The following is a 72,089-nucleotide window of genomic DNA, read 5'->3' on the forward strand; positions in this document are numbered from 1 at the left end:
ACTTAGAGATGAGGAAACAGAGCCTAAGAGTGTGTGTGACCATCTCAGGATCACAGAATAGTTGTTTGCAGATTTGAAGTAGAACCTAGGCCTTCTGGCTTGAATATAAAATGCTTTTACCTAAGGTTCTATTTTAAACAAATTGAGTGGCTTTCTAGGTTTATTTTCTTATTAATTTTTTTCTCAAAATTATTTCAGGTGAAATTTAACCAACATATTTTAGACATTCATATTCCTTTTTCTTTGTAGCTGTTAATGATTTACAACTAATTACAGTGTAATATCATATAACTATATAATTTACAGTATACTTTTTAAATCCTGGAATAATTTCTTGAAGGCCAACACATGTGTACCTATGGGAGAAGCATAATAAGGACAGAAAAAACAGTGACATTCTTTTAAGTAATCTCTTTTATATAAAAAATATTTTATTTTTACCATAGGAAGAACTGCTTCTGGGAAAGCCCAATATACCACTCACCTCTTACATATCTAACTGTATAATTTTAAATAAGAACAATTTACAAAGCCAAATGATATAGGGATTATGAAATTGATTAGATCATGTTCTATACACAGACTGAACTGATGATGTTTAATAAACATATGGACCCATCAAATATGAGGGCTTTAAAGATATCTAATTAAACACATAATTACACAATGACTTCATAATAATATATGGCATTCTAAGCATGGTATGATCTACGTGCATCACTATTTAATACAGTAAAGAAACAGATATAATTGATGGTAAAGAGCATCATAAAATAAACATTTTGAACAGAGTTTTGAATGAGCATTCCACTAGAATGCAAGTTCTAAGAGGGAAAAAACGGTCGTGTCCACTGCTGTAATCTTAGTGCCTAGCATAAATTTCACACATTGTAGGGACTCAGATAATACCTGTTGTATGAAAAGAGCACTAAGTTTCCATGTGACACAGTGTGCACATGGTATAAGAAATGTGTGAAGGGGAGAGTTAGCATGTTTGCTTGGCTACAGCTGAAAATCCAGGCTAGGGAGTAAGAGGACATTAGTTTACTTAGGAAATGAAAAACCGAGTTCAAAGCTATTGCTGGAGAGTCTTCAAGAATCAGATATAAAATTTGTCACCACAATGGGAGAAGGACCAAAAAATGATAAGTCCCCATCCCTTAATGAGCTCATATTGTAACTGTAGAAGTGACATTAATGTACACTGAACTATGAATAAAAAACAGAAAATGAGGTGCTAAATATTTGGTACAGATTGAAAGTGCCTTAACAGAGATTTTTTAATTAACATTATTCCTTTATAATTGAAGGATTTGTGGGGTTATTGGGATTTGAACCCTACAGCATGGGCTATTATAGGTTAAAAATAGTGTTCAGGAGTTTCTGGGGAAGAACTAAAGGTAAGAAGAAAAGAGATGTTCATAGAAGGGATAGAACTAACAGCCCTCTGAAATAATTTCCCCTTAGACTATGTATAGCCAGTGGATATTTAAGAAAAATGAATATAAGTAAAATAGACTTAGCGATATATAAATATCATAACATACCACAACAGAGCATTGTCCACCCCCACAACTTGAAGATGTTCCATAAGTCCCTCTGGGTACTCTGATATTTCCGTGGAAATATCTGCAAATGAAATACAAAATTGTATTTAGATTTATACTCTTAAACCACACATTTACAGCCTTTGAGGTGGTGCTTACAACTTTCTTAATACTCAAAATAAAACACACATGTCTACTAACCCTGTCTGAAGTAACAGGTTTCTCAGACATAGATGAAAAAGTACTTCAAATTTACATCAGAACTGATGCATAGTTTTGTTTTGTTCTGTTTTATTTTCACGCTTTAGTCTCAAGCTGCTAATCAGTACTGCCCTGAATTTTTTCTGTGGTTCAGTAATTTTTGTACCTGCTTTTCTGCTGAGCTATTAGATAAAACTATTTAATATTTAGTATGTATATTGTTTAAAGTATTGTTGGTGCTTAATTAACTATTGATGCTTATATTTAATGTTATAGCCTCACTCTTGATCATAACGAGTCAATGCCTCAAATACCTAAAAAAAATTTAGATAGCTAGATACCAGGAAAGAAAAATATTTCTTTTTTTAATAAAAAGAAATATCTTTTTGAGCAACTGAAATGACAAAGTCACAGATTTCCTGCATACCTTAGAATATACCTAATGTAAATGATGAGTTAATGGGTGCAGCATGCCAGCATGGCACACGTATACATACGTAACAAACCTGCACGTTGTGCACATGTACCCTAGAACTTAAAGTATAATTTTTAAATAATTCTATCTTCTGAAGCACATCACTTCTCAATAAACAGTGTTTATTGCAAAAGATCTGATTTCTTCAAGAGTCTCCCCAGAGACAAAGTCAAGAAGAGGAAATCAGCATATCTGAGAAGAAAGATTTCAGGATCACTTTTTTTGAGGATCTGAGAAAATTTTTAGTTTCTATATTTTTTAAAACCATAATTGAAATGGGGGTGCTTCCTATCCTTGCCACCTGCCTCTACAACCCCAGGAATTTCTATCTGAGCATCTAAAAGTCTTTTAGGCTGAAAGGCTCACCATGGCTTTGCTTGGTCCTTCTCTAGTTCTTCTGCAGCCCATTGAGCCTCTTGACTTAGCACAATGGGTCTCAGGTCCTTGCCCAAGGGGAGTGTGCTGTGATGCAGGGAGACTGCACTGAATGTCAACAGAAAGCCTTGCTTTCTTTCATTTCTCTAACCCAGTCTCACATCCTCCTCCTCCCCTTTTCCCTCCCCTTCCTCCTCTACTTCTCTTTCCTCTTTCCCCACCCCTTTCCTAGACTGGCCTCTATTGCCTCCCACTGAGAAAAAAAATGAACTGCTGATCAGAAAAGTAATGTCACTAGATTCTCTCTTCCTTCCCTCCTGTTTTTCTATCCTTCCTTCCATTCTCCTATGCACCTTTCCTTCCCCTCCTCCTCTTCTTTCTTTTTCTCTTTCTCCTCCTCCTTCCCTCCTTGTTGTTGTTCTTTTTCCTCTTCTGTATCCTCCTCCTCCTCTTCTTCTACTTGTTCTTGTTTTTGTTTGGTTCTTGTTCTCCTCTTCCTTCTTCTTCTCTCTCTCCTCCTCCTCCTCCTTCTTTTCCACTACCCTCCTCTATCTTTTTTATAAACACTAAGCTAACTCTTGGCTACCTGCGGTAAATGGCCCTTGGAAATTGCAAATACTATAAATCAAAACTGCATTTCAGACAAATTTATGATGTTTGTGAATCTTCAGTAGAGCTAAGTGGTGGACTTGACTCATTTTGGTTCCTTCACCTCCGTGTTTCCTTGCTCACCACCTAGTGGAGGTCCTTGTTAGTGGCACTTCCTGAAGTTTACCCTTGAAGAGAGCCATGCTCTCTAGCTTTTCACCATGTAGGTGTAGGAGCCTACAAGTACCTTTAATATTCTTGGACTATAAAATGAGACGGTGATAAGACTGCATGTGAAATTAGGACCCATGTGATGAAGGACAATAAAAAGGAAGACCCACTGGTGTGAGTCAATGAGTCAAATGCAAATCAGATTTGCATTTTTAGGAAAATAATTACAGCGACAACAAAAGCTCTGAAGTTCAGCACCCCATATGTATATTATTTAATCTTTATAACAGCTCTCTGTTATAGATATGATTATTATGCCCATTCTAAAGAGTCTCAAAGAGGTTAAGAAACAAATTCAAAAACTAGCAGAAGATAAGAAATAACTAAAATCAGAACAGAACTGTAGGAGGTAGAGACACTTAAAACCCTTCAAAAAATCAATGAATCCAAGAGGTGGATTTTGAAAAAATCAACAAAATAGGTGGACCACTAGCTAGGCTAATAAGAAAAGAGAGAATAATCAAATAGACACAATAAAAATGATAAAGGGGATATCACCACTGAACCCACAGAAATACAAATTACCATCAGAGATTACTATAAACACCTTTATGCAAATAAATTAGAAAATCTAGAAGAAATGGATAAATTCCTGGACACATACACCCTCCTAAGGCTAAACCAGGAAGAAGTCGAATCCCTGAATAGACCAATAACAAGTTCTGAAATTAAGGCAGTAATTAATAGCCTACCAACTAAAAAAGTCCAGGACCAGACGGGTTCACAGCCAAATTCTACCAGAAGTACAAAGAGGAGCTGGTACCATTCCTTCTGAAACTATTCCAATCAATAGAAAAAGAGAGACTTCTCCCTAACTCATTTTATGAGGCCAGCATCATCCTGATACCAAAACCTGGCAGAGACACAACAGAAAAAGAAAATTTCAGGCCAATATCCCTGATGAACATCAATGTGAAAATCCTCAATAAAATACTGGCAAACCGAGTCCAGCAGCACATCAAAAAGCTTATTGACCACAATCAAGTCGGCTTCAACCCTGGGATGCAAAACTGGTTCAACATACACAAATCGATAAATGGAATCCATCACATAAACAGAACCAATGACAAAAACCACATGATTATCTCAATAGATGCAGAAAAGGCCTTTGATAAAATTCAACATCCATTCATGCTAAAAGCTCTCAATAAACTAAGTATTGATGGGATGTATCTCAAAATAATAAGAGCTATTTATGACAAACCCATGGTAAAAACTGAAAGCATTCCCTTTGAAAACTGGCACAAGACAAGAATGCCCTCTCTCACCACTCCTGTTCAACATAGTATTGGAAGTTCTGGCCAGGGCAATCAGGCAAGAGAAAGAAATAAAGGGTATTTAAATAGAAGAGAGGAAGTCAAATTGTGTCTGTTTGCAGATGACATGATTGTATATTTAGAAAACCCCATCGTCTCAGCCCAAAATCTCCTTAAGCTTATAAGCAACTTCAGGAAAGTCTCAGGTTACAAAATCAATGTGCAAAAATCACAAGCATTCCTATACAGCAGGAATAGACAAACAGAGAGCCAAATCATGAGTGAACTCCCATTCACAATTGCTACAAAAAGAATAAAATACCTAGGAATACAACTTACAAGGAATGTGAAGGACCTCTTCAAGGAGAACTACAAACCACTGCTCAAGGAAATAAGAGAGGACACATTCCATAGAATGGAAAAACATTCTATGCTCATGGATAGGAAGTCTCAATATTGTGAAAATGGCCATACTGCCCAAAGTAATTTATAGATTCAATGCTGTCCCCATCAAGCTACCATTGACTTTCTTCACAGAATTAGAGAAAACTACTTTAAATTTCACATGGAACCAAAAAAGAGCTTGTATAGCCAAGGAAATCCTAAACAAAAAGAACAAAGATGGAGGCATCATGCTACCTGTCTTTAAACTATACTACAAGGCAATAGTAACCAAAACAGCATGGTACTGGTACCAAAACAGATATATACACCAGTGGAACAGAACAGAGGCATCAGAAATAACACCACACATCTACAACCATCTGATCTTTGACAAGCCTGACAAAAACAAGCAATGGGGAAAGGATTCCATATTTAATAAAAGATGTTGTGAAAACTGGCTAGCCATATTCAGAAAACTGAAACTGGATCCCTTCCTTGCACCTTATACAAAAATTAACTCAAGATGGATTAAAGACTTAAACAAAAGACCTAAAACCATAAAAACCCTAGAAGAAAACCTAGGCAATACCATTCAGGACATAGATATGGGCAAAGACTTCATAACTAAAACAGCAAAAGCAACGGCAACAAAAGTCAAAATTGACAAAAGGGATCTAATTAAACTAAAGAGCTTCTGCACAGAAAAAAAAAGAAAAGAAAAAAAAGCTATCATCAGAATGAACAGGCAACCTACAGAATGGGAGAAAATTTTTGCAATCTATCCATCTGATAAAGGGCCAATATCCAAAATCTACAAGGAACTTAAACAAATTTACAAGAAAAACAAACAACCCCATTGAAAAGTGAGCAAAGGATATGAACAGATACTTCTCAAAAGAAGACATTTATGTGGTCAACAAACATATGAAAAAATGCTCATCATCACTGGTCATTAGAGTAATGCAAATCAAACCCACAATGAGATACCATCTCATGCCAGTTAGAATGGTGATTTTTAAAAAGTCAGGAAACAACAGATGTTGGAGAGGATGTGGAGAAATAGGAACGCTTTTTACAGTGTTGGTGGGAGTGTAAATTAGTTCAATCATTGTGGAAGACAGTGTGGTGATTTCTCAAGGATCTAGAACTAGAAATACCATTTGACCCAGCAATCCCATTACTGGATGTAGACCCAAAGGATTATAAATCATTCTACTATAAAGACACATGCACACATATGTTTATTGAGGCACTATTCACAATAGCAAAGACTTGGAACCAACCCAAATGCCCATCAATGATAAACTGGATAAAGACAATGTGGCACATATACATCATGGAATACTATGCAGCCCTAAAAAAGGATAAGTTCATGTCCTTTGCAGGGACATGGATGAAGTTGGAAACCGTCATTCTCAGCAAACTAACACTGGAACAGAAAACGAAACATTGCCCGTTCTCACTCATAAGTGGGAGTTAAACAATGAGAACACATGGACACAGGGAGGGGAACATCACACACTGGGGCATGTCAGGGGATGGGGGGCAAGGCTAGGAACAGCATTAGGAGAGATACCTAATGTAGATGACAGGTTGATGAGTGCAGCAAACCACTGTGGCACATGCATACCTATGTAACAAACCTGCACGTTCTGCACATGTATCCCAGAAGTTAAAGTATAATTAAAAAAAAAAAAAAAAGAATAAAAAGAAAGTTGCCTTAGTCACATAACTAGTAAGAGACACGGTTGGGAATTTGAACAGAGGCCAGTCAGTTCCAAATCCCCTGCTCTTGATCATTAAGCTGAACTTATGGCAGGAACTTGGAAGACATGGTAAAATGGGGACAAATGTGGAGCCAGGGAGACTTGTGAAAGTGCCAAATGCTCCTACTATACCCTGAAAGAAATATCTAGATTTGCTTTTTTCTAAGTCTTCTCCTCTAATTCTCTCAATCTCTCTATCTCTTTCTCTAAGAGATGGGAATGCTGCTTTGTCACTCAGACTAGAGTGCAGTGGTAAGATCATAGCTCATTGCACTCAAGTAATTCTGGGGTCTAGTGCGTCTTCTCCCTCAGCCTTCCATGTAGCTAGGACTACAGGTGCATGCCCCAACCCTCAACTAATTTTTTTATTTTTATTTTTTTGTAGAGACAGGATCTCACTATGTTGCTCAGGCTGTAATTCTCTCTTGAAGCTTGTCCAATCAGGCTTTCAGCCACACCAATTCCCTAAGACTGCTCTCACCAAGGTCCTACACTTCACTAACACCAACAGTCTATTCTCCATCCTCATCTTACTTCACCAGGGAGCCCCTGGTTTTTCTTCTACTTCACTGGCTATTTCTTCTGTATCATGTTGATTCTCCTCATCTCCCCAACCTCCAAACCCTTGGAGTACTCCAGAGATCACCGCTTTGCTCTTCTGTGTCTAACCTCACTAACTTGGTAATCCAATTCACTCCGTTGACTTTGAATACCATTTAAACGCTAATGATTTCTAAATTCTGTACAGCCAGAACCATTCTCCTGCAGCCAAATGCCTACTCAACATCTCCATCCCCAAATTTAGTTGTTCAATAAGCCTCTTATATTTTACATCTCCCAAACTGAACTTCTGAATTTTTCCTCCAATCTGTAGGGCTCTTTCCACAGCCTTTCCATCTCAGTAGATTATAACTCCATCCTTCCAGTTACTCAGACCAAAACTTTTGGAGTTAACTGAGACACCTCTCTTTTTTTCACAACTCATATCCAATGTGTCAACAAATTTTGCTAGTGGAAATATTGTGGGATTTTTTAAGGAATCAGAGACAAATGGGGTTCAGGAGGATATTTATTTTTTAGGTGCACTGGCCAAGTCAGATTAACATCCAAAGGACTGAACCCTGAGCAAAGAGTTAAGTTACCTTTTTAGCATTTTGTGGGGTGGGGGAGAGGGGGATCTGTGCAGGAGGAAGCATACTACAGAAGTGAGAAACAAAGACAGTTATTCAATTAATTGAGACATGCATTACATCATTTCTTACTTTTCAAGGAGAAACATGTTTTGCCACTTGAGTTTATCTGTCTAGTGACCTTGCAGCTGCACAACTAGGGAATCAGTGTCTTCATAATGCCTGGGAAAGGGGGAGAGATAAGGCTCACTAGCCCCAGAAAAACAGGCAGTTTATTTTTAAAGGACTCCAGCTCTTTCTCTTTCTCTTTCTCATGGGGAATTGGGTTTTTTACATACAACTGAGTTTCTGCTTACACATTATTTAATTTCTTTTAATTCCTGTTCCAAAAGAAGCCAGATACAAAAGGTTACATATTGTCTGATTCCATTTATATGAAATATATAGAAGAGGTAAATCCACAGAGACAGAAAGTAGATTAGAGGTTCCCAGGGGGTGAGGAGGAAATGGGGACTAACTGCTTATAGGGTACAGAGTTTTCTTCTGATAAAAATATTTTGGAACTAGATAGAGATTTTGTTAGGCCACTCTTGCATTGTTATAAAGAATTACCTGAGACTTGGTAATTTATAAAGAAAAGATGTTTAATTGGCTTACACTTCTGCAAGCTTTACAGGAAGCATGGTGTCAATATCTGCTGTTTCTGGTGAGGCCTCAGGATGCTTACAATCATGGCAGAAGGTGAAAGGGGAGCAGGCATATTACATGGCAAAAGCAGGAGCAAGAGAGGGATGTGGGGAGGTGACAGTCACTTTTAAACAGTCAGATCTCGTGAGAACTCATTCATTATCATGAGGACAGCACTAAGAGGATGGTACTACTAAATCATTCATGAGAAACCCCACCCTCATGATCCAATCACCTCCTACCAGGCCCCACCTCCAACATTGGGGATTACAATTTGACATGAGATTTGAGTGAGAACATGGATCCAAACCATATCAGAGATGGTTATACAATGTGATAAATGTCACTGGATTGTACACTTTAAGATGGCTGTTTCATGTTATGTGAACTTCACCTCAATAAAAAAAAAATTTAATGTACATTCAGCCAAAAGAAGATTTGGAATAGGAAAGGTCATGGAGATATATTAACAGCCATTTGATGGGTGGTAACGAAGAGTGGTTATTAGACTGTTTTGTGGCCCTCAAAACGTAGAACTAGATAGAGTTGGTGAGCATTGTAAAACCATCACAAAACCCTGGAGAGAGGACCCAATGCTGAAGAACCACTTGCCTGTCAAGAGACATGAGGGAAGTACCAGTGAATGCTATTGAAAGCAGCATTACTGGGTCCAAGGGATGGTTAAAGGACAACTACCCAACCGTTCCCTAGCCTACACCTCCATTACAGATGACTGAAGGTTTATTCGCTCTTTGCTGCCAACCAAGGCTGCACTCACTGCAGTTGCTATCAGTTTATTATGGGTAGAAGGAATGTGCAGTAGAGAATTAACTAACTGCCCACCTACCTCCACAATCCTATCAGGACAAAACACCACTGCTCACGTTTTCTTACATTTGGCATGTAAGCCACTCTTATTGTCTGTCATCTATCTCCTAGACTGTTCACCTAAACTGCTCTCTCCTGACCCAACCTTGATTTTCATCCCAAATGCTTCCTAGCCATCCCTGGGATTCCTGTCTTCACCATCACTAAACCCCCCTCAATCTTCCAGTTTCCTTTTCAAACTTTTCTCCTACCTTGTTGCTTTGTCATCAGCCCAACTGCCTCCCAAGGACATCACTTCCCCTGCAGATCTCTCAAGATGACAATATTTATTCTCCACACAGCGAACACTTCAGGGTTGGAAGGCAGGGGCAATCTTCTCCTGTATAATGAGGGCCTCCTGTATATCTTTGTTCATCTGCCCTCTTGTAAAAAAAAAAAAAAAAAAACAAAGAAGAAATAAAATAACTCTGCTTCTTTGAAGCTTGTGACACTGAGATAAACCATCTCACTGTCCTCATTGTAGTGACCTCCCAACTCCCAACTGCTCATGCAAGGATGGCTTTGGCACCTGGCTCCTGATCTTCCTTCCCCTGTAAGCACTTCTCATAGTCTTATGGGACTTCACCATCCATGGCACAATCCATACCACAGCCCACATCCTCAGCTCTCCAATGACATTTTCCTCCACTAGGCTTGAGCTACCTCCTTCTCTAGGCACAGCCTCAATCTCAACATCAACTAAGACTGTACCATCTCTAAAGTCACACAATCAAACACTTCACTCTTTTTTTTTGTGAGATGGAGTTTCACTCTGTTTGCCCAGGCTGGAGTGCAATGGCGCAATCTCGGCTCACTGCAACCTCTGCCTCCCGGGTTCAAGCGATTCTCCTGCCTCAGCCTCTAGAGTAGTTGGGATTACAGGCATGCGCCACCATGCCTGGCTAATTTTGTATTTTTTTTAGTAGAGACAGGGTTTCTCCATGTTGGTCAGGCTGGTCTTGAACTCCCAACCTCAGGTGATCCACCCGCCTCGGCCTCCCAAAGTGCTGGGGTTACAGGCGTGAGCCACCGCACCTGGCCCAACACTTCACTCTTTAACTACTGTCTCCTATTCTCCCAAGTGTATTGCTCAAGTATCTCATTGCAATGCTTTTTACTCCTACCTCATTGAACCTCCAGGCCATTAAACATTTCCTTATTTCTAACCATCAGGTTTCTCCTTATTTGTTGTTACTGTTTTTGTTTTTGTTTTTGTTTGTTTGTTTGTTCGTTTGTTTTTAGACAGGGTCTCACTCTGTTGCCCAGGCTGGAGTGCAGTGGCGTGATCTTGGCTCACTACAGCCTCCGTCTCCCTGGTTCAGGTGATTCTTGTGCCTCAGCCTCCCAAGTAGCTGGGACTACAGGCACGTACCACCATACCCAGCTACGTTTTTTGTATTTTTAGTAGAGATGGGGTTTTGCCATGTTGGCCAGGCTGGTCTCAAACTCCTAACCTCAGGTGATTCACCTGCCTCGACCTCCCAAAGTGCTGGGATTACAGGCGTGAGCCCCCACTCCCCTTCTGGTTTCTCCTCATTTGTTTCAAGTCTATGCTGCACTATTAAAACTGCCTTCACAAAAATTATAATAGTGAAAAAATTATGACAGTGAAAGAGATCTGATATAACCCACCCCCATCTTGCCTTTAGCTTCCAGACTGCCCTTAATAATTCCTGGGCTTGGGCCAAGCTATCTTTGGCAGAAATTTAGTTTATAGTTTAAATGATAATAGCCCTTCTCCGAAACTAAACTGCCTTTGTAAAGCTAATAAAAGACCACCAATGAAAGGTTAGGAGGATGAGAGGAGCCTGAATTCTGCTAAGGTGTAGAGGTAAACAATTACCAACTGTTATTCCAGGGGTCACAAGATTCACAACATCCCCAGTTACTCCTGCAGATAACAGCACATCATAGAACCTGATTGGGCTTTTGAGATGTCTTTTCAGATTCTTACATTTCAACTGGTGGCTCTACCTGGACCCACCAACAAGTCCTGTGGCTCCACCCAGAAACAGACTTAGCAGGCACAAGGACCATTTTCCACACCACTATGATTGCATAGCACCCATTCCTCTGCCTGCCAAACTATCCTTGAAAAATCCTAGCCTTAGAATTTTGGGAGAGGCTGATTTCAGTAATAACAAAACCCTGGTCTCCCATTTGGCCGGCTCTGCATGAATTAAATTTTTTCTCTATTGCAATTCCCATCTTGATAAATCAGCTTTATCTGGGCAGCAAACAAAATGAATCCATTGGACAGTTACACTGCTGGCAGATATATCTTGCTTCCAAAATTGGATGTTTGTTAAACAAATTTACTCTATTTTCTTGATATTTACAACTGTGAATGTTGTGTCTGAATTCTCTTGATTTCTTGTTGAAAAGAACTACATTGCTACAGCCAGTACATACAGATAGATAACTAATTACTCAACACAGAGGGGGATGTGATCATCACTGCAATGTGCAAGTGAATGTTACCCATTGTCCACTTTTCCCAAACTACATAGTGTTATATGGTATATGACCCAATCAGTAGAGGCAAAGCTCCAGAAATATCGCATAGACATCAGGCACTCATTAAACTAATCAGCCTATAGTCCTTTTTCAGTAATTTCCAAACCTGGTTGTGCCTCCAAATCACTTGGTAACATTAAAAAAACAAAAAAACATACACACAACATTTGCTTCCAATCCTACTGAATCAGAATATTTTGGGTTGGTTCAGGAACAGATTCAGAAGTTTTTCAGGGTCCAAGGTTTATATAATTTGAGGTCTCTCTTTGAGAAAAGGAATGTAAAAGCGTCTTGCTTTTATAGATTTTACAAAGATGTATTACCACGTAAATACATTCTTAGGACCCAGGCCCTTGTAATTTAAAGGTTCATCTAAATAATGAACCCTGAAGCTTAATTTTCATTATCTTCAGGGTAAATTACCTGTGGGTTAGGATTTAGGAATATATCTCTGTGTGTATGTGTGTGCACATGAGCATGTAAGCTTTTGTGGCTTTTTTTTTTTTTTTATCTGAGACAGAGTCTCGCTCTGTCTCCAGGCTGGAGTGCAGTGGCCTGATCTCTGCTCACTGCAAACTCCGCCTCCCGGGCTCAAGCCATTCTCCTGCCTCAGCCTCCTGAGTAGCTGGGACTACAGGCACGCGCCACTATGCCCAGCTAATTTTTGTATTTTTAGTAGAGATGGGGTTTCGCCATGTTGGCCAGGATGGTCTTGGTCTCCTGACCCTGTGATCCACCCACTTCTGCAACCCAAAGTGCTGGGATTACAGGTGAGAGTCACTACGCCCAGCGCTTGTGTGGATGTTTTAGGTGAGTGGATACAAAACTAGATGTTTCCCTTCTGTAGCATCTGTACTGTTTACTCTATGTACCTCAGTATTTTTTCTTTTAGTATCTTTCCTCTTTCTCTCTTATTACTTCCTCTTGTGCTATTTTTCCACCTCCTTTTTTAAAAAATTTTTTTCCCTCTTATTTCTATTGATCTTTAGTCCTCACAATGATTCCTACAAGCCCCATTTCTGTATGTGGGGATTGAAATAATTGCTGGACATTTGAGAGATAGAGATATTAAATTGCAAACTGGCAGTAGAGGGGGCAGTTGATACACAACTGGGTTTTAAACTGTAGCCCTCTGAGACCACTCATTCCATTTGTGAAAAGTGATTCTACTTCTTCTTATGAGCCGAAATATGCATTCATTCACCCATGCATTGATTTATTCATTCTATAAATATTTGTTGGATGTCCACTCTGCACCAAGAATGTGCTAGACTCTGAGAATACAGCAATGAACAAGGTAATTTTTCTCTACCCCTGAGGAACTTAGAATTTAGTGGGGAAGACAGATATTAAACAAACAATTATGCAAGTAATAATGTATAGTTATTTATTACAGTTAAAGGAAGGAAGAGAAATATGGGTTACGAGGGCATTAAAGAGGAGACCTAGTCTAAGTAGCCAATTCTCATGAAGGGACATGTGTTAGTTGGAGTTCTCCAGAGAAATAGAACCAATAGGGGGTGTGTGTGTGTGTGTGTGTGTGTGTGTTGGGGTGTGGGGGTGTGGTATTTTTTTATAGAAATTGTCTCACACAATTATGGAAGCTGAGAAGTCCCTTGGCCTGCTGTCTACAAGCTGAGAACCAGGAAAGCCAGTGGAATACTTCAAAGTCCAAAGGCCCTAGAACCAAGAGCACCAGTGTTGGAGGGCAGGAGAAGATGGGTGTCCCAGCTTAGAAAGAGAGTGAATTCACTCTGTTTGCTCTACACAGGCCCTCAGTGGGTTGGATCATGACCACCCACATTGGTGAAGGCAATCCTCTTAGCCTACCAATTAAATACTAATCTCTTCAGAAATACTCTCACAGACACACGGAGAAATAATGCTTTATCAGGGTGATAGAAATCTTCTGGAGTTAAACAATGGTGATAGCTGTACAATCACATACGTTTTTAAAGGGTGGATTTTATGGAATGTGAGTCTTATCTAAATAAAATTTTTAAGAAAGAGCCTTAACACAGAGATAAACATAAGCATGTTTATTGTCAACCTTTATAGTGTCATGTCAAATAGGTCTGACATAAGCTTAAATAAATATATACTTCAAAAATCATAAAATATTTTAAGTTATAATTTAAAATTCTCAATAAAACTCAAACACAAACCACATTGGTATTTCACACAGCTAATTTCTAATGGAGTTTACATAAATATTTACAACACTTAAACAATTTCAAAGAAAATAACAATTTATTCCATGCATAGCCTGATCACAGTAGTTGTTCTCTCTTATTTCCCAGAGTTTTTCTGCCCCTTTAAAATAACCTCTGCTGTTCTGATCCTTATCACATCTCTGTTTTGACTGTTGGCTTTGTCATTGCCAGTGTTCAGCCAGAACTTCTCTGAAACTTTTTTTTTCAACACATGCTAAGCTAATGGAAGTGTAGGAGAGTTTTGATTCTCACACTCCACAAGGCTAGAGCAGCTTTGGCAATTACTGACTGAGAATTTCTCATTGCCAGTGATCAACTGAAAACTGGAGATTCCTTTGGAATTGTTAAATCTGCTTATAAATAAACATAAATGCTTGCTCACACAGGCATTCCTCTCTTCCAGAGCACCCTAACATACAGAAGAAGACAAATAGGGAATAACTATTAGACATCTTCATTCGTTAAAAATCTACCAGATGACTCTTTTACATGGTGAGTTTCTATTGTGAATTTAAAATCGTCCATAATGTACAAGAATTATGTTTACATATCACATCTGACAAACATCTTTGTAGGAATGCGAAGCACATCCATCTTTCTGCATTCTTTTCCAACAAAGACATTCATAAAATTATACCTTCGTGTGTTTGCGCTTATGCTTTTATTAGTTCCAAACATTTGGCCTCGTGGAAGTTTTTCATCATGGAAATCCCTTATTTCTGAAAAAATACCTGACAATATACAAACCTTCCATTCAGTTTTTACTCTCCAATTCTACCATGTTTTCAAAAAACAACTGTAGTAAAAACATTCAGAACTTTATTCTGGTTAACATCATGCCTTGCTAGGGGACAATAGTTTCCCTTTTTGAAATAAATTTATAACAAATGTAACATGATTTATTAATAAACAACGAGGGGGTAATCTAGAATAAGTAACTTTTACCAGATCATAGTTTACAACATTTACAAGTTTTTTAAGTCCCTACAACACTTGTATTGAATGAAGAATTATGGAAGATTATAATATATTCAATGCAAGTAAAAAGATCACAATCTTTAAGAACTCTTTAAGAAACACTGAATCCCATAGGGATGAAAATGATTAAACTGTACATAGCAACCCTCACACAGAGTCTTCAGTAGGATTTGCACCATTAACAACCCTCCATGCATTTGCCTGTGGGCATTCAACATCTGTTATTTTTTTAAGTTATAATATTTTAAGCCATTTTTTCCTCTAAACTCTTGATAATTATTATTCATTCTTGTGACAGCAACTGTGTAATCAGCTGTCGAAACACTGTGAAGGGCAAAAGAAAGAAAGTCACAAAATATTGTGTTTCTGTGCCAAGATTTTATAGCGAGCAAGGGAGAGTTAGAAAAGGAATTCTGAGATTTCGGAGTCTTGGTCTCTTCACCTTTTCTTGGAAGAAAATATCCTTTCCCTTCATTAGCCAACACTCTCTTAATCCTGAGAATAGGAAAGAGAACACTGAGTCTTTTCAGTTGAAGGCTGACCTTGCCCACTGGACTTTGATCTGTTGAAGTGGTGGTGGGTGTTGCGGTTTCAGCCATAAAGACATCTGGCATAGTAGGCAAGAAGGGCCAGAGACCCGAGGAGAGTTATCTGTCTCTGTTAACTTCAATGTATCCCTCTAGTTCTCCAGATGCACCTGTGTTTCTGCAAATATAAACATGCATGTCATCAGAACACTTAATATTCTGCATACTGATCATGACAACAAAATGTACCTTCTAACACAGACTACTGTATACACTCTCACTAGGATAGACCATGTAGGAACATCGAATTCTATTCAGTTAGGACAGTGACGATGGATACATATTATACATCTGTCAAAACCTACAGAATATACAACATAGAGTGAATTCTACTGTAGCCTGTGGACATTAATGAATAATAATGTATCAATGTTGGCCCATCCAGTTGTAACACTAATATAAGATGCTAATAACAGGCGTAATTGGAGGGGTGGTGAGGAGATATGTTGGAACTCTTTGTGTTTTCTGCTCAATTTTTCTGCAAACTTAAAACCACACACACAAAAAAAGTTATTTTAATTTTTAAAAAAGTATTCAGAGGGACTTGACCCTTCCAAATTCTCTCAAAGCAGGTCAGAGTAGTTAAGAACACAAATTTTAGAACCAGACTGCCTGAGTTTGGATCCTGGCTACAGCACTTACTAGCTTTGAGATTTCAGGCAATTTACTTAACTTCTCTCTGTCTTATTTTCTTCATCTGTGTGATAACAAATATAGCAACAGGCTAGTCCCGGTGGCTCACGCCTATAATCCCAGCACTTTGGGAGGCCAAGGCAGGTGGACCAGGAGTTCAAGACCAGCCTGGCCAACATGATGAAACCCCGTCTCTACTAAAACTACAAAAATTATCTGGGTGTGGTGGCAGGCACCTGTAATCCCAGCTACTCGGGAGGCTGAGACAGGAGAATCGCTTGAACCCAGGAGGCGGAGGTTGCAGTGAGCCAAGATCATGCAACTGCACTCCAGTCTGGGCAACAGAATGAGACTCCATCTCAAAAATAAAAAAAAAAAAAAAAAAAGGAAAAAGAAAAGATAAGAAATATAGGAACAGCCCATATCTCAGAGTTCCTAGCTTAGAAAAGTTCCTAGAATATAGTAAGTGCGATGTAAGGGTCAGCTATCTTCATTACTATTACCTATCATAAATGAAATTACACAATAAAGCTAGATCTCAGTTTCTTTCCTCTCCTTCTATAAAAAAATGAAACAACTTTGCAGAACAATACCCAGGTGATGATTTCTCCCCTGCTCCCTCCCTAAGATATTGGCAAGTTTGGAGGGTTCAAAGAGAAACAGAGCACGTAGAGAAGATACCTCTCTCATAACCATTTGTGAGTTACAAGTCTTACCTGATTCTTTTGAACTTAAAGGATGTAAGAAGGCTTTTGGTAGCTTCCATCTGATTCAAGACTTTGGCAGCTGCTGTGGAATACATGAGAACACTAGGTAAAGCACTGTCTTCCAACATGAAGAGAGAAAAATGTGTGGAATGTTCAATGGCATGCTTTGTATAAGAATGCAACTTACCTGGCAGGAACAAATTTCTTTGCTGCAAAAGAAAAGACAAACAACCATTAATTCAGACTAAACGACTTTTAAGGATATATTAAATCCAGATACAATGTGACTTAATTCATCAAAGGTTGCAAACTCGATGCTTCAGGGCCTCTGTAATAATCAGAGCACAAGCATGGCTCGGTGGCATCTAGGGTAAAATGCAAAGTGCACAGCCATCCAAAGGGCATAGCAGCTTCCTAATGCCAGCAAATAGCTACAGGGTCATCTTGCCTGATTCAGCTCCCAATTTTTCATGAGAAGTCCAAAGTCTGAATTTAAACGTGAGATTTCCTTTTTGTAAATATCAGAACTTAACTCAAAAATGTTTTAAGTACTCTTAAACATGCAAGCCAAACAAACAATGAGTGTAGTCAGATGTGCTTGCATATTCTTTATGAGATACTCCCAATTTTAAGCCTGCACTCCAAATAAATCTCCTTAGGAAGAATTTTATCCATTTTCCTGAGAGCGTTCATCATGGCAGTCTCATTGCACAATTCCTGGAGGCATCGTATAATTCAGCATGAGTAGCACCCCCTGGAGTTGTACAATATTAGGCATAACTAACATTTTTATTTCCTAAAACTCTTCCCACACTGAGTTGTACTACTAACTCTTTTCTTAAGACTTCTGCTTAATTATACTGCATTTATTAGTGTTTATCCAGATTCTAATTATTGTTTAAATTAGTAAGCAAGACCATGACTTATCAATGAGAAAGAAATGTATTTTCAAAATCATTTTTGAAGAACATTCATAAACTTCCTCACCTTTCCGAAACCATTTCCGAAGCCAGAGGAGAAATGGAGCTAATGTCAGGAGGGAGAGTCCAGCAGCAGAAAGTCCAGCTACCAAGGGAGTGTTGGACTCAGTGGGAGCTAAGGAAACAAGAGAGGAAGAAATGTCATGAGGAGGAACTGACATTAAAGTCTCTCTGTCCTGTCCCGTTGGCCTTTTTTCTGTACGTTCATTACTAGGAGCAGAAGAACTATCTAGTTTAATACAAGAAGCAGAGATGTGGCATTAAAGGCCTTTGAGATCTGCTCCAAGCCACCTTTGAAGCTATTTCTACCATTGGCAGGCAGAACTCTAACTTGCCAAGCTCGTTCACAATACCACACCACACCTTGGTTAGTAAACACTGCACTTGCTTGCTCTCTTGCTCTCACTCCCTCTTATTTTCCATTTCCCCCTTTCTCCTCTCCTCTCTCTGTCTCCTTTCTCCAGTTGTCAGAATTCTACCTATTTCATCAACATGCAACTTCTGTTTTTTCTCTATCCCCATACAACTTAATATTCACAACTTGTCAACCTGGGCGACCTTTCTGGTTTGGATATAATGGATAGTTGATTACTGTAACAAGATAGCTCTCCCTTTTTCTCTTTAATCCCCAGACAACCACCATCAATCAGTGCATCACCTTCACAGGTAGGCAGCATCCCAGACCAGTGTCCTGTGGCACCACATGTCATTGCTGCAGAGCCATTGAGCCTCCATCCTTCAGGACATGCAAAGTTGCACACAGTGCCAAACACGGGCTCCCCACTGCAGCTCATGTTGATCTTTTCCAGAACTGCCAGGCTTGAACATTTTACCACTGCAAATATTAGGTACACAGGTAGAGTTTCAGAAAAATCTACTGGAAAATTTCTAAAACTTGCTTAAAAGTCAAAAATAAATGTAACGTATAAGCACTACTTAGTTTTCAGCGTTTAGGAAATTAGGATCAAACCCCTTGGGGCAATCCAGGTTCAGAAACTTAGGAAGTATTTGACCTCTACCCTAAAAAAGTCTGCACTCAATTCTACCTTGGCAGGAAGGAACCTCTTCTGTCCATTGTCCCTGAGATGTGCACTCAAGTTGAGTTGATCCATGTAATTCAAATCCTTCCTCACAGCTGAAGGCACAAGAGGACTTGTAGGTGAATTCTCCAATAGGAGAATGAGCACACCTCACCAAGCCCCTCTGGGGCTGGTGGACAGCATCACATCTCACAGCTGGAACACATGAGAGAGCACTTCAGAAATTTGTTTGCATCTCCAGCAATACATTTCCCAAGGTAACCAAGTTCCTAAGCTCTTGAATAGTTTTTTATCTTAAAATAAAATAAAAACAAAGACTATACCTTCACATGTGGGCTTCTCATTGTCCCACTCCCCTGTGGGGCCACATTGGAGCCTTTTGGATCCCTTCAACACAAATCCCTGCTCACAGGAAAACTCACAGCTGGACCCATTACGGAAACTGCCAGAAGCGCTAGGAAGACAATTCATGTAGCCGCGCTCGGGGTTGGACAAGGCTGTGCACTGGAAAGCTGAGACATCAAAATGATGGTCAGAAAATATTGCAGTGGAACTAGAGAGTACTTGGCATTTGTTGAGTGCACCCAGTTCATTCAAGCAACACTTGGAGAACTGAAGATTCTTTATAATTCCCTGGACAAGTGGGAAGATGGCTGTTTTCTTTGAATTTCAGCCCCCTCACTGATCATGGCACTAATTAAAAGACTAATTAACCAGAACATTAGTTCCTGAGCACTGTTCTTCTAACATACAAAATAAATTATGGTCAAGGCAAAGATTTCACACAGTCCGAGGACAACATATGGGTCGTGGATGTTTATAGTTGGTGCCAAAAAGGAAGAGAAGAAAGCACCCCTATAAAATTTGTCTGTTTTGCAGTTTGGTTTTTGTGTTATAATGTTTTGCTACTGGAAATCATTCTGTGCTGGCTTTGGCTAGGAGAAGGCCAGTGCCTGATAGTAAAAACTGCTTGTTTTCAATATCCTTGCTCTCACTTAAAAGTGAATTAAAGTTTACTGCTTATATATGTATCAATACTATCTCTGTAGCTGACCCTGTGCTTGAAACAGTCTCCTCACTGCTAATTATGAGCCATTTCAGAAGACAGATGTGATGAGAGTTTTATATTCAAATCATGTTCTCATTATTCCGCTTTCTGGATTTTCTAATAAGATTCCTTTAGATTAAGAATTCTGTCTATTCCATCCTAATGTCTATAAAGTTATATTAGCACATCACGGTAAAAATAAGCCAGCAAAAGATTCATTCTTAACACATATGATCCTTTCCCTGGCCAAACATTAGTTCTTTTAAATGAATCTCAAAGATATGAGTGTTGCTCATCAAATCTGATTTCTATAGTTTAAGTGGGTATTCGTTTTTTTTTTTTTTTTTCACTGTCCAAGTTTGAAGATGGTTGTTCTTTAAGAAAGTATAAATCAAAGGATCTTAAGCTTACCTTCGCAAACTGGGACTTGCTGTGTCCACTGCCCTTGAGTGGTGCATTCAACCTGGGCTGCTCCCTGCAACATGAAGCCTTCTTCACAGGTGAAGTTGCAGGATGATTTGAAGGTGAACTCTCCAGCAGGGGAATGGCTGCACCTCACAGAGCCATTCTGAGGCTGGCGGATGGCCCTGCATGTCACGGCTGTAACAAATATACCCATTGATATTAGCAGGGCCTAGAATTAGCTTGCCCATTTCCAGTATGGGTTTAGGAAAAGAATGTTAACAGTAAGTCTCCATGTGGAGCAACTACCTTTACACGTTGGCTTCTCGTTGTCCCAATTCCCAGATGAGGTACACTGAAGGCTCTGGGCTCCCATTAGTTCAAATCCTTCTTCACAGTCAAATGTACAGGTTGTGTTCCATGGGAAACTTCCAGGGTTTTGGAAACATTCCACAAACCCATTGGCTGGATTTGTCACAGCATCACACTCAACCACTGGGGATTTGAAAGAGCACCATGAATTTTACAGAAGAGTGATCTTTTCACTTCCTATTGAGCTGGGTGCATAACAGAGTGAGGAAGCTGCCTTCAAAGGGTAGATCCCAAAGTCGGGTAGATCCCAAAGTCCTGTAGATCCCAAAGTCCTATGTCAATTCTTAGGGACATGCACAGCCAGAATAAAAGCTTTTATTCTTTTTCATGGATATTCTGTCTTGTCTGATTTTCACTTTGCCTATGCTGAGTGGTCTCTAATCTATGTTATCATTTACGTGAGCTAAAAAAATTTTTTTAAAAAGATTCCAGATTAGGAGTTATGACCAGTACTGACATACATAGGCTATTCATTTATTTTAGCCCATCAGAACATGAAGAACTGTTTTTTGTTGTTGTTGTTGTTTTTTTTTTTTCTTTTGGCCTCTGGTTCAGAAAGATAAAATTAAGAGAGAAAAAGAGATACTAAGACTGCTTGACTATCATGGTCTTAAGTTAGTCCCATGGCATGGAAAAGTTAAACAGGGAAAGAAGATGAGAAAGCCACTGAGATTTCTAGAGCTTTACTGTTTTGTGATCTCTCTTACAAATCACCAGAGCCTCAGAAATACCCGTTTCAAGCAGAGAATAAAAAAACCTCTTTCAACCCAGGCAGGTACTGGGCTGGCAATATACATTGGCTGAGAGAACAAGTTGTATTAAAAACAAAAACGAAAGAAAACTTTCCCTGAAGTTTTGAAAATGTTGTAAGTTGGATTAAAAAACAGAAGCAATGAGGGATGAGTTAGAGAACGTTCTGTGCATTCTGAGAGGGATTTACCCTTGCAGGCTGGAACAGGAGCACTCCATTCTCCAGAGGACATACACTGCGTGGTCTCCACGCTGCTTGGCAGGTAGCCCCTATCACAGCTGACAGAGCAGGAAGAACTGTAGCTGAAGTTTCCCAGTGGGTGACTGCAAGCCAGGCTTCCATGCTCCGGGGATTCCAGGGCTGTACAGTTCACAACTGAAAAAGAAACCCAAATCAGTTCTGCTCATCTCTCACCTTTAACAGAGAAGAACACTGGAAACTAGAACTACAGTTTTTTGTTTGTTTGTTTGTTTTTTAGTTTAAAAATTTATAAAATTTCTAATGGAATATGTAAAATTGACTGTAATTGTACCCTTTTCTTTTATTCAAGAAAACATTGATCTATAACAACAACAACAAAAGAGCAGTGACGACCACCATAAAGAAGAAATATTGAGTGATATGGGGAGAGTAGTGTAACTGTGTTTACCTCAGAACTGTTCAAATTATATGAACAAACACGCAAACTTACAACAAATTTCTTGTTACTTTTCTCACAACTACTAAAAATACTAAGGTAAGCTTCCACCCAGGATGAGAACCATCCACAAACCTATATTTCAAATTTAAGTACTAGAATACATCACAAATTTTAAAACTCCAATGCTGCACTGTCTAATATAGTAGCAGCTATCTATGTGTGGCTACTCAAATTTAAACTTGAATTCGTTGAAATCAAATGATATTTAAAATTCAGTTCCTCAGTGTCACCAGCCACATTTCAAGTACTTAATAACCACATGTGGCTCGTAGCTACACACTGGACAGCACAGCTATGGAACATTTCCATTATCACAAAAAGCTCTACTGCACAATGCTGTGCTAAGAAATTTTGGAGAGAAGCTAATCTAACTCTCTTAATTTACAAATTTAGGAACTGAGACCTCATTTCATTCAATCGACTTGCTCCATGCGACACAGCTAGTCATTACAGAGCCAGAGCATGAACCAAGATACCCTGGACTCTGTAACTCACTCATTTCTACTGCAACGTCTTGTTACCACCTAGATGATGTGAGCACCTGTTCCTTGCAGGGACACAGAACTACAGTTTATTGAATGTATCCTGTGAGCCAGGCACTATGTAACCATGAGCCTATAAAGTTCACACTATTATCCTCATTTTACAATGAGAAAACTGTGACCTAGAGAGTTAAACTATCTTGTCAAGGTGCCATAATAAACAACTGGTGAATCTAGGACTCAAACCCAGTAGGGTCTGACTTCATAGTCTCAACTCACGATCACCATATGACACCATCTGCACCAGGGAAGGGAAGGCATGCAGACCTGACTCTAATGCCAGCTAGGACATGAGATCGTGCTACCATCTCAAGTGAAGAAAGAGGTGAGAACCAGACTTACTTTGCTCACACTCGAGTCCACTGAAGCCAGGGTCACACTTGCAAGTGTAATTATTGATGGTCTCTACACATTCACCGTGGCCACTGCAGGAGGTATTGGTGCAGGCAGCTGCAGAAAACACAAAGCGTGATGAGGAGGACTATTGCTGTGCTTATACTGAGTGCCTTTGATTTTAGAATCAACAGTGTGCAACGGAGACATCAGCAGTGCTACAGAGTGCCATAGACTTTAACTGAAGTGTTTTACGAAGTTCCAAATCTGAGCTTCAGGCCCACCTATCCTAAACCTTGATGCTAATGTAAGCTGTGGCTGGCACCTACCATAGAAAATTTACTTCTTCACAAACTCTGAAGACAGTTTCCCTACCACAATAAACAAGTAATTAAAATATGTATTGTGTGTATGCAATGTAAAGAACTACATATTTGCCTACAGTATTTAGATACATTTTATATACACACACACACATATGTGTGTGTGTATATATGTGTGTGTGTATATACATATATACATACATATATACACATACCCACATTTTCTTGCCCACATTCAAAAGAGAGAAACTTTAGCGGTTAAACAGAATCTTTTAGAACATTAAATGATCACAATAGAGAGCAATTTTTGCATGCCATAAATTTGCCAAGATGCCCACACACTGAAACTACCTCCCACTGCGGCCGCAAACTCCCTACCTGTGTAGCACAGGGCAAGCTTCTTCTTGCTGCACCGCTCGTCATTCCACATGCCCACATCTTTGTCTCTCTTGATGTAGATCTCCACGCAGTCCTCATCTTTTTGCCTATTGTTGGGTTCACCTGGAGCCCAGTTCTTGGCTTCTTCCGTCAGAGGTTTCTGGGTTCCTACCCAGACCCACACATTGTTGACTTTTCTGATTCCAATCCAGTAATAACTTGGTGAATAGCTCAATATGGAGTTTAGGTACTCAATCTCTTCTTTGTTTTGAATTGCAACCAGATGCGTGTACCTTTGCTGGCAATAAGCACTGGCCTCATCATAAGTCATAGCTTCCGTGGAGGTGTTGTAAGACCAGGCTCCACTCTCTTTAATGAGAAGCGCTAGTGGGAGAAAAAGAAAAGACATGGCAGAGTTTGGTGCTGCTGTGGTTTAACTCTGATAACTGTGCTTTTTATTGTCTTATTTTTGGCAATGTTTGTGACATGGCCCAGACTTTTCTCATCTTTTCAAAAGTAAGAGGTACGTATGAAGAAACAGTGACTTATCGTTTATCTCTTTTGTGACTGGCCACCCACTAGGTGCTTTACCCGCACTCACTCACAACATTATAGTAAACTCATTTTGTAGTAGAATAATAATCAGAATAACTAAGCTTTATCGAGCACTTAGTAGGCACCAAGTAGCACTGTATGAGGTACTTTCCATGAACCATGCTATTGAATCCTCACAACGCATCTGGGAAATAGGTCATTTATGATCCACATTTTACACTTAAGGAAAGGGAGACACTAAGAGGTAAAGTAAATGGCCCCAAGCCCAGGGAAGAACACATTGCAGGTAGAGGTCAAGGATGCTGCCAGATACCCTGCACAGGATGGCCCCAGACAAGCAAGGATATTTCAGTCTGAAATATCTATAGTGCGTGAATGAGAAATCCTGGTCTAATGACACTGACTTACCCAAAGTGAGAGCCGAGAGAAACTGTGAAGCAATCATGACTTCAAGAGTTCTTTTCACCCAAAGGTTTAGGCTTGAAATACTTTACTGAGGAGATAAAACACAAAATGAATTAGGGAAGGAAATTCTGAGTAGCCAGTTACATTATTCTACCATGATGTTTAAGGCAGCATCCTAAGATTTTGGGTAAAGGATTCTAGTGCCATAATCTTTATTTCAGAGTTTAATCAAATAAATTAACAAATTTTAAGATTTTCATCATTTAGGTCAAAGAGAAAAGACAGGTTTTAGCTACAATTCAATAAGAGCTTGTACAGATGTGGTTTTTACTAAAAGGCTTTTTGCATATCTGTGTTTCATGGCCCAAGGCTGCCCTTATAAAGCATTCTGCACTTACTCTTTTGGGAAGCAGTTGTTCAAACTCAGGATCTCTCAGATGGGTATCACTGCTGCTTCTGTCTCAGGTCAGTATAGTAGTTTTGATGTGAAGTCAGCCAAGAACAGCTGAACACTACTGCGGCTGAGGCCCTTTTATAGGAGGGATTGCTTCCTGTGAATAATAGGAGGATATTGTCCACATCCAGTAAAGAGGAAATCCCCAACGGCATCCAAAAAGTTTCCCGGGAATATCCACGATGCTTAAAATTACAATGATGTCAGAAACTCTGTCTCTTGAAGCTACTTCATCTTTGTCCATGCCTTTATATTATATATGCAATTTTATTAATATGACACAAATGCATGATTTTTAATTCTGATAACGTAAAGTCTATGTCTTTAAAAAGTTGTAAAACTTTGCGTGTTAGTAGTATCTCTCATGTAGTTGTGGTAGAATTTCAGAAACATAAGGAAACTAAGAATAGGTTTGTCATCCGTAGTCTACTACCTTCAATTTCTCATTCATGGCTGTTGATAACCAATCACTACTCATTTTTTCTTCCTTTTTCACCTGCCAATTCAACATATTTAACATGCACTGTCTCACAGAGGAATGACTCACAAGGTAGATATTAATCTTCAGATTTTGCATAGCAGTTATGCCTAAATTAAAATATTATCTAAAAATAATATCTACCACTCAAATGATTAAAATGATGTCTTATTTTTTAAAAATAAGAAAAATGGGAAATAGATATTTACATCCGGGAAAGTTTCATGGTTTGTTCAGTGTAAAAAAATAAAAAGGAGGCTGGCGTGGTGGCTCATGCCTTTTATCCCAGCACTTTGGGAGGCCGAGGTGGGCAGATCACCTGAGGCCAGGAGCTCAAGACCAGCCTGACCAACATGGAGAAACACTGTCTCTAATAAAAATACAAAATTAGCCGGGCATGGTGGTGCATGCCTGTAATCCCAGCTACTCAGAAGGCTGAGGCAGGAGAATTGCTTGAACCTGTGAGGCAGAGGTTGCAGTGAGCCAAGATCGCGCCATTGCACTCCAGCCTGGGAAACAAGAGTGAAACTCTGTCTTAAAAAATAATAATAAATAAAATAAAAATAAAAAGGAACACTATATATCCATATTTAATTGCTCCAAATTTTGTTTAAATTTTTTGAAATGTTAATGTGCAAAGAATAAAAACTCTTCTACAATGTTAACGGTGACTATCTCTGGATGGCAGGATTTGGGATAATTTTTATATCCTTCATTATTATTTTCAGAATCTTCTAATTTTTTCAATTTCCCTTTTTTTCCACCTTTATCATAACAAGAATACAGTTTAAAGAAACTTGTCTCTAGGCCAGGTGTGGTGTCTCATGCCTGTAATCCCAGCACTTTGGGAGGCTGAGGTGGGTGGATCACCTGAGGTCAGGAGTTCTAGACCAGCCTGACCAATATGGTGAAATGCTGTGTCTACTAAAAATACAAAAATTAGCTGGGTTGTAGTGGCGCATGCCTGTAATCCCAGCTACTGGGGAGCCTAAAGCAAGAGAATCGCTTGAACCCAGGAGGCAGAGGTTGCAGTGAGCTGAATCGCACCATTGCACTCCAGCCTGGGTGACAGAGCAAGACTCCATCTCAAAAAAAAAAAAAAAAAAAGGAAAAGAAAAGAAACTTGTTTCCAAATGCAACAGAAGGAGGTGTATGTGGTATCCTATATTCCTGCTCTGCATTTTGACATTTCTTCTGGATGATTGTATATACATTCCCCATCTCTGCATCTTATCCAGTCTCAATGATGGTAACAGTAAATGGGGATCATTTTAATTTCCATATTCGGTAGGTTTTCAGAGCTCAAGTCAAGCTAATATTCTATATCTACTGCTTTTTAAAATAGGAGGTCTATCTAAAAATGTACCATCAGCAGACCTGAACGAGTAGTGGTAACAGCCTCGTTTTTCTCTTTACTTGTTAACACTGGTCTTTCTGTGTTCGCAAAGATGTCAAGACCCAAGACAAACAAGAAAAGAGAAGAAAAATGCCAAAAAATACAACTGATTAGAAAAAATAACTTAATTAATGAATTTAATTCAACTCCTATTAAAAAGCATAGAATTTATTCCCTCCACCTTCCCACTCTCTTACAGGATCCAGATAGTGACATTATTCCAATTCTTTATCCCACTTTACTTAGCTCATTGTGGTTGTTGCTTCAATAAATTCAGAAGTGTGATCACTCACACAGTGTTTATTTAGATTTTAGGGCAGAATGTCAAGCTGGGTTAATACATTATCTGTATGTATTTTATTTTTAATAAAGTATGAATACATAATCTGCTATTTTTAAAAAGCATGGTCAAATGTATAGTGTAGGCAAATCTTAAAAAACACTTTATCTTCGATATCAAAAAAGTACCTAATATTTTGCAAATAGAAATTAGTCGTAAACATCCCTAGATAACTACCTTTATTATTGTGAATTTTTCATAACTAAGTTTACAGTTTATCTCTTCCCCTGTTTAAAATTAGTTCAAAGATATCTAAAAATAGCCCCAGTGGTGATGCAGTTTCTATTTTACTTACATATATATGTCCTGGACCCCCGATTGTAATCTCTAACATTTATTGAGTGCTTACTATGTGCCAGGCGATGTTCGGAGCATTTTGTATGTTCACCTATTGATTATTTAATCCTTACAACAGCCTATTAAATAGGTACTCTTATCATCCCCATTTTACAGATGAGAAAACTGAGAATCTGGGGATTTTATCTCATTCAAAAGCACAGAGCTAAGGGTTGAAACCAGGTAGTTGATATCCAGAGCCCACTCCCTTACTTGCTACTCCAAACCATGATTTCTTTTGTTGCTATGCTCCAAGATTCCTTGTTCCACCCAAGTTTCCTGTACTCTTCTTGCCCACTTCTTCCTGAGACCTCCTTGACCATCACAACTCTCCACTGAGAGGGCTGTGTCCTGGGTTCTGAGACATGGGGGCTGGAAGGGACCCCAGGCGCAGCGAGCAGTAGGGAGAGGATGCAGTGAGAACAGATCCTGGATCCCCAGTGCGTAGGTAGAAAGTGGACAAAGGAAAAAACAAGCAAAGCAAGCGGAGCCATGCCTAGGTAAAGTTGATCCCTAAGCCACACTTCCCAGAAGTTCCTGATTCAAAAGCAAATTTTCTCTCAGGTAAAAGGGCAAAATGATTATTCTAAATTTACATTGAGAAAGCTTCAGGGAGAGAACCCAATATTGGAAGGATAAGAGAAATAAGGAGTGGAAGAGATAGGTGAGTAACAGTAACTTATATGTGGAATATATGTAATATATATAATATATATGTAAAAAGTATATATATATATAAATATATAAAATACTGTGAAACGATAGAATCTCGAGACCTCAAATTCACTATGCCAAAGGGAAAGTTAAGCTTGGGAAATGAGTCATGCAAAAACTGCCTTCCTTTTGTTCCCAAATACCTGTAATTTCACATGCTTACTTTATCATATATAAAATGTAGATGTACTGAGCATGAGATCAATGCATAATTTCCCTCTACTCCCTTCTTTTTACATGTAAAGTGTAGACTTAGTGAGTGTTAATCAGAGCCTTGTAACAATATGAACACTTGCCTCATTGCCAACCCATCTTTCGTTTTTTTCTTCCCCTCCTGCTTGCTCTTTCCCCTCTAAGGATGGACGTTCCCAAAACCCTCTTTGGAAAGAGCACAGGTCACAGATCCTACAGTGATTTGTGTTTCTTTTACCTGGGACAAAATAAATCTCCGATCTATTGAGATATGCTTCAGTTACTTTTTGGTTTACAATATGTACATATTTTTATATATCATGTATATAATTTATATGTATACTATATATATACTTGTTTTAACCAGAGGTATGTTATTCAAAATCCACTTATCCTTACAATTACCTGCATTCTCCCACAATATTTTCTATGTCCCTGCCCCTGAGGTTGGGACTGCAAATCAGGTACACGGGTACTGGGAGCTGATGGGCTCCCTTCTGGCTGCCTGGGCTGCTGAAGAGGCCATAGACAGACCCGGCTTTCCTCTCATGGAGAGGCTCTGGGCCAGCACAGGCTGGGAGTGGGATTACAGCAGACTATAGCTTCTTCACCTGCTTTTTCCTATCAGGATCTCATAAGAGGCAATTGCTTGTTTTTTGAGGGTGGGGGCAAATCAGGGGAATTGAAGAGGAAATTGGGTGAGATTTGAATAGTTGGGCATGTTGAATATTATGAATATTATCTCCCTCTTCAAATAATCCAAAATATACCCCCAAGAAACAGGCTGGTTAGAGGTGCTTCGAGGCTCCACTGAATCTCCCAAACTCTGAAGATGTAGCTGGCTGTTACCGGACGGCCGGTTTTCAAGCCTGGCCTCACAGGGACCCTCTTGGCAATTTCCTACATGGGGGAAGCATCCGCTACATGGATGAGAATGAAAAGAGGAAAGAAGACGGTGCAAACACAGGCACACCCCAGTGTCTGCCACCAGGGCTATTTCATCTCTGAGGTGTCACCCTTCCTGGCTTTATTGTCTCTTTTCCTGGAAGTCTCTTGTCCTCTCCTCCACATCCTTTAATCAAGCATCAAAGACTTTAACCACTTTTGCTGTGTGCCCAGGCCCAATCATTCTCACTTTTATGGCAAAGGGAGCGAGAGACAGGGAGACAGCCAGAAAGAAGAGATTGGGGACCCCAAATTCTAAAATATTAGAATTTTAACCACCCTGTGGACAGGAGATTATTGGGTTTAGTGGAAGGCAGCACTGGCCACAACCACACGTGGCAAAAGCATCTATCGAGAAGTGAAGTTATGTTTGGGTCCTCAGGGCTGAATGTGACCGGGAAGCAGGGGCAGTGGTATCTTCCTGCCTTCCTGAGGCTGTCTGATCCCTTACTTCTGGGAAGGTTTATTTTATCCCTGAGTGCTTAGTTTTCAAAGCCTTAGTTCCCTCTCTTCCATAAAAAATCTCTACTCTGCTAACATCTAAGTTACCTTGCAGTCTTAGGTAGAGGGAGGAAATTGCAATAAACATTCCACCCTATTTGCAAACTACAAACATATTTCTTGCATTCCCAAAATTGTAAAAGAAAATGTTCGTGTATCACCACAGTAGAGAATGGCATTTTTTGTTTGATCAAAACCTAAAAATATTTGATGAAAATGTGTCTGGTTCTAAGTTTATTTCCCAGAAAGCCATGTTTACTCACTTGGAATTTAGAGACATCTATATGAGTCGAGTAGGAGCTCCGGGCTCTATCTCACTCTTCTCTCCCACACCCAGGGGGAAGTGTAGGGTTCTCAGACTTTAGAATAAAGAAGAATCACCTGGACAACTCACCTAAAATGCACATCTTCAGGTCCCATACTCAGAGGCTCTGACTCAACAGGTCTGGGTAGAGTCCAGGAATTTGGGCTTTAAATGAGTATCTCAGGTGATTCTAATACAGAATGTGTAAGATGACCAGATCCTATCACACTTAGATATATTGGCCTAGGGTCATCTAACTTGGAGAAAATGTTAGTAAGATCCCATGGTTGGTGCTCAGCTATAGGTACCAGAATTTTTATCAAAATTTACTATCATTATGACACCTCTCTTTGGAACTGGAAGGCTAGAACCCCACTTGTAAAGTGCTGGGGAAATACATGGAAAATTTAGGGTGAGTAGTGTTTTGAATTCTTACACATGGAAAGTGAATGTGTAAGAATTCTTACCAACAACAACAAAAAGAGCGAGAGAGAATAGCTGCTAAAGAATTAACACAAATACGTATATATTAATTTATTATCTTTTCTCCTCTGATTCCAGAGGACGTTGTAATTCCACTAATTCTTCTTGAGCTTCCAGGATGATCTGAGACTTAAATTTTTCATGTGCTTTTTGCTTCCTATTTGGCAACACCTTATCTTGAAGTTTCCGCCTTCTGCTTGGGGACCTAAAAACTAACTAATGGGAATTTTTTCAAAATGAGCCAACTCTGGTGAATTCCCAAAGAGGAAGAAACAAGTGAGGATGGGCTGGTTAATTAAGAGAACTTTTCCTGAATGTAGCCAGACTGTTTGCCGACTGTTAACACGAGGGAAGAAATACCCCTGGATTTTAGAGGAGCCCCTTGTTTGTTTTCCTTGGCCATTTGTGCTGCTTGTTTTGTAAGTCAGAAATTTCCTGAAGGACTATTATTAGCTTTGTTCTCAGTGCTTCACGTCAGAAAAATTCTGCTCTGGCCACTTTTAAACATATAATTTGTATTTTACTGTATTAGAAAATGTAACAATTACAGACAGTTCTAAAAGGACACCAAAGGGCAGAGAAAATGGGTAACCTTTTTAACCAAATCTAAAATGGGTGATTTTGGAGAAGTAGGAGAAAAACCTGAATTTTCTAGATCTCTTTGGACCTCAACAACTGATACGTTAATTTTGTAGGTCTTTGATATTTGGAAATGATTGGATTAACCTGATAACAATGAATATTTAAACACAGTGATTTGGCCAGGAGCAGTGGCTCATGCCTGTAATCCTAGCACTTGGGGAGGCCGAGGCGGGTGGATCACCTGAGGCCAGGAGTTCGAGACCAGTCTTGCCAACATGGTGAAACCCCCATCTCTACTAAAAGTACAAAATTAGCCACACATGATGGCGTATGCCTATAATTTCAGCAACTTGGGAGGCTGAGGCAGGAGAATCGCTTAAACCTGGGAGGCAGAGGTTGCAGTGAGCCAAGATCGCGCCATTGCACTCTAGCCTGGGCAACAAAAGCGAAATTCTGTCTTAATAAATAAACAAATAAATAAATACAGTGATTTAACACAAGAGATTTCTATTTCACACTAATCAGGTCTGTGACTGGGGCAAGCTTCTTTGCCTCATTAAGTCTCAGATTTCCTGAGAACTTATTTATTTATACCAAGAGTGCTTGACTACCATCTCTGCTAGCTGTGACACGATATGACAAAAGGTATAAATATGGGAAAAGGCACTAATTTATATCAAAGCATTCTTTATTTTTCCTTGCTGTGAAGTTTTTAGCTAATAATTCATAAGAATATACCGTATTTAGAGTGTTTACTATGGGCCTAGCACTTCACATACATTGCCTCTTATAAACTTTACAAAGTAAAGGTAGATATTAGTCTCATTTTACAGAGGACAAAACAGAGACCTGGAGAGGTTACATAATTTGCTAGTGTTTTTTCCGCTAATAAATGGTGGAGTGGAGATTCAATCTCTGTTCCTCTAAAATCCATGTCCTTTTTATTGACTCCATGCCTACTCAGATTTAAATCTCAGCAGGGAAGTACACCTTAGTTTTTACATGAGAAAATGTTATAGTAACCTTCTTGGCTTCCTTTACCCCCCACCCCAGTTTCGTGAGCTTAGTGTCTTAGATCGGGTTCCTTTAGAAGCAGAATCTGAAATAAGGATATGGGTGCCAGTCATTTACGGAGAAGGTGATCCCGAGAAAGCCTAGTAGGGAAGTGAGGAAGTGAGATGGGGAAAGGAAGAAATTCAACAAAATTGTGTTAATAAGCAGGTTACTGCTGTAGGCAACCATGGGGCCCAGTTGCACTAAGGAACTCTCTCTCTTACAGAAAACCTCAGAGTCTCCCTAAGCAGGGGCAAGAAGCCTGCCTAGGGTATGTATCCACCAATTCAATCACTGGCTGAGGGCTGATCCTGGGAGGGCATGGTTAATTCCTCTGCACTTTAAAGTGGATTCCTGTGGTCAGAAAAAGTCCTCTACAATGAATTCCAGATGCTTGTATTTAAATCTGACATGATTGGAATGCTGCGTTGGGACAGGGTGGGCGTTATTAGTTTTCTGTCACTACCGTAACAGATTACTACAAACTTGATGGCTTCGAACAACACATATTTATTATGTCACAGTTTCTGTGGGTCAGAAGTACAGGTTAGCTCAACTAGATTCTCTGCTCTAGGTTTCACATTGCCAATATCAAGGTGTCATCCAGTTGGGCTCTTTTTGGGAGGCTTGGGGATGAATCCACTTTGAAGCTCATTCAGATTGTTGGCAGAATCCAGTTCCTTGTGATTGCAGGACCAAGGTCCCTGTTCCTTTGCTGGCTGTTGGCCAGGAGTGATTCTTAGCTTCTAGAGATTACCTGTACTCTCTCTCTTTTTTCTTTTCTTTTTTTTTTTTTTTTTTGAGACGGAGTCTTACTCTGTCACCCAGGCTGGTGTGCAGTGGCCGGATCTCAGCTCACTGCAAGCTCCTCCTCTCGGGTTCACGCCATTCTCCTGCCTCAGCCTCCAGAGTAGCTGGGACTATAGGCACCCGCCACCTCGCCCGGCTAGTTTTTTGTATTTTTTAGTAGAGATGGGGTTTCACCGTGTTAGCCAGGATGATCTCGATCTCCTGACCTCGTGATCCGCCCGTCTCGGCCCCCCGAAGTGCTGGGATTACAGGCTTGAGCCACTGTGCCCGGCCGACTACCTGTACTCTCTGATTCGTGTCTCCACTTCACCTTTCAAACGCAGTGGCTAGTCACGTCCCTCTCTTCAAATGTCTCCAACTGTGCCTTCACCTCATTTCTCCTCTGTATACCACGTCTGCCTCTACTGCTTGTAAGAGCTCGTGGGATTACATTGGGTTTACTCATTCCAGGATAATCTCCATATTTTAAGGCTAGCTGACTAGTGATCTTAATTCCATCTACAAAGCGCCTTCTAATAGAACTGTATTAGTCCATTTTCATGCTACTGATAAAGACATACCCAAGACTTGGCAATTCACAAAAGAAAGAGGTTTAATTAGATTTACAGTTCCACATGGCTGGGGAAGCCTCACAATCATGGCAGAAGGCAAGGAGGAGCAAGTCATGTCTTACATGGATGGCAGCAGGCAAAGAGAGAGAGCTTGTGCAGGGGAACTCTTCTTTTTAAAGCCATCGGACCTCATAATACTTATTCACTATCACAAGAACAGCATGGGAAAGTCCTGCCCCCATGATTCAATTACTTGCCACCAGGTCCCTCCCACAACATGCAGGAATTCAAGATGAGATTTGTGTGGGGACACAGCAAAACCATATCAAGTACCTAGATTCATGTTTGATTAAATAACCAGGGAGCAGAAATCTTCAGGAGTGGAAGGCATCTTTAGAATTCTGCCCACCAAGGCTGGGTACTGTGGCTCATGCCTGTAATCGCAGCACTTTGGGAAGCTGAGGCAGGTGGATCATGAGGTCAAGAGATCGAGACCATCCTGGCCAACATGGTGAAATCCCATTTCTACTAAAAATAAAAAAAATTAGCCAGACATGGTGGTGGGCGCCTGTAGTCACAGCTACTTAGGAGGCTGAGGCAGGAGAATCACTTGAACCCGGGAGGTAGAGGTTGCAGTGAGCCAAGATCATGCCACTGCACTCCAGCCTGGGAGACAAAGTGAGACTCTCTGGGGAAAAAAAAAAAAAAAAAAAGAGAGAATTCTGCCCACCATGGTAGGCTGTCCTACAGAGACATAACCCAGGAATTAGGTGAATGGCTAACCTAAATTAGCACTGTGATGTGTTTTCTGACTTGGTCCTTATAGCTCCTCTGCTTAGATGTGGAACTAATCCATGAATGCAAGGGTTTGTCTAGACTTTTAAGTGGGAGTTAAATATACAAAGCACTGGAGATATTATGGGCACCTCATCCATGTCCCCTTGACATTTATCTTTCTTGGATAACCCAACTCTATTAGCTTTTATATCTCATTTGTTCCTATACTCTGTGAACTGATGTCCCATAAATAGACATTTCATTTTGCCAGTCTTCTTGAACAATAATTATGATTATTAATCTAGCAGCTATCATTAACTGACCACTTACTTCACATTAGACACAGCACTTAGGACTTAAGAATATCATGTCATTTGATCATCATAACATGGTCAGGAATTACGTATTTTTATCCCAATTTTACAAAGAAGGCACTGAGGGTTAGAGTTTAAATAACTTGCTTAAGATGTTATAGCCTGTAAGTGACAAAACTAGGACTCAAACCCAGGTCCATCTAACTCCAAAGTCTATGTTCTTGGCTAGCACACTGCCTCTCCTATAAGTGACCTGTGGTTTTATTGCTACATTCACACTCTACTAACTTTACCATCTCCCATGAGTCTGTCTAGAGGAGGGCACACACAGCACAGAAAACACATGAATGCAAAATAAGGAAGGGCCTACTTACTACACATAACCATTCTAATATCTGATGTTTGCTCTAATCCAGTTTTACTATTAATTAGTTGCTGATGCCCAAATCTTTACTGAGAAATGGGGATAATTTTGGAAGTCATAATGATGCCTTCTTCTCATAGGGTATTTTATTTGTTGTGTCTCCAGGCCCCAACACAGCCTGGCTTTTAGTAAATTATCAAAAATATCTGTTGAATGAATAAATGTAGTCACCTGAAACATGTTAAACATTTGTCCATGTGTCCTAATCGTGGATTTCAGGATAGTAAGCATTCTAAAAGGAAAGCATGCACACTGTTCTTGCTACATTAATTTCTCACAATATAAAAAAAGAAAAGCACCTGAAAAAAGCTGCCAGCCCCTGTATCTCCTAATATCAAACTGAGCACAGATATGGAGAAGCTAAGGGAGAGGGATGATGGGCTATGCCTCTATCCTCACCATGGCAAGAGTCCTGGGGGTCAGACCTGAGGAGAGCAGGTAGCATCTTTTGAGGGACACATTACTTAAATATTACATACACAGTTCAACTGTTTTTATGTGTAAAGGTAGTGGGTTTTCCCAATAAGGAAGCACTTCTTTTTTCTTTTTTTTTTTCTCTTTTTTTTTTTTTGTGACAGAGTCTCACTCTGTCTCCCAGCCTGGAGTACAATGGTGCTATCTCGGCTCACTGCAACCTCCACCTCCTGAATTCAAGTGATTCTCCTGCCTCAGCCTCCTGAGTAGCTGGGATAACAGGTGTGTGCCATTACACCTGGCTAATTTTTGTACTTTTAGCAGAGATGCGGTTTCACCCTGTTGGCCAGGCTGGTCTTGAACTTCTGACCTCAGGTGTTCTGCCCGCCTCGGCCTCCCAATGTGCTGGGATTACAGGAATGAGCCACTGCGCTTGCCAAGCACTTCTACTTATAGCATTTACAAACCCTTCTTAGAATATTTTAAAATTCTAAGAGAAGAGTAAATTGAGCCTTCCCAACTAATTCTAGGAGGTTATAACCTTCATATCAAAACTGAGCAATGCTTGCACAAAAGAAGGAAGACTGGGCATTGGGCCCACTGAGTCTTGGAAACCTCATCTGTGCCAGCCACCCCGGCACAGCCTGTATGAGTGGATGAGAGTTTTATCCACAGACAATAGCCATCTAACTGTGATAAAGGAGTCAAGGTGGTCAGCTGCATCTCTTTCACCTGTTTGCCAATGTTATACAGGTTGAAAAGCTAATGTTTATGCGAAGCAAAGCATCAAAGATGATGAAATGATCAACCTGACAATGAGTACCATGCCTGCACTGTCCAGAAAGGGAACTGTGGAAGATTTTGGGCTGAATTTCAAAACAGAATTTCCTCACTCTCTAGATGTTGGCTTACTTGGCCTTTGATGTTCAGAGGTGGTGCCTTTCGATTGTTGAACAATGTTGATTTTGGAGAGAAAACAGAGTTAAAAAAACCCACAGGTCATTCCCTGGGGAGTATTACCGGAATACAGAGGATAATTTCAGCAAGCCAGCAAGGCCTCATCTCTGCTTCTAGTAGATAGGAAGAAAGGAAGAGAGGAACAATACTTTTTTAAGAAGCTCAGCTTTATCGCTTAATCTCATAGAAAGATGCCTCCAGTCTGTCTGGCTAAAGGTAATTGGCATGGGAAAGTCTTTATCTGTGATTCTAACAAGTGGAATGTTTTCCTTCATTTAGAGAGCCTTGTCTGGCTTGGGGAAATGAAACACTTTCTCCGATATGAGTGGGCTCTAACCCCTGCTACTAAATACTCAGAAGAAACAAGGCGGTTGTGGAGCAGTCGGGAATGAGTCACTTGCCTCCCTGGAATATTCAGAAAACTGAATCAAAAGTACATTCTTCTGGGTTTTCTTAGTCTAACAGACTAAGGGTCTCCACTTTGTTAAATTTCTGGGAAACAGCATAGAATGGGAGAACAAAACTGGTCACTGTAGTCATGCAAATGGGTATTGCTGCTATCTAGCTGTGTGACCTTAAGCAAGGTATTAACTCTCTCTGAACTTCAGATTTTTCATCTGTAAAATAGTATATCTGTAAAATGGGAATTCTTTTCATATCATAATGCTGTAGCTTTTAAAAAAATTAAAATGGATGAGATAATCAGAATAAAGAGTCTGGGATATATAGTCACTCAATATATAGCAGCATGTAAAGATCCTGTTAGAAATGCTAATTTTACAGTTAGCCATTTGGAGATGATCCACCAAAGCTGCTTATGTAGAGGCAACTGAGAATTTACCTGTCCTTTAGAATATGAATCAATAACTGTCAATGATGTCTCAAGCCTAGAAAAACCTATCAACCTGGATGGGTGGGAAATTTCTAGGCTAGTATTGAGAAGCCAATTTCTTGAGAAATAGGTCCTGGACTGAGTGAAGGAAAAGAAACAGTAAAACCCATGGTAAAGCAGCAAGGCTCTCTAGACGCTCTGGAGAGGATGAATTGAATTCTAGAAGATGAAGTAGGGAAGACACTTTACCTTCTTGTGAAATGAATTCAAAGACCTTCAGGAATCTCCAACTGTATAAATGGCACCATAGCTGTATGTTCCACGGAACACTACTTCCCAGAGATGCTCAGTGAAAAAAGAATACCATGGTCAAATAAGTTTGGAAACACTCCATAATGTGGCCACCTCCTTGAAGACTCTAATGCACATTAGCATGTTAAACACTCTGAGAAGTCCTGCGGAGCAGAAATGTGCTTCACATCTGCTAAGCCAGCAGTTTCCCAATATACTTGATTTTGGATACTTTTTTCCCTACAACACCATTCTCTGATATGCTTCCAATGACATGAAATAAACATATATGCATGAGGTTCTTCATTAGGGAATAATTTTTAATAGAAAATATTGAGAATAATTTTTAATAGAAAATATTGGGAATAATTTCTAATAGAAAATATTGAGAATTTTTAATAGAAAATATTGTGGGTTTGGTTCCCACAATATCTCCAAAACCACATTTGGTTTTATGACCACTGCCATAAAACCAGCCACATGAAATTTTTGGTTTCCCAGTGTATATCAAAGTTACATTTTTACTATACCGTAGTCTATTAAATATGCAATAGCATTATATCTAAAAAACAATGTAAACACCTTAATTTAAGGCTGTGGCTGGTTTGATTTTCTGTCCAGACCACTAAAACTTTCTTCATATCAGCAATAAGGCTGTTTCACTTTCTTACTATTTTTTGTGATAGCACTTTTCCTTTCCTTCAAGAATTTTTCCTTTCTATTCACAATTTGACTGTTTGATACAAGAGGCCTAAATTTTAGCCTATCTCAATTTAATGTATTTACACTGTTAGCTAAAAATGCTAATGATCATCTGAGACTTCAGCAAGTCATAATCTTTTGCTGGTAGAAGGTCTTGCCTCAATGTTGATGTCTGCTGACTGGGTGGCTTTGGCAATTTCTTAAAGTAAGACAACAATCAAGTTTGACATATCAATTGACCCTTCCTGTCATGAAAGATTTTTTTCTCTGTGGCCTACAATGGTGTTTGATAGCATTTTACCCACAGTAGAATTTTCAAAATTGGAGTCAATCCTTTCAAATTCTGGTGCTGTTTTATCAACTAGGTTTATGGAACATTAGAAATCCCTTGTCATTTCAACAATGTTCATACCATCTTCCCCAGGAGTATATTCTATCTCAAGAAATCACTTTCTTTGCTCATCTATAAGAAGCAGTTCCTCATCTACTAAAGTTTTATCCTGAGGTTGCAACAATTCAGTTACATCTTCAGGCTCTACTTCTAATTCTAGTTCTCTTGCTATTTCTATCTCATTTGTACTTACTTTCTCCACTGAAGTCTTGAACTCCTTAAAGTCACTCGTGAGGGTTGGAATCAACTTCTTACAAACTCCTGTTAATGTTGATATTTTGCCCTGCTCCCATGATTCATGGATATTCTTAATGGCATCTAGAATGGTGAATGTTTTCCAGAAGGTTTTCAATTGACTTTGCCCGAATCCATCAGATGAATCGCTATCTATGGAAACTATAGATTTATAAAATGTATTTCTTTTTTGTGGGGGCATAGGGTCTCACCCTGTCACCCAACCTGGAATGCAGTGGTGCAATCATAACTCACTGAAGACCCAAACTCCTGAGCTCAAGTGATTCTCCCACCTTGGCCTCCCAAAACACTGGATTACAAGCTTGAGCCACTGTGTCTAGCCCAAAATGTATATCATAACTAATGAGACTTGAAAATCAAAGTGACTCCTTGATTCATGGGCTGCAGAATGGACGCTGTGTTACCAGACATGAAAACAATGCTCATCACCTCATACATCTCCTTCAGAGCTCCTGGGTGAGCAGGCGCGTTGGTAAATGAGCAGTAGTATCTTGAAAGAAATTTTTTTTTTTCTGAGCAGTAGATCTCCACAGTGGACTTAAAATAGTCAGTAAACTATGCTGTAAACAGATGTGCTGTCATCCAAGCTCTGTTTTTCCACTGATAGGGCACAGGCAGAGTAGATTTAGCATAATTTTCAAGGGCCTTAGAATTTTTGGAATGGCAAATTGAGCATTGGCTTCAACTTTTTTTTTTTTTTTTTGAGACGGAATCTCGCTCTGTCACCCAGGCTAGAGCGCAGTGGCACAATCTCGGCTCACTACAAGCTCCACCTCCCGGGTTCACGCCATTCTCCTGCCTCAGGTTCCCAAGTAGCTGGGACTACAGGCGCCCGCCACCATGCCCGGCTAATGTTTTGTATTTTAGTAGAGATCGGGTTTCACCATGTTAGCCAGGATGGTCTCAATCTTCTGACTTCGTGATCCGCCCGCCTCGGCCTCCCAAAGTGCTGGGATTACAGGCGTGAGCCACCACGCCAGGCCTGCCTTCAACTTAAAGTTACCAGCTGTGTTAGCCTCTAATAAGAGAATCTGCCTGTCCTTTCAAGCTTTGAAGCCAGGCATCATTCTCTTCTCTAGCTATGAAAATCTTAGATAGCATAGAAAGCCATTTTTTTATACCCTAAAAATCTGTCATTTAGTGTAGCCACCTTCATCAGTGATCTTACCTAGGTCCGCTGGATAACTTACCACAGCGTCTACATCAGTACTTCTGCTTCACCTTGCACTTTTATGTTATGGGGATGGCTCCTTTCCTCTAACCTCATGAGCCAACCTCTGCTAGCCCCACATTCTTCTTTTACAGCTTCCTCGCCTCTCTCAGACCTCACAGAATTGAAGAATGTTGGGCCTTGGATTACACTTTGGTTTAAGGGAATGCTGTGGCTGGTTTGATTTTCTATCCAGACCACTAAAACTTTCTTCATATCAGCGATAAGACTGTTTCACTTTCTTACTATTTTTGTGATAGCACTTTTCCTTTCCTTCAAGAATTTTTCCTTTCTATCCACAATTTGACTGCTTGATACAAGAGGCCTAGATTTTAGCCTATCTCAGTTTACACCATGGCTTTTTCACTAAGCTTGCAACTTTAAGTTGAAGCCAATGCTCAATTTGCCATTAGAGGCCATTGTAGGGTTATTAATTGTCCTAATTTTAATATTATGGTGTCTCAGGGAATAAGGAGGTCTGAGTAGAGGGAGGGAGATGGGGAAACAGTCAGTCAGCAGAGTGCACACAGTATTTATCGATTAACTTTATCACCTTGCATGGGCACAGGTCATGATGCTCCAAAACAATTACAATAATAAAATATAAAAATCATTGATCACAGATCACCATAACAGATATCATGATCATGAAAAATTTGGAGTATTGTGAGAATTACCAAAATGTGACACAGAGACACAAAGTGAGCACATGTCATTGGAAAAATGGCGCTAATAGACACTTCATGCAGTGTTTTACAAACCTTCAATTTGTAAAACATTCAATTATCTACATCGTAGAATAAAACAAGGTATACCTGTTCATATAATCAAGACCAACAGAACCCTAGAGAAAATAGCTCACTCCCTAGCTCAGGGACATTCCAACCAACATACACTTACCTTTCTTTGTGCTGTGTACAGAATTCAAATCCCTGTCTCAGCAAAATTGCAAAGTATCAACTGTCATATCCATCTAATACTCAAAACTGCAAATGTTAAGTCTTGTAAGCCCAGAGGCCACTGTATATACAAGTGTTGCTATAAGCATTAGTTCTCCTCCAAAGAAAATAGTCCTGTTGGTAGAAATACAGAAAAAAAAGAACAAGAAAAAAGAAAAAAACATTTTTTTACAAGAAGAAGATTCAGTCTCTTACCTACATAGGCAAAAATATGAGATGTTTTCTTATCATTTTTCCGTCTGTCTTATAATCTTTGGTGCTGGCTTAGAAACTCATTTTCCTTTTTGTACGTGGCCATGTGAAAGTTCAAGGTAAGAAAAACTTGTTTTGACATTTGTTTTGCTGAGTGATGGGTCCCTAAAAGAAATCTGACTTTGCTTTTGCAAAGTTCAGCATGATATTGTGTGAATTTTTCATGGCTAATCATTTTTAGAACAGTTGTTATGTGTTTAGGTGTTTTAAGAATATGAAGCGTTCACGGTTTAAGTTGGTTGTTATAAAATGAAAGAATATGAAGGAAAGCCTTCTTGTCTTAGACCACACAGATTTACAAATAAGCAGCTTCTCTCAAAATGTAATTACAAAAATTGCAAGGCAAATATAATAAACTCCTTGTCTGTGCTGTGTCTAAAAACTTAACAGGCCCAGAGAAAGTCCTGACAAGGCAAAAAAAAAAAAAAAAAAATTATGCAAATTATGGAAGCAGGGGGTTGAAAGAAGAATAAAGACCATGTAAGGACAAACTATTTAAAAGGGAGGGTGTCCTTGAAAGCTTGACACTTGACTCTTTTAATGAGGCTGAGGGAAAACACTCAGTTTCATAGATTGCTGGTACGGATGTAAAATACTGACATCCCTATAGGGAGGAATTTGGCAATATCTAGCAAAAGTGCATACGCATTTATTCTTTGACCTAGTAATCCCGCTTCTAGGATTAGTGGTGAAGATACCCCTCAACAATAAAAATATATGTACAATAGGTTATTAGTTATGGTACAATTTTTAATAGCAAAATATTTAAAACAACCTATATGAACAAATAGGAGACTTACTGAATAAACTATGGTATATCTATACAATAAAGTGCAATTCATTTATGTTGTTAATTTTTTCCAAAACTCCAGAGCAAAAGAGTATTTGTTATGCTCTCTTTAGTATAAGAAAGGGGAAATAAGATATGTGTGCATCTATTTATTTTTGTGAAAATAAGTACAGAAAGGATAAGTGAGAAACTAGTAAAACTAGTTATCTCTTGATAACTTAGTAGAAATATAGTGAAAGTGAATGAGGCTTCCTTGAGTGTATATTTATATATAGTTTTGACTTTTGAATTATGTTTATGTTTACATAGTCAAAAATACAAATAAATCAACAGAAATAACAAAAAAAGAAGAAATCACAAGCTTTAAAATTTAATACAGGCCGGGCGCAGTGGCTCACACCTGTAATCTCAGCACTTTGGGAGGCTGAGGCGGGTGCATCACCTGAGGTTGGGAGTTCAAGACCAGCCTGACCAACATGGAGAAGCCCCATCTCTACTAAAAATACAAAAAATTAGCCGGGTGTGGCGGTGCATGCCTGTAATCCCAGCTACTAGGGAGGCTGAGGCAAGAGAATTGCTTGAATCCCAGAGGCAGAGGTTGCAGTGAGCCAAGATCGCACCACTGCACTCCAACCTGGACAACAAGAGACAGACTCCGTCTCGAAAAAATAAAATAAAAAAAAAAATAAATGAATAAAATAAAATTTAATACAAACAGAAATAATTGAATCTAACAGTATATCAAAATGATAACATAAACTCAGAAGAAAAAATATAATCCAACATACCAGTGGAACACAGTATTCTAGCTGTATACACTCAGTGGTTATATTCTAAGGACAAGAAAAATTGCAAAATATCTTGAACTTTAGCTTGTAGGATTTTTATTGGTAGCAATATTAATGTACTAAATCTGAAATTAATTTTCATGTATTATAGAATTGAGTAAATGAATAAATATGTTGATGTTATTGGGAACTAAAATTATCATTCTGGGAGTAGAGAAATATAAATATGGACTTGGCAAATGAAACAAAGACCTGCAGAGACATAACCATTTAAACTCATTATTTTAAAAATCATAAATGTCCTAGCTCTGTTACTGAAAAGGCCTAGTTTCAATCTTATCTTAATAGACAGGAAGGCACTCCTTTCTCAGAACATGTTTTCCAAATGCCATTCTCCATTAAAAGGAACAAGGTCTTCTTGCAGAAGACTGATTCTAGGTCTGGATTAGGTAAAGTACAATGTTAGCCTGGAATTTCTTGCTGAATCAGAAGTAAGAAAGTGCTCAAAAACATGGGAACATGTCACAAACACACGCAAGGCAACTTGAATCCTCACTGGCCACATTTAGGACAATCAAGCATCAAAAAAAAATGTTGAGAATATGGATTCTAACACTTAAAAAATAATCCATAGCCCACAGAAGGGGAAGAGAGGGGAAGCTCTTATTTACAGAAGAATATAAAGAATATAATATAAAGAATATAAAATAGCAAATACAGAAGAAATGACAGAATTAGAGAAACATCATTTTGCAAAACATCACTGTAAAAATCAATTCAGGCAAGTATTATTAATGGATGTATTACTATTGTGTAAAACCGGTTGGGGAACATGATAGTCATACAGTCTGAAGGTGTCACCCTAAAGATAACTTATTACAAGTTATCTTTGGTGCCTTTACAATGAAGAAATCTAGCAGAAACCATCTTAATCTAGTAATCAAACTTAGTATCACCAATAATGGATCATACTGAGTCATGTGTCTCCGAATATGATGCACCAGGAAGGATGTAACATCATGAATGTTGTATTCTTTTGTATTCAACGGGCCACCCAGGGTAAAGGCAGATTTCTCACTTACTAATCAGAATTGTTGGTTTTAATTCATTTTGGATTTTAAGATTTATTACTTTCTTGTCAGCTCAGAAATTTATTTAAGATGATTTTTATATTTTATTCAATATTTTAGCTTGGAGAAGCATTCAGAGTTTCTAACTGATTATATTGCCAGAAATAGAAAACAGCATGGTTTCTTTTGAAAATGTCTAACTCTAAAGTTACTTGTGTGTGTCACTCAGATTCACATAGCTTTTTTGCCTAGTAACGTGGTATCATGTGGCAAGGCTATAAAAATGTTTACAATCTTTTATTTAATAATATTACTCTTGAGAGTTTATTCTAAGGAAATAATTTAATAGTAACAAAACACTATTAACACAAAGCATAGCAATTTGATTTGGGCAATCAAACACTGGAAATAACCGAAATGTCCATTACAGGAATCATTTATGAAGCAAACACTAAAATATTTATTGTGAAGATTATGAGAACATAGAAGACAGTTATGAGATTAAATTTGAAAATCTGAACACAAAACTTACATATACTCTAATTGCAACTTATAAAAAAATCCATGCATATAAGGATAAAATGGAACACAAAAAAATAGTTGCATTAGATTGGTAGAATCATGGCTCCTTTTGCTGTTTTAATTTTTCCTTTTACATTTTGATACATTATTTTAATTTTAAAATTCAAAAGAATTTGCCACTCATCTTTGCCACTTCAAGGAAAAAAGAAATGTGTTCGATTATTCTGTTCTTAGTATAGTTTTGGCAATTTCCTCATGTGTAAAAAGGGAATACTATTAATAATTTCAGTAGCAATGAGACAATATAAAAGTAAAGAATCTAGCCCAGTAACTGGCACATGGAACGTAATTAATAAATCATTATGGACGTTTTTTCTCACACTCGAGTAGGGAGAAATCAGTGCTCCCCTAAAGGTCCAGTGTAGAGGTTGCAGCACCAATACCTAGGAGAGAAGATCTTGGGGATGATAATTCCTGAGCAGACAGTTAACTGAGAGTTGAAGAGCAGAAAAGTAAAAAACAACTTCTTGCTAACACCTTTCCACTCACGTTTCCCTGTTCTGTTGTACTCTGTTTACCCTTACATGGATGGAGGCAGAGGATAGAGAACCATAGTCATTCACTATGCTGTTTAATCTGCCCTCCGTCTTTCTTATCAGTTCAAATTAGAATGTAGACCTGAATTTAAGTCCCCCTTCTGTCAGGTATAATGTGACCCTAGACAAAACAGTTATATTCTCTGAACCTCAGACAACATTCTTCATTTGTAGAATTGGAAGATTAATCTATATTCCACTTGGGTGGCAAGTCTTTTATAAACTTTATAACCTAAACATGTGTGAGTTGCTAGTATCATAATGTTGGTAAAGTTATTCTGAGATATGACAACAGAACTGTTTTGTCTAACACCACTGGCATGGTTCAGGTTTAGAGAGTGTGGAATTAAAAGGCTTTGTCCTCAAATATGACTTAAATCCTATTTTTCTCATCACTTTCCTCCACAAACAAATCCTCAGGAAATGACAAATGTTACATGGTTAAACATCAGTTTTGTTTAGTCTTTGCAATTCACAAGTTTAAATCATATATTTGCAAACTGCTTATATTTGTGTTGTCTATATCTAAATTGAAGAGACTTATTGAGGAATAGAAGACTACACATTTTTCAGCAAATACTGCACGTTTTACAGAATTTCCCCAGGCAACCAACAGTCTCCAGGAGTTTATTGGCTACTAACAGTACTAAGATATGGATAAATGAGGAAATCAAAATGGAGATCTTGCAAGTTTTGTGAGAATGGGTGAATGGTCCAAATGAAGAGAAAAGTTGTGAAATGTTAGTACAAGTAAAAATTATTTACAATGAAAGAAATTTTGTCAATAGCTATGAGAATTTTACCATTGACCCAGCAGTTCCATTTCTTTCTTCAGAAATACCCACATAGGTATACATATAAAAAATTATTCATTACAGTATCATTTTCCATAACAAAAAATTTTAAAAATCAGGAACTATCTAAACTATGGTGTATCTAGCTTATAGAATCAAAAGACTAAAAATGTTGGTATAAGCATTTTTTTTTATTAACTTGGCTTAGGTCTTCAGCAAAATTGGCTTAACATTGCACTCCAGAGTTAGACTTACCCACTCAGTCTACTTATCATGCAGGATCAGACTCCTAATACCACATATCATAGAGCAGAGTAGGACATAGGTTCTCTGCAGGCAGTCAAGCCCCAAAGAGAAGGGAGGAGAGGGCTGAGACACTGCATGGTCAATTTCTTCTGAACTCTGCAATGTAAGGAGGTGGATAGTGTCCACAAAGGTTGCTCACCTGGACCCACCATCATAATAACACAACGGCCTGTTGTTTACATCTCTAGTGCAGCACTCATTTCATGTTCTTTCAAGAAGAATACATATTTCATCTTTTTATTTTATACAGCAATTAGCACAGTGCCTAGCACAAGGAAAATGATCATTAAAAGCTGGGTGAAAAACCTAATAAAGCTACTGAGGATAGGAACTGCAGACCTCATGGAAAGAAAACTGTGAGCCAGATATTGACATCATCCTGAAAGGCAGAAGATTTAGTATAGGCAAGAAGTGTGCTTTTGGAATATAGAAAATGTGGATTATGGGAAAGAAAAGAATCGTATTTGTCTTATCTTACCTACTCACTTCTCAGTTCCACATGTTTCTGAGGCTCTTTGTCCTTACTTTCTTTTCTGTTTTATCCAACCTTTCTGTTCTTTGGATTGGATCATTGCTGTTGAGCTGACATCAAGTTAACTGACCTTTCATTTTTGTCCAAACTGCTGTTAAGTGCATCCAGTGAATTTTTAACTTTATATACTATCTCTTTTAGTTCTGGAATTTCCACATGAATTTTTTAATAGTTTCCATTTCTCTGCTGAGATCTCCTATTGGTTCATTCATTATGACCATATTTTTCTCTACATTATTGAGCATAATTATAACAGCTCTTCTAAAATTCTTGTCTGCACATTCTAACACCTGAATTATTCTGGGATCAGTCTCTGTTACATTGCCTTATTGCAAAAACAGTATGAGTCACATTGCCTTGTTTCTTAATATGCAAAATGATTTTTGATTGCATACTAGACATTTTGAATTAAACATTATAGAGATTCTGGATTCTCGAGAGAGTATTGACTTTTTTTTTCCATCAGGCAGGTAACTTGACTGGACTCAAACTCCAAATTCTAGGTCCTCTGTAATGGGAAGCTGTAGTAATCTTTGTTTAGTTCTTTAAGACTTACTGGCCAGCCACAGGGGCTCATGCCTGCAATCCCAGCACTGTGGGAGGCCAAGGTGGGCGGATCACCTGAGGTCAGGAGTTCAAGACCAGCCTGGCCAACATGGTGTAACCCCATCTCTACTAAAAATACAAAAGTTAGCTGGGTGTGGTGGTGGGCACCTATAGTCCCAGCTACTCAGAAGGTTGAGGTAGGAGAATCACTTGAACCTGGGAGGCAGAGGTTGCAGTGAGCTGAGATTGTGCCACTGTACTCCAGCCTGGGTGACAAGACTGAGACTCCCTCTCAAAAAAAAAAAAAAAAAAAGATTTATTGGCACTGCTTGGCATCGGCTATGAACAGATTTGGGCACATTATACACAGAATTTGGGTGTCCCTTTCTCTGGATTTCTCCTTTTCTGGATTTCTTTTTTTATTTTCCAGCAACTATGGTTGCCCAAACTCGGTCCTCTGTTCCTTTAGGGCAGTAAGATCTGGGAACTTTCAAGTTTTACCTGCCTCTCAGACAAAATAAAAAATAGTTCTTTCATCTTAACGCTACTCCTTTCTTCCACGTGTAGACACCTCTCTAATTTCCACTTGCTTTTTATTGCTCTCCAGAGTCTAAAGATTATCTTTGGTTTCTGTGGGAGAGTTGGTCTGATAAAGACTACTCCCCCAAAACTGGAAACTGGAAGCCTGTAATTATAAATAGACTTTGAGTAGTATTCTTCTTTGGAAAGGGGTTTTAACTACTCCCTATGTATTTCTTTATTTCCTGTTTTTCTCATCCATAATCTTTTTATTTTCATATTTCCTAAGTCAGACAATTTTCCTACTTGAAGATTCAATGACTGTTATAAAATGTCCCCATATTATTAAATACAATATCCCCAACTGCATTTATAAAAAGAAAATTTATTGTTTGTTAGTAAACAATATTGTAGAATAGTAAAATACTGCTGGGCTTTGGAGCCAGATAATCAAGATTAGAATCCCAGATTCTAAATTACTAGCTGGTATATTAGTCCTTTCTCATGCTGCTAATAAAGACATACCCAAGACTGGGAGACTGGATAACTTACAAAGAAAAGAGGTTTAATTGACTCACAGTTCAGCATGGCTGGGAAGGCCTTAGGAAACTTACAGTCATGGTGGCAGCAAGGCAAAGTTCCAAGCAAAGAGGGAAAAGCCCCTTATAAAACCATCTGTTCTTATGAGAACTCACTCACTATCACGAGAACAGCATGAGGGTAACTGCCCTCATGTTTAAATTACCTTCTACCACATCCCCCACATGACACATGGGGATTATGAAAACTATAATTCAAGATGAGATTTGGATGGAGACACAGCCAAACCATATAATTCCACCCCTGGCCCCTCTCAAATCTCATGTCCTCACATTTCAAAACACAATCACGTCCTTCCAACTGTCCTCCAAGGTCTTAACTCATTCCAGCATAAAGTTAAAAATCCAAGTTCAAAGTCTCACCTGAGACAAGGCAAGTCCCTTCCACCTATGAGCCTGTAAAATCAAAAGCAAGTTAGTTACTTCCTAGATACCATGGGCATACAGGTATTGGTTAAATACACCGATTCCAAATGGGAGAAACTGCCAAAACAAAGGAGCTATAGACACCATGCAAGTCCAAAACCCAATAGCGCGATCATTAATGTTAAAGTTCCAAAATGATCTCCTTTGACTGCATGTCTCACTTCTGGGTCACACTGCTGCAAGAGGTGGACTCCCACGGCCTTGGGCAGCTCTGCCCCTGTGGCTTTGCAGGGTATAGCTTGCCTCCTGGTTGCTTTTTCACAGGCTGGCATTGAGTGTCTGTGGCTTTTCCATGAGCATGGTGCAAGCTGTTGGTGGATTTACCATTCTGGGGTCTGGGCCGGGTGCGGTGGCTCATGCCTGTAATTCCAGCACTTTGGGAGGCCAAGGCGGGCGAATAACAAGGTCAGGAGATTGAGACCATCCTGGCTAACACGGTGAAACCCCATATCTGCTTAAAAAATACAAAAAGTTAGCCGGGCATGGTGGTGGGCACCTGTAGTCCCAGATACTCGGGAGACTGAGGCAGGAGAATGGCGTGAACCCGGGAGGTGGAGGTTGCAGTGAGCTGAGATTGTGCCACTGCACTGCAGCCTGGGTGACAGAAAACAAAACTCTGTAAAAAAAAAAAAAACAAACAAACAAAAAACCATTCTGGGGGTCTGGAGAACAGTAGCCCTCATTTTACAGCACCACCAGGCAGTGCCCCAGTGGGGACTCTGTGTGGGGGCTCTGACCCCACATTTCCCTACTGCACGGCCCTATCAGAGATTCTCCATGAGAGTTCTGCCCCTGCAGCAAATTTCTGCCTGGACATCCAGGCGTTTTCATATACCCTCTGAAATCTAAGCAGCAGAGGTTCCCAAACCCCAATTCTTGACTCCTGTGACACCCACAGGCTCAATACCAAATGTAAGCCACCAAGGCTTGATCGGGGCTTGAACCCTCTGAAGCAATGGCTTGAGCTGTACGTTGACACCTTTTAGCCATGGCTGGAGCTGCAGCATCTAGGACACAGGGCACCATTACCTGAGGCTGCATAAAGCGGGAGGGCCTTGGGAGTAGCTGAGGAGACCATTTTTCCATCCTAGGCCTCCAGGCCTGTGATGGGAAGGGCGGCCATGAAGGTGTCTGACGTGCCCTGGAAACATTTTCCCCATTATCTTAGTAATTAACATTCAACTCCTCCTGCAGTACTAACTTACTTATGAAAATTTCTGTCACTGGCTTGAATTTCTCCCCAGAAAATGGGATTTTTCTTTTCTATTGCATCATCATGCTGCAAATTTTCAAACTTTTATGCTACGCTTCCTATTGAAGACTTTGTGGCTTAGAAATTTCTTCCCCTAGATATCCAAAATCATCTCTCTCAAGTTCAAAGTTCCACAGATGATTAGGGGAGGGGCAAAATGTCGCCAGTCTCTTTGCATAGCAAGAGTGACCTTTACTCCAGGTTCCAACAAGTTCCTCATCTCCATATGAGACCATCTCAGCTTGGACTTAGTTGTCCATATTACTATCAACATTTTGGTCAAAGTCATTCAACAAGTCTCTACAAAGTTTCAAACTTCCCCACATTTTCCTGTCTTCTAATAGCCCTCCAAATGGTTCCAACCTCTGTCTGTTACCCAGTTCCAAAGTCACTTCCACATTTTTGGGTATCTTTACAGCAGTGGCACTCCCCACGGTACTAATTTACTGTATTAGTCTGTTCTCACGCTGCTAATAAAGGCATACTTGAGACTGGGTAATTTATAGAGAATGGAGGTTCAATTGACTCACAGTTCAGCATGGCTGGGAGTCCTCAGGAAACTTACAAACATGGTGGCAGCAAAGAGAAGTTCCAAGCAAAGAGGGAAAAGTCCCTTATAAAACCATCAGATCTTGTGATAAATGCACTATCGTGAAAACACCATGAGGGTAACTGCCCCCTTGATTAAATTACCTCCCACAGGGTCTCTCCCATGACAGGTGGGATTATGGGAACTACAATTCAAGATGAGATTTGGGTGGGAGCACAGTCCTACCATACCAGCTAGGTAGCCTTAAGAAAGTCACATAATCTCCACAAATAAAAGGTTTCCCATTTGTACAACAAAAATAATGACACCCCTTTTATGGGATTTCTGTGAGGACAAATGATAACTAACATAGCCTTGCTTAGTGTCTGGCACAAAATAGCTACTCAAAAAATAGTAGAAACAACATTTTAAAAATGTAGACTTTATTTTTTAGAGTTTTATACACAAAGCAAAATTGAGCAGAATGTACACAGAGTTTCCATATAGCACTCCCTACCCCCAAGCACAGTCTCCCCCAGTATCAGCATCCTGCACCAGAGTGGTGCATTTATTATAACTGATGAATCTACATTGATGTGTCATTATCATCCAAAATCCATAGTTTATATTAGGGATGTATCTTGGTGTTGTACCTTCTATGGGTTTTGACAAATATATAATGACATGTATTCACCATTATAGTATCATAAAGAACAGTTTCACTGCCCTAAAAATCTTTGGTCTTCTTCCTATTCATCACTCCCTCCCCATTAATCCCTGACAACTGCTGCTAGTTTTCCTGTCTCCATTGTTTTGCCTTTTCCTGAATGTCATATAGTTTCAATATACAGTATGTAGGATTTTCAAACTGGTTTCTTTCACTTAGTAATATGTATTTAATGTTCTTCCATGTCTTTTCAAGGCTTCATAGCTCGATATTTATAGCATTGAATAATATTCCATTGTCTGGATGTACTACAGTTTATTTATTCACTCACCTATCAAAGAACACCTTGGTTGCTTCCAAGTTTCAGCAATCATGAGTAAAGCTGCTATAAACATCTATATGCATGTTTTTGTGTGAATTGAACATTTTCAGCTTTATTTGGCTCCTTTTCTAGAAGTGCAATTGCTGGAGTGTATGGTAAGGATATGTTCAGTGTTGTAAGAATCTGCCATGCTCTTCCTAAGTGGATGTACTGTTTTGCATTCTCACCAGCAATGAAAGAGTTCCTGTTGCTCCACATACTCACCAGTATTTGGTGTCGTCAATGTTTTGAGTAATAGCATTTTGATCTAACTTTTCCTAGGTATTCTTTTTGAAGGAAATAATATGACAGATAATAGAGAAAGGATACATATACAAGGACAGTTCTGTCCTTTATTTATAGTCCATCATTTAATGAAGGACTCTGTCCACACTTGATATTTTTAACTCTGATCCTCCTCTCCCATGAACTCTGACAATCTCCTAAATCCCTGTTGCTGGCACACATGGTTGTGCACCTGTGGTCTGAAGCATGACATTTTTTTTTGAGATGGAGTCTGTCACTCTGTCACCCAGGCTGGTGCAGTGATGCAATCTTGGCTCACTACAGTTTCCACCTTTCAGGTTCAAGTAATTCTCCCACCTCAGCCTCCCAAGTACCTGGGATTACAGGTGCCCACCACCACGCCCAGCTAATTTTTTGTATTTGTAGTAGAGATGGGGTTTTGCCATGTTGTCCAGGCTGGTCTCATTCCAGACCTCGAGTGATCCACTCTCCTCGGCCTCCCAAAGTGCTGGGATTACAGCATGGGTCATCACACGTGGTCTGAAGCATGACTGTTGCTTTAATCATACGAAATATTGCTCTATATTGTTATTTATTTGAAATGCCACACCTCCTGAGCTAAATTGCAAGCTTTTATGGAGCACAAACCATATTTATATATATTAGCATGATACCATGACACATATCAAAAGCCATTATATATTGTTACATGAATTTATTCTTTCTCAGTTAAGAGAACCTCTACAATAGCATTTTCGTACCATTAATTTTTCATTTTGTGCCCAGCCCCTAATCTGTGAAAAATGAAATGAACCTGTTATCATGTCCCTCCCAGGCCTTTTCTCCTTGTGGACAATGTGTGGCTCAAGAGAAAATTCAATCAGTAAATTTGTTCAGTGCACAAACTCTTTATCACCTCTCACTGTTCTCAAGTGAGATACAAGAGAATATCCATCCAGTGCCTTACAAATTGTCTGGTATATAGTAGGCACTCAATAAATGTTTGTTGAATAAATGCATACATGAATCCTATTCCTACATATAGTATGGTAGACAGATCATGGATACCCAAAGATGCCCAAATGCTGATCCCCAGAACTTGTAAATATGTTACATTTCATGTCAAAAGGAACTTTGCTAATGTGATTAAGGATTCAGACCGTTAGATTGTAAGATTATCCTGGATTAACCACATGGGCCAATCTAATCACATGAGACCTTAAAAGCAGAAAACCTTTCCCAGCTGGGTTAGAGAGAGATGAGACAGAGAAAAAAGGAAAGAGATTCCAAGCATGAAAATGACTCTACCCACTGTTGCTGGCTTCTAAGATAGAGGAACTAGGTCACCAAACAATGAATATGGGTGGCCTTAAGAAATAGGAAAAAGTCCTCATCTGACAGCCAGCTAGAAAGCAGTCCTCCAACCACAAGAAATTGGATGCTGCCAACCACTCAAATGAGCAAGCAAATGGATTCTCCCCTAGAACCTCCAGAAGGGAACACAGCTCTGTAATGCCTTGATTTTAGCCAGGTGAGACCTGTTTGGGACTTCTGACCTATGGAAATATAAGATAAAAAATTTTTATTGTATGCTGCTAAATTTGCGATAATTTATTACAGAAGCAATGGAAAGACAATACAGACAGAATATACAGAGGGAAAGAGAATGAGTTATTTCCTGATAATTTTGTAAATATCTGGGTCTTCACTGGACAAGCTTCACAGAGGATTAGCTGGTTCTCTAGCAAACTGGCATGTCCAGTCCTGCAGCCTCCCTTTCTTAGGCCCAGCATATGTCAGCTGTGTGCATAGAAAAATCAAAGCAGGACCCTGAGTAGTTGTAAAGAAAAGATGGTTGGAAATGGGTTGCACTTCAAGTAAGGAAACAAGAGGTAGGAGACTGGCATCTCTTTCTCATATGTCCCAAGCTGACTCTTGTGAGTTTTTTTCCCTTGGAGGCTATTGATGACAGTCACAGTAACCTGATGGAACCTGGATCATAATGAAAGAAATAAGTGTCAATGGCTCTGACTTCCAAGGACTCTGATGTCCCACAGCACTAGCTAAACAAAGCCAGCTGGAAATGAGCTTAAATGGGGAATTTCCTGAATATATTCCCTATTGTTAGAAAGCCAGATTGGCTTCCTTGCCTACAATTATGCCAAGCAGTCACACTACAGAGTCCCCAGGGACATGATATTAGTGATTCTTTTAACACAAACAACTTAATAATCATTTATACTAATAGCAAAACGGCCAACGGCTGATATTCTACTTGAAGTAGAATTGGCTATCCAACTGGAAGAGAAGACAGGAAGGGGTGATCTCCAGGGAGGCACTAAAAGGATTGGCACCTGCCTCTGGATTGCCCATTTCCTTACATTACCTCTCAGCACTGGCAGGGCCTTTATTTCAGGATACAGTTTCACAAGTATTATGTCACATCTCTGAGAATTATTTTGGTAGATAATTTGTTCTGGCGGCCAGAAAGACCTAGTTTGGGGTCTGGAGTCATGAAGGTGACATACCTAGTTAAGTGTAGCTAGTAACAACAGTGAGTAATGGCCCTCAAATTCTACTGAATGGCCAAAGTGCTGACCAGGAACAAGCATGCTCTAGCTTATGTCACAAGAAACTTGAAAATTTTCTTCAAAAATCCTAGTAGCTAAGATTTCTTAGTAACAAAGCCACTAAGGCACAATTATTCTTAACTTGACCCTTACATGACTTTTAAGGACTGTTCTATAAAATATTACAACTAATAGTGGATCCAAGCCAGCACACTCTGCTATATAAGATTAATTGACAGGGTCCACACTGGTAAAATAAGTTGTTTCATAAATACATTAGAATTCATTTGCACTTTCTACACAGACCCAAGGCCAGAACTTTCCCCAGAATAGGTCTGTGTTTTGCAATCTGCTGCTATGTACAGAGATTTGAGTTCGCTTGGCAATTTAGGGCTGCTTATATGTGACCTACTAGTCTGTTTTACTTCTCTCTGCCTTAAACATTACTACACTTACTAACTCCAAAATGCCTGGTCTCAACTTGACAAAAATACCCCAAGTTGGGAAATCCTTATGTGAATAGGTGGATAGTCACAATTGCTGGTTGATGATGATCTGTCTTTTCCTGTATTTGAGAAAAAGGAGATAAAATGGACCAATCCAAATGATGGATTAAACATGGGAATAGGTGAGAGAGACAGGGAATATATGGTGGATCACAGTGTCTGGCTCAGGTAGTAAACACTTCTGTTAATAAAGACAGAAATAAAAGAGAAATAATTGGTGTCTAGGGGAAAATAATGAGCTCAAGTGTTAACAACCTGAGTTCCTGGATGTGAGACATCCAGGCACATTTACCCAAGAGGCAGTGGGAAGCAATATTCCGGAGCTTAGGAGAGAGGCATGACCAAAAGCTCGTGGGACTGTGAAAAGGTATGGCCATTCTGGAAAACCGTTGGGCAGTTTCTTAGAGAATTAAACATGTACTGACAACCCAGCAATTGTACTCTTGAGCATTTGTCCCAGATAAATGAAAAAAAGAATTTTTTTTAAAGAAAACCTATACATGAACATTCATAGAAGCGTTATTCATAAAAAACTGGAAACAACTGAGATGTCTTTATTGGGCGAATGCTTAGGCAAACTGTGGTGTATCCATACAATGCAATGCTACTTAGCAATAAAGAGAAAAGAACTATTTGATACATGCAGAAACACAGATGGAACTCAAAGGAATTAATGCTGAGTGGGAAAAAAAGTGCATCTCAAAATGGTATATACTGTACTATTTTATTTACTTAACATTTTAAAAATAGCAAAATCATAGAGATGGAGAACAGATTAGTGGGTACTGTGTTTTGGGATGGGGAATAAGGTGTAAATTTAAAGGGGTAGCACAAAAGAGCTTTGTGGTTGAAGGATTCTCTATCTTGGTTGTGGTCATGATTACAGGAATCTACATGTGATAAAATTGTACGGGTCTACATACGCATACACACAAGAGTATATAAAAGTGGTGACATGTGAAGAAGCTCTGCACATTGTGCCAACATCAATTATCCTAGTTTCGATATCAGACTACATTTACACAAAACATTGCCATTGAGGGAAACTGGGTAAAGGGAACACAGGACATTTGGCATATATTTTTGCAATTTCCTGTGAATCCGTAATTATTTAAAAATAAAATGTTTGAAAAACAATGATATACTACATATCAAAAAGTTAATGTCATAAAGTTGATGAGTTTACTTAGTGAATAGCTTTGTTAATATCTGATGTAAGACTACTGAAAACGATAGTTATACAAGTATAAGCTCAGAGAACTCTCCCCCTTCCTAAATGAAATGAACAAAAGAAATGAAACAGGAAAGGCAAGCAGCACTGAAAACAGGGAAGGGTTCTTCTGCATATAACTATATCAGCAACATCAACAGCTGTTCATCCAGAAACACAGCCTCTTGCACCAGCTAAGAGGAAACTTTGGATAACAATATGTTTTCACTCTCCAAGAGAGAAAATGGATAGATTAATTTTTGAGAACAAATAACCCCACCAATTTCATGCTGTGGCTTGCACCTTTAATCCCAGCTACCTACAAGGCTGAGGTGAGAGGCTTACTTGAGCCCAGGAGTTCAAGGCTGCAATGAGCTATGATTGATTGTGCTATTGCACTCCAACCTAGAGTGCTAAGCTAAGAGCTGAGAACACAGCTGAGAGCAGAGAAGAAACAAACAAACCTGACCAATAACCCCCACTCCCCTCATTTTACTGGAGTGAGCTGAGACTGCTGGCAAACATGGCCTTTGCCCTATCCTGACTGTAACAAAAGTCATCAGATATTTTTCCACCAATCAACAGACAGAAGTGGAGAGAAAACAATCCTAGTTCATAACTACAACAAGCATAAACAAAGGCCATAGTGAGGGATGGAAGACATTGTGATATACTGAAGCCAGGTTCATTTAAAACTCAACCCAAATTCCAAACAAAATACATTATTTAATATGTTGTTGCCAAAGGAGCTTGAGTGAGCTTTAGCACCAATCCCTGTCCTCCAGTACCCGCCCAAAAAATCACTCTCTGTTCTCTCCCCATTCTTTGATAGGCACACTTGCTGTTTTCTCAAAGCCAAGGTATAGAGGGGACTTAGAGGAACTAGAACTCTAATACACTGCTAGCAGAAATGTAAAATGAAGCATCTACTTTAGAAAACCATTTTATCAGTTTCTAGAAAGTTAAACATAGACCCACCATGCAGCCCAGCCACTCTACTCCTAAGTATTTACACAAGAGAAATGAAAACGTGTGCACACAGAGTTGTATTTAAAGGTAATGGTTAGCCTTGTATGTCAACTTGGCTAGGCTATAATACCCAGTTGTGGAATCAAACAGTAGTCTAGGTGCATCTGTGAAGGTATTTTGTAGATGTGGTTAACAGCTACAATCTGTTGACTTGAAATAAAGGAGATTGCTCTTGACAGTGTGGGTGGACTTCATCCAATCAGTTGAAGGCCTTAAGAGCAAAAAGTAAGGATTCCCAGAGAGAAAGAAATTCTGCCTCAAGACTGCAACCTCAACTCCGGCCTGAGTTTCCAGTCGGCCAGCCTGCCTAAAGATTTGCTAGGCCTTATAATCACCTGAGCTAATTTCTTAAAATAAACTTCTTTATATATATTGATACAATGAATGGTTATAGCAGCCTTATTTGTAAGAGCCACAAACTGGAAACAACCTAAATGTCCTTCAGTAAGTGAATACATAAACAAATTGTGGTGTATCCGCAAAATGAAATAGTACACAGCAGTAGAAAAAGGAGTAAATGGTTGAATAAGGAATAAACACATAACAAGGATGAACCTCAAAACAGTAAGGCTGAATGAAAAAAGTCAGACAAAAGTAATACATACTGAATGATTCCATTTATATTGAAATTCTAGAAAATGAGGACTAACCTATAGTAACAAAAAGCAGAACAATTTTGTCTACTGGTGGTGGGGGGGCAGGTATAGTACAGTGTGTGAGAAAGGACAACTGGATTAAAAAGGGGGCACAAGAAAACTTTTGAGGGTGATTGATAGGTTCATTATCTTGTGGCATGGTTTCATAGGTGCACACATATGTCAAAACATCAAGTTATACACTTTTAAAATGTTCAGTTTACTGTATATCTATTACACTTCAGTAGAGAGGAAGGAAGGAAGTGGGGAGGGGAGAAGACAGGAAACGAGAGAGGGAAGGCCCTAATAGGAAGGATTTTGGACTTTAGATTTTAAAATGATAAAGAATGTTTGACACTCTAGGCATATGACGAATATAGGATTAGGAGTCCACAAAAACCACCAGGAAGTCACGTGTGTTTATACTTTTTAAGTGAAGGATCAGTGGATTATCAACTCCTAATGCTTTGCGTCTCTATGACTGGCTGCTGTCTTTCTCATGCCAATACTCCTTCCAAAGCCCCTTGCTTAAATGTAAGCCTTCCTTCGTCCTTCCAACACATTCTGCATTCCATGACAAAATAAGTTTTCCTTAAATAGAATGTACAGCATATTATTTGTACAATTAAAAATTTTTGGTCAGGTGTGGTGGCTCATGCCTGTAATCCCAGCAATTTGGGAGGCTGAGGTGGGTGGATTACCCGAGGTCAGGAGTTCGAGACCAGCCTGGCCAACATGGTGAAACCCCGTCTCTACTAAAAATACAAAAATTAGCTGGGTGTAGTGTGACAGGTACCTGTAATCCCAGCTACTCAGGAAGCTGAAGCAGGAGAATCTCTTGAACCCGGGAGGTGGAAGTTGCCATGAACAGAGATCACACTACTGCACTCTAGGCTGGGAGACAGAGTGAGACTCGGTCTCAAAAAAAAACAATAATTTTTTTTTTAATGTTTCCTCCTTGCCTATAGGAAAAAGGCTCTGACTCCTTAGCCTGGGCATCAGAGCTCTGCCTAAATGGACTTTAACCTGATTTTGTGGCACTAATTCCACTGCAGTACTTGTCCACTCACTGGTCTGTGCCTCTCTGCCACTATTTTTGGAATAATGTCCTCTCTCCATCTTGTTTGTCCAATATATCCAACCTCTAAGGCTGTGCTCCTATGTAGCCTCCCCCGGCTACCTCAGCCCACAGGGATATTTAACTACTCTGCAGTTCAGGACATTCTTCTGACTCTGTAAATCACATTTACTTACATATGATTCTGTGATATTTTTTGTTGACATGTTTACTTTAATTTTCTTCCATAACTTATTCAACAAACTCAACAAATATTTATTAAATGCCAAGTTAGAAAAGGATTATTGATTTTATATTGATTATAGATATGTTTGAAACTTTATTTGGTAATCTGCAAGTGGAAAGATAATTATCATGTGGTAAATTTGTGATGGAAGTGTTAGTGCAGAGGCCATGGGGAACATAATCCAGCCTGAAAGTTCAGGAGAGATACATGGAAGAAAGGAAGTTGGAGCCTTTTTCCTACAGGCAAGGAGGAAACATTTAAAAAAAATTTTTTTTTTTTTTGAGACGGAGTCTCAATCTGTCTTCCAGCCTAGACTGCAGTGGTGTGATCTCTGCTCACTGCAACCTCCACCTCCCGGGTTCAAGCAATTCTCTTGCCTCAGCTTCCCAAGTAGCTGGGATTACAGATACCTGCCACACATGGATGATAAATATGATCGTATTTGCTTGTTCTTTTCCTCCTCAGTTGTCTTCCCCGAAGAAAAGAATGCCTTTTATAGATGACAAACTCCTATTCTCAAGCGCAAGGATTTTTTACCAATTTAATTTAATCAGATGTCTGGCTTTGACCTAGAAACACAGTCACGAAATGGTGATTAGAGACCAATTCCCAAACATGAGCATTTCTTAGGAAACACAGTAAAGATCTGAGAGGCCCAAGAGCAGAAGGGCGAGAAACCAAAAGCCATCAGTTTGCATAGGAAACACCTTGTTTAACCTAATCTTTTTATTTTTATTACTGTATTAGTCACTACAACTATTTTCTGATTGCTATGGTGATAGATGGTTTAAAACAAGCCTTCATTGAGAATTGTCACACCATTGTCTCAGTCAAAACCACCAACATTTTTATTGGTATTGATATTTATGGGAATACCCAATTCCAAGAAGACAAGGAGACCTCTGAACTTTCTAAATGAGGACTCCAATCTTCCTGGTCTGATGGGAAGCAGCTTGGCAAGATTACCAACCACCACCACCACAGAGAGTGGACACTAAGCTAAGACTTAAAAGGTAAGTGGAAATTAATTATGCAGGCAAAGATGGATACACAGAAGGAAGTGCATCCAGGGGAAAAGAACAATACGTGCGAAAGTCCAGAAATTGTAAAAAGTAATACTACATAGTCAAAGCCAAGCAGAGTTCAGAAGTGATCTGGTGGTAAAAAAATAAGGCTAGAGAAAGCAGCAAGGATTGGCTTCTAAAACCTATGAAGTATTTTGAACCTTACCCTAAATGTAATGAGGAGCTGCTAAAGAATCTTTCATTTATTCATTCACTGAACAAATATTTTGAGCCTTTCTGTGCAGAACATCATTCTAAGTAGTAAAGATACAGCAGTGAATAGGACACATAAGATCCCAGATCTCACAGAATTGACATTCCAGAGAGGGAGAGGTAGACAATACATAAACAAATCATTTAACGAGATGATTTCAGACAATGGTACCTACTGTGAAGAAAATGAAACAAGGTAATGGACAGTGAAAAGGCACTGGAAGGAAGGCTGCTTACCTTTGCATGGTTAGAAAAGGTCTCTCTAAGAAAGAGACCACATGTGAGCTGTGACCTGAAGGATACTGAGAAGCTAGGTGTGTAAAGATGTGGGGACAGAACTTTTGGACTGAATAGCAAGTATAAATGCCCTTGGGTGCAAGCTTTGCCTGTTCAAGGACCAAAAAGAAGGCCAGTGTGCTGGTAGCGTACTAAGCAAAGAGGAAAAAACTGTTATATGCTGAGATTGGAATTATAAGCAGAGCCAGATAATATAGTCTCTTACAGGTCATAATAAGGCAACCAGATTTTATTCCAAGAGGATTTAAAAATCACTGGAGGTTTTGAACTAGGGTGAGAGGTGTGATTTGTATTTTTAAAAGATAATTCTGGAGAATTAATTATAATGAGGTAGGAGTAAACTAAGTTAGGGGCTATTTCAGTGGCTCAGACAAGAGATAATGGTAGCTTAGACTAGGATATAGGATAGCGGTTGTGGAAATAAATAAAAGTGGCACTCTACTTTGGGGGTAGAGTCTGTAATAGGATCATAATATGAGAGTAATAATGGATCATATATGAGAGTAATAATAATGGATCATATATGAGAGTAAAAAAAAGAAAATAAATTAATAATGGTTCCTAGGTTTGTACCTGAGCAACTGAATAAATAGGTGGTGTGAATTGAGATAAAGGAGATTGAGAATCACATGCTTTGTTTTGCAAATTAGTTTTGAAAGCCTCATTAGACATCCCAGTGGAGATTTCGGGTGAGTAGAGCTCATTGAAAGGTAAGGGACAGGGTCGGGTGTGGTAGGTCAGACCTGTGATCCCAGGACTTTGGAAGGCCAAGGCAGGCAGATCAGTTGAGTTCAGGAGTTCGAGATCAGCCTGGACAATATGGCAAAATCCTGTCTCTACAAAATATGCAAAATATTACCTGGGCCTGGTGGCGCATGCCTGTGGTCCAAGATACTTGGGGGACTGAGATGGGAGGATCACTTGAGCACGGGAGGTGGAGGTTGCAGTGAGCTGAGATCTCACTACTGCAAACCAGCTTAGGTGACAGAGTGAGACCCTGTCTCAATGAATAAATCAGAAAGGCAAGGGAGAAGGAAATTAATCAGATCATTGGCATATGCATAGTATTTAAAGCCAGGGGAGTAGATGAGATACTCAAAGTAGGTGAAAAGAAGAAGGCAATGAAGGCCTAGGACTCTGGTGTACATTTAGATGGTTATAAGAGGAATAGAAACTGGCAAAATAAGTAACACTGAGCACCCAATGAGTTGGAGAGGAAAGCCAGGAGATGAAGCATCATAGAAGACAAGAGAAGAAGGGTGTCAAAGAGGCAAGGCAGTCATCAACTTCTGGGCAGTCAAATAATATAAGGACAGAAAAGTGACCATTGGATTTGGAAATATCATGAGCTCTCTGGTGGAGTGGTGAGACAGAAGACCAATTAGAGTAGATTGAGGAGATAATGAAAAATGAGAAAATGTAACCTGCAAGCACAGACAATTCTTGAGAGACTTTTCTGTAAAAGGAAACAGACACAGAGTCTTAGCATGTCTTGTCTTTCTATGGGAAATGTAAATAGTTCGAGATCAGGGATAGTATTTTATTCTGCTTTTTGTACCTCTACATTACCCAGCATAGAACTAGGTAATGTGCATTTAAGTATGCTCTTAAGTATGTTCTCAATTCTATCTCCTGAATGACTGGATGGATGGATGGATGGATGGATGGATGGATGGATGGATGGATGGGTGGATGGATGGATGGATGGATGGATGGATGGATGGATGGATGGATAGATGGATGGAAGACTTCTGATTTGCCAAGAAGAGGACGCTGGTAGCAGAAATAAAACAATACTAGAGAAACAAGAGTTTAGATTTTTATCCTGTAGTGTCAGTGAGACAGGAAAGTAAGACATTAGAAGAGTCCTTAGGTAATTGATGTAATTATTCACTTAGGATTTTTAAATGTGATCACTGATATTGGACATGTTCCTAGTGAAGCATTTTTGGTGTTTCACTGGTTGAAGTTAATAACCTTGTAAAATTAATCTCCATTCAGGACAGAAAAACAGAAAACTTGAAGCTCCTGTTAGAAAGTTCAAGATTCTCTGGGGTTCTTAGGATTTACTGTTTCCAAAACTCTGTCGATAACAAGAAAATGACCAGTATACTTAACTGGTCTAGACAGCAGTGGAAAGACAATTCTCAGAGATTTGTTTTAAGAAGACACTTACCATAGGAATCAAACAATAGCTTTCAGTGACTAACACGGTAAGACACAGGGTGTTAGCTCTTTCCTTCCAACCTCATGGCTGTTGTACCTTACCTCTCGACCCCTTGTTCCTGAAATTGTTAAATTCATAAACTTACCAAGGACTAACCAGCCTCTGGGGAATTGCTGTATACTTAGCAAACTTACAATGGACATATTTATAAGCCATAATGATAACCGACTAACAGGAAATACCCTGAACTGAAAATAAGAGCTCATCATTTGCAAATGAGTTCTCTTACCCAGGGCAACTACTGAGGAAAATGTCGTGTCAGCAAAACTAATCTTTGAAATCCTCCTTTTCCATATTTTGTGTCTTCCCTTCCCTTTTTTTTTTTTTTTTTTTTTTTTGAGCTGGAGTCTCACTTTGTCGCCAGGCTGGAGTATAGTGGCACAATCTCAGCTCACTGCAACCTCCACCTCCCAGGGTCAAGCGATTCTCCTGCCTCAGCCTCCCGAGTATCTGGGACTACCGGCGCACACCACCACGCCCAGCTAATTTTTATATTTTTAGTTGAGATGGGGTTTCGCCATGTTGGCCAGGATGGTCTCGATCTCTTGACCTTGTGATACACCCGCGTCAGCCTCCCAGAGAGCTGGGATTACAGGCATGAGCCACCACGCCTGGCCTGCCTCTTCTCTTTCCATAGGCACCAGAAATATCATGGTCCCTGGATCTCATCTCTACAGAAAAAAAAAAAAAGTGATTTCATAAACTGATTTATATCAGTGTCCAAAAACGATTGTATTTTCAAAGAGAACCCAAGGGGAGAATGCTGTCTGGCCCAACAGCAGGCTCTCGACTTCATTTCAGACACTGTGGCCAAGGGCTGGGAAACAGGTATGAACAGTCGGTTTCTGAGTCCCCTGGAATTATTCCATTTATGTAGCCACCTCCATCACAGGAAGTCTCCCTACTCTTATTTCCCAGTTTGTTCATGCATGGCACCAGGTTGCAGATTAAAAATTGCTCAGTGACCTTTTATCTAATAATGTGTTACCTTCTTCTCTTAAAAAGTACAAGGGGCAAATGCTCATGGTGTACTTTTAGGAGATTGTGGCTCTCTATTAACAGTATTTATCCAACAGACATTTATTGAGCATTTATACGTGCATCATGCTAGGGACTGGAACCTAGTAAGAGTGTAGCACATATAATTTCATTTAATCCTCATAGCAAATCCATGAGGCTGGTTTTATGATCCCTATTTTTCAGAAGAAGAAACTGACATTCAGAACCAGTTAACTAACTGGTTCAAGGTCATGCAATTACTAAGTACAGAACCAAGAGTCAAAGACATGATTTTAAACCAAAGTTTTTTCTGTTACTCCGCACTGCTTCCCTAGGTGAGATCTGAGGCATTCCAGGAAAGAGAAGAGTCATAAAGCCAAGGGAAGACAAGCTTAGGAAAAAAAGGGAAATGTCCTAAATAGACAGCTTTCCTTTTCACCAGAAACCAGTAGTTTAAAAATATAATGGGAAATATCCTATTCACTTTAACAATGTTAAAAAAAAAAAAAAAATAGAAGAAACACAAGGATAAACTTAACACATTTGTAGGATATGTGAAGAAACTAAAAGATGTTAACAATGACCTTAAGAAAAACAATTCACATGTACGGAGTGATAGACCATATTATTGGATTCTAATATTTAATATTCTAGGTGTTCCATTTTTCACCAAATCAATGTATACATTTAATACAATGTCAAATGAACTATCTTAGGAATTGTTTACAAATTATCAGATAATTATAAAGTTTACCTGGGAAAAATCAGCATGTATGAATAGGGAATGGCACCCCACCACTCCCCCTCCAAAAAAAAGGTCTAAAAAGGACACAGATCAAGGAGAGTCTTGCCTGCCAGATACAAAATTCTGTTATAAAGGTGCATTGATGAAAACCATTTAATACTAGTGTAGCAATAGGCAGCAAAGCAATGAAACAGCATAAAAAGACCAGAACTATACTTAATTATGATGAAGATTTAAGGGATGATAAACATGACATAATTCAAATCAGCAGAAATTGGCATAGGTAGGGTTAAGACAAATAGCAAATCATTGGCAGGGAGGAAGGAAAGGAGGAAGGATAAAATTACATACCTGCCTTCATCTTACTTTAAAATAAATTCCAGGTGTATTACATTTAAATTTTTTTTTTAAAAAAAGAAACCACAAAATACTTAAGAAAATATAAATTGTTATATAGTCTTTTGATGGGCCTTTTTCTTTTTTTTTTTTTTTTGCAGATACAGGGTCTTGCTCTGTCACCTAGCCTAGAGTGCATGGCACAATCATGGCTCACTGCAGCCTTGAACTCCTGGGCTCAACTAATCCTCCCAGCTCAGTCGTAGCAGGAACTACAGGCATGCGCCACCACATCCAACTTATTTTTTATTTTTTGTAGAGACCAGGTCTTGCTTTGTTGCCCAGGCTTATCTCAAACTCCTGCCTTCAAGCACCTCAGCCTGCCAAAGAGCTGGGCTGATGGGACATTTTTTAACATAGTGCTACGTTACCATAAATGAAAAACTTGTAAAATCCTAATTTTTTAAATTAATATATCAGAAATTTTTATAAACAAAGTTAAAAAGCAAACACAAAAAATTTGTAGCACTTTTTACAAATATATGTAAATATATGAATACAAAAAAAGTCTTTACAAAACAGAAAGAAAACAATGAATATTCCCAATGGAAAACTAAACTGCTAAAAGCAATTCGAAACAAAAAAACATTAACTATTCATACATATGTGAAAAAGTTTAACCTTATCAAAGAAGTAAACTCTCAAAGAAATAAACATCAAATAAGGAAATAGCCTTTTCCCACAAATAACCAAAATCTGTAAGAATACTGAGCTGTGAATGTTTCAGGAAAAAAAATTGCATACACCAATGTTAGGCATGTAATTAATATAGATAAGAACACTTTAAAAATATGTATAGGCCAGGCACGGTGGCTCATGCCTGTAATCCCAGCACTTTGGGAGGCTGAGGCAGGTGGATCACCTGAGGTCAGGAGTTCGAGACCAGCCTGACTAACATGATGAAACCCATCTCTACTAAAAACAAAAATTAGCCAGGCGTGGTGGTGCATGCCAGTAATCCCGGCTACTCAGGAGGCTGAGGCAGGAGAATTGCTTGAACCCAGGAGGTGGAGGTTGCAGTGAGCTGACCTTGTGCCACTGTACTCCAGCCTGGGCAACAAGAGCAAAACTCCATCTCAAAATAAATAAATAAAAATAAAATATTTATATACTGTGACATATTAATTTGTTCAGCATAATTAGGCATGTGTACAAAGGTTTACACACAAGAATGCCTATTGCAATATTGCTTTTAATGCTAACAAATTGTGGAAAATGCTTTACAAATATGGATTGAGACTATAAATTGTGGTACAGTCATATAATGAATATTATATAGTTATTATTTATTTTCAGCCACTGTCCAAAATATAGCCTGCCCTAACAACATTGTTAGGATACCCAAGCACCGTGAGGAGATCAGCTATAACGTATCAGTGTTTCACACCACTGCTCCTTTGCTAATAACCTTCAATGGCATTTAATGATGTCAAAAATAAAGGCAAAATTCCTTAGTCAGCCCTTAAGACTCTCTGTTTCTTAGCTCTAATTACCCTTTTCAACAACACTGCCCTAAGCAAACTGAGTCTTTTCCTCCCCTTGAGTACATTCAGCCTTTCCTTATCAAACCTTCCTTTATATAAATATCTTGTCCAGGACCACTTCACTTTCTTCCCCAATTTAGCATTTTCTATACCTCAAGGCCTATCTCTATAAAGCCTGTCCTAACCACTCAAACCCTAGCTTTTTCTCTGAACTGCTAGAAAAATTTTTCTCTCATTTGCCATTTAGGTAAAAAGATTTTTACTGTTTATTACCTACTCCATACAAATTTTCTTTTTTTGAGATAAGGTCTTACTCTGTCAACTAGAATGGAGTGAAGTGGTGTGATCACAACTCACTGCAACTTCGACCTCCCAGCTAAACAGTCCTCCCACCTCAGCCTAGTGAGCAGCTGTGACTACAGGCATGTGCCACCATACCCCACTACTTTTTATTTTTTATTTTTTGTGAGATGGAATTTCACTATGTTACCCAGGCTGGTCTCCTGGGCTCAATTGATCCTCCCACCGTGGCCTCCCAAAATGCTGGGATTACAGGCATGACCACAATGTCTGGCCCCAGTAAGCTTTTAAGGCCATTAATGTGAGGAACAGTGTGCCTTACACTGTTTTATCAGCTAGGGCTTTGCATAGAGTAGGAGTTTAGTAAAGGTGGTTGATGGGTTAATCAACATGTGAAAATATTCAGAGCCACCAAAAACAGATATTATGTCTATTCTCATCAATGATCAAAACTGAGTAAACAGCCATTTTCTAATCCAGGAAACCACAAAACACTGAATGGTGACATTAAAAAATTCCCCCAGCAGGAGCCAACACATTTTTTCATCCTGATCCAAGTTAGCAAACTGCGAAAGATAGGAAACACTAATGAGTGGAAATTTGAGTAGAAGCATTTCTTATGAAGGCTATCTTGACTGCATCACATTTTTAATGCTGTTAGAGGTGCCATATGTGTGTGTTTATGCTAATCCTCCACCTCAGACAACACACAGTCAAGGATCCTACCAAGTGTTACCATCAAGTGTCTGTTGGCAGCTGAAGGCCCCAGCATTGTTCCCTTGCACTAGGAAGAAGACATTCCAGGTACAATTACTCCCACTTTGATGCTACAGAGGAGTTGCTGAATTTTGTGTCATTAATCTCTCTTCATTAGATCCCCACCCTGTTTAAATCCACTTTCTGCCTACTCTAGGTCTTCACCACTTTACTAGATCCTAGTTGGAGAAAATCTACAAAACCTTGCTCCCTTTAAATTTAAACAGGTCTCCCTTTAAATTTAGAATTGCTAACTTCAAGCGGGCCCTTATGTGACAGTATGCCTGTCACTCATTCTACATTTCCCCAATTCCATTCATGTGACTGCTACATACCATTCCCTCTCTCTTCATACCGCTATTATCTCTTCCCCTACCCTCATTTTTAACTGATGACCTTGTTTCCTTTTTCTCTGAGAAAATAGAAGCCATCAGAAGAGAGCTTCCACAATCTCCTACTGCCTTATCTAGCCCTGTACCACACACTGCATTTCCTCTCATTACCATGGATGTACTGCCTATCCGTGCTTCTATCTAAGGCTAATCCTTCTACTTCAGTTTTGAATGTTATCAGCTCTTACCAACTGAAGGCCTTTGCTCTAGCAATCCTCTCACTCTCTCATTTTCTTCCATCAAGTTTTCCTTGTCTTCAATTAACAGAGTAGCTCCTAAAGGAAGAGAAAAAAAGTCTTCTTTCTCTGCAGGATGAGTCCATCACCACACACACAGGCTGTTTTATGTTGTTGCCCAGCTGAAGAGATCGTTCTCCAGATCCCACTGCTCCTTCCACTTGTCACCTCAGTTCTCTACTTCTTTTTGCTGATAAACTACTCTAACTAGTTACATATTATTTCTGTCCCCCGGTCCCCTCCCTCAGTTGTTTTGAACATAATCATTTATATCATTTATCATTTTCACTCCAATTGCTCAACCAAAATCTGCTTTTTTTTTTTTTTTTTTTTTGAGATAGAGTCTCACTCTGTTACCCAGGCTGGAGTGCAGTGGTGTGATCATGGCTCACTCCAACCTCTGCCTCTCGGATTCAAGTGATCCCCCTGCCTCAGCCTCCTGAATGGCTGGGATTATATGCATGCACCACCACACCTGGCTAATTGTTTTGTGTGTATGTGTTTTTTTCAAGACAGAGTCTCGCTGTGTCACCCAGGCTAGACTACAGTGGCACAATCTCAGCTCACTGCAACCTCCACCTCCCGGGTTCAAGCGATTCTCCTGCTTCAGCCTCCCAAGTAGCTAGGACTACAGGCATGCACAACCATGCCAGGCTCATTTTTTTGTATTTTTAGTACAAACCAGGTTTCACCATGTTGGTCAGGCTGGTCTCGAACTCCTGACCTCAAATGATCTGTCCACCTGGGCCTCCCAAAGTGCTGGGATTACAAGCTTGAGCCACTGTGCCGGGCTATTTTGTGTTTTTCTTAAAGACAGAGTTTCACCATGTTGTCCAGGCTGGTCTCAAACTCCTGACCTCAAGTGATCCGCCCTCCTCAGTCCCTCAAAGTGCTGGGATTACAGGAGTGAGCCACCATGCCTGGCCATAGAACTGCCCTTTATTAACATGACTGTTGGCCTGCACATGGTCAAGTCCAGTGGCATTCATCTTACTCAGCCAACCTACAGCATTTGACACTGTCCGTCTCTCCTTCTGTCTGTTTCCAGGACACTGGCCTGGCTTTCTTTTTACCTCTTGTATATGCTCTTCCAGTCTCAGGCTCCTTTGGGGATTTGGAGGTATATTGCATTTTGCTATTCAATGAATAATGACAGGTAATGACCACTTAAGACATTAAGTGGTCAGTTCCTTTACTAGGATAAAAATGATTTTCTTCCCACCATGGGGCATATTCCATTTCCAATCTGACTGTTCTGTGTAATTCTTTGTATTCCTTGGCAACTCCCTTTATATCAGTTGATCTACTGTGCAGGAAACTGGACAAACATTTGCACTGGTATAACCAAATATAGTTGAACTTTTGACTCTTAGCTGAACCCACCAAAAATAATTTCTGTAAGAGACTGAGAAGTCTTGGAGTAGGTTTTTCAAAATTAGTAAATATAAATCAAGGATACACAGGTAAATTTGAATTTCAGATAAACGACAAATCCTTTTTTAGTATGTCTACTGAAATATTTGTATCTTATCCGGCAATTCTACCTGGTACGGGACTAATCCATCCTCTTGAAAGATCTTGACTCTGTAATAAGTCCTTGGGTGATGGAAGGGAGGTATTTCTGTAATTAGAGTCAGTGTCTTCCTCCCAGTTTTTTATCCTGTCCCAGATCTGCAGTGAACACATGACAGAATTCAGGGGGGATGAAGGTGGGTGCTTTGTAGGGAAAAAAAAATTAAAAACATCTGAAAGAGCTTTTGTACTAACAGAATGTGATCTAAAAAAGGAAGCAGGAGAAGTTTCTGTCTGCACTTTACATCAGAACAACCTTGGCGTCTTGGAGCTGTGTCCTGTGGGAAATGGTGGTGCTTGGTAAGAGATGCCAGGACCAGTGGTACCCACTGGGAGCACTGCCAATACCCAGCAAGGAACATGGGTGCACAGTAAGGTACTGCACTGTGATTCAGCATAAAATAACAATAAGGGAATGTCATGGAGAAAAGGCCAGACTTCCTTTGCTTAGGATGTGGGAAATGTCTCCTGAAAACTGGTAGTAAAAAACACACTTGGATGGTCCACTCTAGGCAAAACTGACTAATTGGGGGTTGGGGATAGAACCCCTGCATCATATGTTTGTTTCTGTTGGACCGACATGAGGTTCACTGTGACCACTGTGGTTTAACCCCATAGTCTCCTGGAAATACAGCCAGGTCAAGAGAGCTCCACATAAAACATAATCAAAAAAATAAACTCAAGTTTCCACTGATCAGCTTTTCACAACTCTTATCCTTTCACTAACTTTGGAGCAAGATTTGAGAATCAGATGGCTATTTGAGGGCTATTTTTGTGCTTTAGTTCAATGTTTTGTTCTTTCTTTATTAGAGAACTATGGTTTTTTTCAACCTTGATTTCTTGCATGTGAATAAATGTTAATGATGATACAAATATTACCTAATCTGATGGTTCTGAATATTTTCATACACCAATTAAACCATCCATTAATATTTACCAAGCTTCTATTATAGATAAAGCACCAGCTACTCAAAGAGATTAAGATACATATTTCTGACTTTAGAATTTCCCTGGGAGGAATTGTAATCAGGGAACACCTAACCTGTTCACCCAGAGCAGTCCAGTTTTCACCTGTTGTCCAGGCAAAATTATTAAAACTGCTTCATTTTACTCTCAGAAATTTCCCAGTTTGGATGATAAATTGTAGTCATACTGACTGTAAAACTTTTTATTAGCTAGTAAAATACAGATACATTCTAGAAACATTCAAAGGAAAGGGCATCCGGAATAGATGAAAACGTGAATAGACTTCACAGACGTAGGGCTTAAGGTAGGCCTAAAATAAAGAGTAGAAATGGTAAAAACCAAGAGGAAATGGAAGGAAGCCCAGGTAGGCAAAATGGGGTTCCTTCGGGGGGACCTTTGATGATGAAGACAGAGATTGTTTTAGGAGGAATAGTTGTTGCAGTGTTCTGGAAATGGGATGGGAATGGTAATTTTGGCTAGTTTAAGGGACGTCTTGAATGCTAAGTGATTTGAATTTTATCCTTGAGATAATGGAGAGCCAGTGAAAATTTTGTGGGTAAAGCAGAAATGTTTTAAAATATTGACCTTTTTCTCAGGTACTTCAGCCTTTTTCCAGAAGTTGGGGGCAGGCTGCCCTTGGAGTAATCAGTGTTATTGCAAGCCTGTCTCAATATTTCTCTTGCAAAGTCTTCCATGATGACCCTACTTTTCCCACTTTTAAATAAAGACATCAAGAGCCCTCTTCCCTATGGACATT

General features: G+C 39.3%; 2 protein-coding genes across 2 annotated transcripts in view; both read right to left on the reverse strand.

Annotated features, from left to right (window-relative positions):
- SELL (selectin L) overlaps window positions 1-2,794 on the reverse strand; it is a 20,724-nt gene extending 17,930 nt beyond the window's left edge. Inside the window, exons 1-2 of the mRNA XM_011979952.1 lie at window positions 2,590-2,794; window positions 1,548-1,629 (exon numbers count right to left, since the gene is read on the reverse strand). Of these exons, the coding sequence (XP_011835342.1) occupies window positions 1,548-1,629; window positions 2,590-2,631 (124 nt within the window). The 5' untranslated portion in view covers window positions 2,632-2,794. The remainder of the gene's footprint in view (window positions 1-1,547; window positions 1,630-2,589) is intronic.
- An 11,254-nt stretch (window positions 2,795-14,048) lies between these two features.
- Window positions 14,049-55,777, reverse strand: SELE (selectin E). Its single transcript, XM_011979953.1, has 15 exons — window positions 55,458-55,777; window positions 25,370-25,522; window positions 24,975-25,059; window positions 24,012-24,395; window positions 23,320-23,427; window positions 21,925-22,110; window positions 20,922-21,107; window positions 20,622-20,810; window positions 19,486-19,674; window positions 19,169-19,357; window positions 18,781-18,957; window positions 18,130-18,237; window positions 17,330-17,351; window positions 17,152-17,224; window positions 14,049-15,920 (listed from the first exon to the last, which is right to left on the reverse strand). The coding sequence occupies exons 3-14, from the start codon at window positions 25,009-25,011 to the stop codon at window positions 17,167-17,169; spliced, it is 1,833 nt and encodes a 610-aa protein (XP_011835343.1). The 5' UTR covers window positions 25,012-25,059; window positions 25,370-25,522; window positions 55,458-55,777; the 3' UTR covers window positions 14,049-15,920; window positions 17,152-17,166.
- Between the last annotated feature and the right edge of the window lie 16,312 nt (window positions 55,778-72,089).

Source organism: Mandrillus leucophaeus, unplaced genomic scaffold, assembly GCF_000951045.1.
Source record: "Mandrillus leucophaeus isolate KB7577 unplaced genomic scaffold, Mleu.le_1.0 Scaffold207, whole genome shotgun sequence".
In the NCBI taxonomy this organism is placed as follows: Eukaryota; Metazoa; Chordata; class Mammalia; order Primates; family Cercopithecidae; genus Mandrillus; species Mandrillus leucophaeus.

Coding starts and splice junctions, on each gene's coding strand:
- SELE (XM_011979953.1), bottom strand. CDS start 25,011: ATGATTGCTTCACAGTTTCTCTCGGCTCTCACTTTGG. Junction 24,396..24,974: donor TCTCTCGGCTCTCACTTTGG/GTAAGTCAGTGT, acceptor TTCTCCCACTAG/CGCTTCTCATTAAAGAGAGT. Junction 19,675..20,621: donor GCAAGTCCCAGTTTGCGAAG/GTAAGCTTAAGA, acceptor TTGATGTCTCAG/CTTTCCAGTGCACAGCCTTG.